Consider the following 71,881-nt stretch of genomic DNA (forward strand, 5'->3'; position numbering starts at 1 on the left):
GCTCAGGAGTGGAAACTGAACTAGGGAGGGCACTGAGCCAGGACTGTGTATCCATAGGTTGGTCAGCCAACAACGAAGGGGCCTGGGGCAAAGATCTCTGACCTGTTGGGGTGGCGTTAGCCAAACCAATCAGATTTGGACCAGATTAGAGAATACCGAAGGACTGCGCAGTTGGGAGCAAGAGGAGACCAGAGATGCCGCCAGGGAGATCCCAGGGTCGAAGCTGCTGCTGTTCCCATGCCACCTTGGGCAGCTCTGGACCTCGAGTCCTAATGGGTCACAACTGTGCTTCCCTCCATCACTGCCTCCGCCCTGCCCCATGGCTCCTACCTTGGCCACTGTCTGACCAAATACACCTGTGTTCAGTGTTTTTGTTCTTTTCTCTGAGTTTTATGGTTTCACACTGAGACCTGTGATCCATTTGGGGTTAACTTTTGTATATGATGTGAGATATAGGTAGAGGTTTTATTTTTTGGCTAATGGATTTTCTACGTTGCATCATAAATTATCACAAACTTAGCGGCTTAAAATGAAACACATTTATTATGTCACAGTTTCTGTGGGTCAGGAGTCTGAGCACAGCTTAGCTGGGTCATCTTAGGGTCTCACTGGGCTGCAATCAGGGTGCTGGCTGGGCTATCTTCTCATCTGGAGGTTTGACTGGAAAGAATCTGCTTCCACGCTCATCCAAATTGTTGGTGGAATTCATTTCTTTGCAGCTGTAGGACTGAGGGCCTTGGCTTCTTGCTCGTGACTTTCAGCTCCTAGAGGCCACCCAGTTCCTTGTCATGTGGGCTTTCTAAACACAGCTACTTGCACCATCCAGCCAGCAGGGAGAGCCTGTGAAGCAAGTCGCCGCAGGATGGAGTCTCATACAACATAATGTAATCAGGGGAATGACATCCCTTGTCACTTTGCCATATTCCATTGGTTAGAAGCAAGTCACAAGTCCCACCCACACTCAAGAGGATGGGTTTACACAAAGGTGTGAACACCAGGAGGCAAGGGTCATGCGGGGCCACCTAAGAGTCCGTCTGTCACACGGACGTACCAGTTAATGAAAAGAACATCATTTCTTCATCGACTTGTCTTTGCACTTTTGTGAAAAATCAATTGACTATATTTGTGTGATTCTATTTTTGGACACTCTTCTGTTCCATTGATCTATGTGTCTATCCTTTGCCAGAAACATAATGTCCTGATTCTGTAGCTTTCTACTAAATCTGGAAATCCGGTAGTACGATTCCTCCAACTTCGTTGTTCTTTTTCCAAGATTGTTTTTGGATATTCTAGGTTCTTTAGCTTTTCAACATAGGTTTTAGGATCAGTTTGCAAATTTTTACCAAAAAATCCTGCTGGAATTTTGATTGGAACTGCTCTGAATCTATAGAAGTGATTTTAAAATTTGAAGGTTTGAAAAGTGATTTGAGTTTGCATTGAAAAACTCCAGATTTCTAGGTTTTCTTGAAAAAAAAAAAAAAGGAAAAAGGGACCACATCAGGCCTGCAGTTCTGCAGAGCAACAATCTCCTGCGCTTGTCTTTCTAGATGGGCCCTGTGCTCAGTGCCCCCATGCTGACCTGACTCTTGTGCCCACGCTCTGCTCCTTTACCGGCACTGCCGCCTGCCTGGTCCCTTCGGCCCTGAGGTTTGTGATTCCTGCGTTAGGTTCTGGCTTTGGGGCAGGATGCTCTCTCTCACACTCTTCATCTGGTTAATATCTTGCAGTAGTTCAGCACTCAGCTCTGAACTCAGCGTTCCCGAGCGGCTTTTCTGCACCCGAGCGAGGGGAGGACTCCGGGCTGGTGATCTGGGAGCTCCCTGGGCTTCCTCTTGGTCGTCGGTCCAGGAGTGAGGTGCTTGTCGGTGTGATTCACGTTGTTCAACGTCTCTCTTGCCCAGAGAGCTCCATGAGGGCAGCGGCCACGTGTTTTGGCCGCTGCTGTATCTCCAGTGCCCACCACAGTGTCTGGCACAGGGGAGATGCTCGATGAACGTCCAATCCAAGGACAGATGAGCCCTTCTCCCGGGCTGTAGCCGATGAAACTTTAAGCTGCTCCTCCTGTCCCCACTCCTTCCTCTCCCCCACCCTCTTGGTCGGTCTCCTCGCCTGATGACATTGTGCCTGTGAAAATGGCCAACTAGGACCCTGGTGTCCCATGCCTGCAAACCTCTAACTTCTAACAAGACCTACAAGGTCCTCAGAGTGAGAGCAGGCCTTGCTGGACTCCCAGCCTGTAGCCTCCCTGCCTGGCCTGAGGGTTTGGGCTCTTCTCTTTCTTTTCTTTTTTAGTTTTAATTCATTTATTTATTTATTTATAAATTTAATTAATTAATTAATTTATTTATTTATTTATGGCTGTATTGGGTCTTCGTTTCTGTGCGAGGGCTTTCTCTAGTTGCAGCAAGCGGGGGCCACTCTTCATCGCGGTGCGCGGGCCTCTCACTATCGCGGCCTCTCTTGTGGAGCACAGGCTCCAGACGCGCAGGCTCAGTAGTTGTGGCTCACGGACCCAGTTGCTCCGCGGCATGTGGGATCTTCCCAGACCAGGGCTCGAACCCGTGTTCCCTGCATTGGCAGGCAGATTCTCAACCACTGCGCCACCAGGGAAGCCCAATTCATTTATTTTTAAAAATTAAGGCATCATTTACATACATTAAAATGCACAGACCCTAACTGTTCAGTCAGCGTTCTGACAATTGTATACGCCCATATACCCACCCCTCAAAACAAGATAGAAGACAACTTCCATCGCCCCACATAGTTCCCTCTGGGCCTCCCCTCACCACCACTTGCGGATTGCTGTTCCCATAGGGTAGTTTTGCCTGCGCTAGAAATTCCCATACACGATTCATGCAGCGTGTACTTTTCGTCTGGCTTTTCTCACTCAATGTAACGACTGTGGGATTCACCCATACCGTTGCGTGCATCATCTGTACAGCTGGAATAGTATTGTCTGAGTATCTGCTGAGTAATATTCCACCATATGGATGTTCCACAATTAGTTTATCCTTTCACCTCTTGGACACTTGGGTTGCTTCCCGTTTCGGCGATTAGGAATAAGGCTGCTATAGATGTTCTTGTACAAGTCTTTGTGTGGACATATGTTTTCTTCAGTAAATACCTAGGAATGGAATTGCTAGGCCATAGGGTAGATACTCATCTAACTTTATAAGAAATTTCTGCTTGTTCTCTAAGGAAGCCTCAGTTTGTTCTTCCTGGTCTTGACCTCCTTTTCTCTGGATGAGAAAAAGAGATTCCAAGAATCAGCAAAGATTGGAGCTGTACAAGTTTTCAGAGGTCAGCTCCCGACCCCTCATCCTGAGACGGGGATCCAGGCCTGGGGAGGGGTGAAGTTTGTTCAAGGAACTCCTGTGACACCTGGAAGAGCCAGAACTGGGACTGGTGGCTCCCGATAAATTTGCTCCTGGCTTCAGCCAGGTTGAGAGGGTGTCGTCTGCTCTTGCAACCAAGTTTCTTGACAGAAACATATGAGAAGTGCAGTCTCCAGCCCCTGTGTACTACCCACATACACTCACCCCAGAAGGAATGGGAGATGCCAGCTGGGTAAGGAACCCAGGCCACGGCTCCCCGAGGGCAGAGGCTACGCCACCTTGTTCACAGCTGTGTGCTCCCTGTGCCGCAAGTAGAAGCTGCTGAGTAAAGAGACGGTACAAGCGGCCAGAGGCTGATGTGCTGAGGGGCAGGGGGCCTTGCTGGGTGACTTCCTGGAAGAGTGGCCTTGGAGCTGATGCCTGGAGAACTATCCCTCCCAAATCTCTCAGTGCTCTTACGTCCATGGGTCTGTCTCACAGGGGGCCAGTCCAGCAGCAGTGTGGGCACTCACTGGTTTTACATACTGGGACACTGACACCCCGACAGGGGAAGGAACGGGCCTGAGGGAGTTCACAGCAGAGCTGGAACCAGAACTGGCGGGGGGCAGTCCTTGACCTGAGAGGAGATGGGCTTGGGGGCGGCAGAGGTGGGGACTTCTGCCCTCACAGCCACCCAGATAGCAGCCTGCATGGGCCTGGAAGCGTGAGTTTCCGCTCTGGACAGCTGGTTGCAATTACCAAGTGCAGGAGGACAGGCAGGCAAGGGGGGCGCTGCCTCCAGAGAGGGGCTAGGGAAGGCAGGGCACTGAAAAAAGGCCCTGGAATGCACGCCAGCTGGACGGCTCATCCTCGAATGTTCCAGCTTTAAAAAAATGAAACTTCGCTACTTTTCTCTGGTCCACCAATTGGGCATGTGATTCTGAAGACCTCATACAATTTTTAAAGATAAGAAAAAAGTGCTCTTTTTCTTGGAAAGTGATGGACAAGTGCTCCTCTGTAGATTTGCTCTCCGGAGGTGTCTCCTGGGTTCCCCTGGGCAGGGCTGGCTGGTAAAGCCCCGGGGCACACAGGGTCCCACCCAGCTCCAGGGCTCAGGTTGCACAGGAGTCCTGGAAGCCGGCCTTTCTGCTCTTTCTCTCCCCCACTCCTTTTTTGAAGGGTCCTGGTCCGCTCTGTACAGAAGGAGGAGGGTGAAGTCTTCTTAAAGCCCACGGGAAGTCAAGGTCGTGGTCACCTTGGTGGGGTGGGGAGGGCACAGGGGGCTCCCGGAAGCTCATGTGTTGCGTTTCTTTGTCTGGATGCTGGTGACATGATATGATGGGTTTGGGAACACTCAGTGAGCCGCCTATTTATGATGTGTGTGCTCTTCTATATGTCAACCACACTTCAAAAAAGTGGAAAAAAGGACAAAGGAACTAAGCCTGCTTAATTAATAAGGGGCAGACAGCAGGCATTATCTTGCCAAACGGGGGTGACCGAGTGTATGATAGGGGAAACTGAGGCACAGACGAGTTAAGGAGTTCATACGTTGTCATGATTAGGAACGAATCTCTGCCCCTAGAAAAGTCAACTTACCCCTTTCCCAAAGAGGAGCCAGTGGGTCTCCCTGATACCAGGGAAAGCCCTGGAACTCTGCGGTCACAGGCGGCAGGACGGAATCACTCCTTGGTCCTGGCTCTTCAGGGAGGGGACAGATGGAGGGCCAGAGGTGTTGCTGCAGAGGAGACCCAGCTCAGTCTTGGGGAAGATCTAGTCGTGACCGTTTGGTGACAGACCACCACATGCTGCTGACAGGTGGGCCTCCCAGGAGACCCCCTGGGGAGCCCAGCAGGGATTCCTCAGGCAGTGCCCTCCCCCGCCACTCCCTCCACCCACTGCAGGAATGGAGCTGGGTCAGCCAGAAACTTAGGCCACGTTCCTGTTCCAAGAGCCAGGGAGGGCGGGAGCGAGGGTTGTCTGCAAGGCGCAGGAACAGGCTTGGGAAGGGCTTTTCCAAAGAGCAGAGCATGCACCCCAGCTGGCCCCCCGCGGGCCCCCAGTTCAGGGAAAGAAGGCAGAACACATCCCTTGGGACGCAGCAAACCCTCTTCCCTGACCTCTCCAGCCTCCACCGTGGCCTTCCTCTCCATCTGCTGTTCCTCTGCCGGGAACGCTCTTCCATTCACAGCCCCACCCTCTCCTTGTGGCTGATCCCATTTACCCCATTCGCACTTCTGTGTCTGGTCTCCTCGCCCAAATAGGCTGTCAGTCCCCCACCGTTGCCCATCCCAGCAGAAATGCAGTACTCAGAAGGGACTAGAGGTTGACATCAATGAATGGATGCACGGACACCCAGCTGTGGCTTCCTGAGTCATTCAGTGGAAGGACGGAGTGTGGACACCTGGGTTCAAGTCTTCACATCTGTAGGGTGGGGGAATCATTCTTGCCTGTCCCACTGGGCAGCTGTAGAGACTCATCCAAGGAGGAAGATGGAGGGCAGCTGTGGCTGGGACTGTGAAGGACGCCTGGAAAGACCAATCAGATGAGGTCTGGGTTCAGTCTGGAGGGGGCTGTGGAGAAGGGAGGGGGTCGAGGCTCGTGTCGTCAAGTCACTTCCTGTTGCGAGGGTTCTCAGGGCCAGCCCCAGGCCGCAGACTTTCCTGGGGCTCACCACGACCGTGACGGGGGATGCAGAGCCCCAAGGGTGGGTTAGGCTGGGACAATCATTCCGATAAGCCTCAGATGGCAGCAGCAGATGGCTCCAAGCTGGTGGCAGGGGGCGGGGGGGGGGGGCGTTGGGACGTCTGAGGTAGGCAGCCCCTCTGCTGCCGCCAGCTCTGTGGCAGACGAAGGCCTCCTCCCACCAGCGGTGCCAGTACCTTCTCAGCCAGTCACCCTCCAGTGTCCCCACTCAGCACGACCTCCATCTGCGCACGACGCTCAGGATGGTCCTCAATGCCCACGTTCCTGGTCCGGGGCGAGAAAGCTGGAGGTGTCAGACGGCTGGAAACACTCTGAGAGGAGACACCGCATCTCCCAGGGAGGCAGTGTATGAGATCGGGACGCAAGGCTTGCCTCACCTAACGGCTGATGGTCGCCGGAGCCCAAGCCAGCCGGCCTCTGCCCTCTGAAATAGGAGGTCTCCGCGTGGCGGACTCCTCCAGTCCTCAACGGCGTGCGCCGATCCTGCTGGGCTCCCAGGCCCCACCAGTGCCATGCAGGGCAGTGACTGGGGTCTGCAGGGCAAGCGACGGGCTGTGGGAAGACCCTGGTTTGGTGGAAAGAGGCCCGTGTGCTTGGTGGGCGGCAGGCGCCGCTCCCTTCCCTCTGTCCTTGTTCAGAAATGTCCCAGGTAACTAGAGCCAGCTTCTGCCCAGCAGTGAGGACGCACAGCTGGGCTGGGGGTGGGGAGACCGAGCCAGTCCCAGCCACTTGTCCCAGGAGGGAGGGGCCCCCTGGCTGCCCAGCTCTGCACTCCTCCGCATCTGTGGGGCTTGGGATTTGGAAAACACTGAAGGTCAGATGAAGTCTTGAGGAAGAGCCCTTCCTGGAGCCACGTGTGGGACTGAAGGGGGGTGTCAGGAAAGGGAGGGACTCACAGGTGCCAGGCCCTTGTCTTAGGATTTTATCCCGGTGGCAACAACTCTTCATAGGGTTGTGTGTTGAGGGCACACTGGGATCCCCGGGGGTTCCAGATGCTGATCTCCCCAGTCTGGGGTGTGGCCTGGGCACGAGCATGTTTACAGCCCTTCCTCCAGATGACTCTGATGTGCGTCAGGATCGAAAGCCGCCAGCTGTGAGGGCAACATCCTCACTTCATTCACAGATGAGGGGACCAGCCTCGTCTGAGAGGTTGCATAACTTCCTCTAGGTCACACAGCAGGAAGTGCCAGAGGAGGGCCCATGCCCTCATTGCCAGGGCGGGAGGAGCATGGGGCGCTTTGGAAAGTCCCCTTATGGCTGTTTCTCCCCTCCCCCAGCACTGTCCCAGGCACACAGCGGCGGCTTGGGGACAGGGGAGAGGGAGGCATCAGAGAGGGGCTGGCAAGAGAGCACGCAGAGGATGCGGGTGCTGGTGCTCCAGCTCTACCCCCGCCACTCACCACTGGGCCTCAGGTTCCTTAGCCTTAAAATGGGAAGAAGCGCCAGTGCCCTGCCCACCTTGGTGGGGAGGGGGCACGTGTCGTGCCCTCGGGAGGGGCTGGCAAGGGGAGAGGGACCCGCTGCCGTTGAGAGACCCTCTAGTCTGGGGAGGTCATGTGAGCAAAGCAGCTTCTGCAGCTCCTCGAGGCCAGCTGCGGGAGGCCCTCTCCTTCCTGCAGCCTTTTTTGGTGGCTGAAACCCTAGACTGATCCCGGAGCCAGACAGGCGGGCAGACAAGCGCATTCTTTTCAGGGGAGGCCCCCTCCTCCTCTCTCTGGAAGCCAGGAGCGGGGAGGGCAGGGCCTGCCCAGGCCTGACCCCAGACTGGGTTTCAGGCTGTGGGGCGAGTAGGGCTCCCTGAGGACTTGTGGGGCGAGCGGTGGGAGGGAAAGCCCCAAAGGCCCTAGTCTGCGGCTGGGAGTCGTGTGGGAGGAGGTGGCAGGGGGCCAGCACTGGCTGTGGGCATTGATGCCCAGTTTCTGGGCAAATCCCTGCGTGCCCAGCCTCAGTTTCCCCGATGACTGTCACCAGCCCTGGAACTACAGATGTCACAAGACTGGAACCTGAGCTGTAAAAAAGGCTGCTTTCGGTTTTCAAAAACCATCAAAGGTCACTTTACTGCTGTGCGTCCCCCTAAATGAAGAGGAAGGCGGGTATGACGTGCACACAGGCATACTCTGGACGGCGCTTCTGCAGTGCTGGTCAACTTAAAAAAAATAACGTGTTCCTGGCGTCCTCCCACAGGAACAGGGCTGGACATGGGCCCCACTACTCAGGAAGGTGGGAGGTGGGAGGCAGCTTCCTTCCACAGCCTCCCTCTGCCCAGCAGGCTGACAACCTTGACCCGGGTCACGAGCCCTCCATTCTGTTCCATTCTGTTCCCTGGGTGGGGGAGGGGGTCCATCTCAGGCGCCATTCTGGCTGCTAAGTCGCCCTGGCAGAGCCTGCCTCTTGGGGAGGTGGAATGGCCTGCGGGAATTCAAATCCTGCCTCCTGGACGCATGGGCTTTGAGAAGTGCAAGTCTCAGCATCCCCAGGCCTTGTCTCTTGGCCTGCAAGATGGAGACCTCAAAGGAGCGGCGTGAGGAGCAGGTGAGGCCGGGCCTGGGCTGGCGGGTGCCGTGTCAGCCAGGGGTCAGCTTTCCCGCGCATCCTGTGGCCAAGCAGCGGCTCCGCTGGTGTTCCTCTGGTTCCCTCTCTGCTGCGACACCAGCGGGCTCTCCAGGGAGCCAAGCCTGTGAAGAGGAGTGACGTCCTCTCCAGGTCACAGCCATTTTGGGTCCTCTCTGCGGCCCTGCCGAGGCTCTGGACCACACTCTGGGTGAGTCAGCAGGGACAGAGGAGAACATTCAGAATCCACAAGACGAGATCGCTGAGCTTTGGGAGACAAGATCTCTACCTCTGGGATGATCTGTAAGGGTGTGAACAGTTCCCTAAGTGCCCACAGCGCTGCTGGGCAGAGCCGGTCACCGGGCGGGCTCTGTGCCAGGCAGCTCCTGGCCCATCTCTTCCTCACAACAGCCCTGGGCTAGGAAGGAGGATCCCATCACCGCTGTCTTACCGGTGAGGACCCGGAAGGGTACGGAAGGTCTGACTCTGAAGAAGCAGGCCTGGTCTCTGCCCAGCTAGGGAACGGAGCAAGGAAATTCATATCAGGGCATTTGTTAAGACACAACCTCAAGGGGACGGAGGGTTCCAGGGAGGAACCACCCTGCGTGAGGGTGTGGGTGGAGCCTCCTGAGGTTACTTGGAAACTGACGGGGGGGACACTCCTGCAGTGCTGAAGCTCTGGTCTTTGGGATCTTCCTAACGATACGATGAGCTTCCCTCATTTAATCTGCCAAGTGTAAGGACAGTGATATGTATTTCACTCAAGACTCTTGATTTCAAGGGACGTAAACCCAACTTAAGGAAAAAGTGAAGTGTGTCAGGATAACAGGCACCTCGACATCTGAGGGAGGGCATGAGAGCCCTCAGGTTTCCATGACAACAGGAACCTGGAACTCAAGCCACCAGGAATCATGCTGTCATGCTTCTGCTTCTCTCCCACTATAGACCAGCTCCTCCCCCGCCCAGGGCAGGAGGCAGCCTCCACCAGACCTGGGTGTGACACCCGTAGCCCCTCCCCCCCCCCCCCCACCAGAGGGGACAATTCCAAGGAGTGGTCCTGACTGGCCTTAGCTTGGCCAGGTGTCTGTCCCGGCCACCTGTGGGCAGGACGTCAGAGCACACTGCTTGGCTCAGCCTGGGGCAGGTGCCCATCCCTGGACCAGGTGGTGTTAGAGCCTTGACGTGAAGGGAGAATGGAGAGTAGTGGGTTCCAGGGAGTGACTGCCGAGAATCTGATTCCCGAAGGCCTTGCTGGCTGCTAGATGCCGCCGTCAAGAAGGCACCAGCCTCCAGTTCAATTGAGCAGACTTTATTCAGCACCTATTAAGTGCAAGGCACTGTGCTAGGCGCTGTGGGAAATACAGAGAGTGAACACAGACAGCCCTGCCCACGAGGAGCTCACAGTCTAGAAAAGGAGGTAAGACACGGTACACAATCAGCTGCGGTGACACCAGCCAGAGTGGCAAGCGCCAAAAGCAAGACACAAGTGCTATGGGGTCACAGAACACCATGAGGCTGCTTCTGTCAGAAGCTTTAGGCGAGGGTACAGAGGGCGCAGGGCTGGGCCTTTGAGCGGGGAAGCTGTTTGGGAGAAAGGGCATTTCTAGCAGAGAAGAGATGCACTCAGAGGTGGGAGCCCACAGGTAACGGAGGAAATTGGGTGGCTGCAGGGAGTGGGCAGGTGGGCTATACAAAGTGGGCAGTCAGGTACAACTGGGAGGTGGACAGCCAAGGATACTAAGCTCAGGGAGGTCTGAACTTGACACTCTGGTCAAGAGAGCCACTGATCACTGAACAAGAAGAGGGGTGTGCAGAAATGTGTTCTTAGAAGATAAATCTAGCGGTTGTGGAGTCTGGGAGGGAGAGGGGAAAGCTGAGAGATGGGCTAACTTGTCAGAGGCTGACGCCCACGGGGAGGCCATGAGAGCATGACTGGGGGCAGTGGCCAAAAAGGGACAAGGGTGGACAAGGAGATCTTGTGGTGGGGGGGGTGGGAAAGGAGAGCAAGGAACAGACGCAGGCCCAGGGTCTGGGGGCCAGTGGGTCTGAGGATGTCCCAGGGCTTCTAGGTAGAGCTAGAAATGAACTCGTGAAGGGCAGGGCTGGAGCTGGGACTGGAAGCCATTGCAAAGAGGGGCGGTGGGAGTCAGGGAAGTGTGCTGGCCCCTAAGGGTGAGGGCTTCTCAAAATGTGGTCCCTGGGCCACCTGCATGGGAACCATCCAGGGAGCTTGCTGAAGTTGCAGATTCCCAGGCTTTACTCCAGAGCTACTGCATAAACATCTCTGGGGGTAGTGCCCGGCAATCTGCATTTTTACTAATAGCTGCCCTCCCCGCCGTGAGTCCCATAGCTGGTCCAAGGTTTGAGGACCACCTGTTGAACTGGCCTTTAGGTAAAAGAAGAAAGAGGAATGAAGAGTGTTTAGGAGTGAGGGAAATCTCAGAAAATAGGGAAATAAGATCAACGATGTCATGCTATGGTCACTGAATGCGGACACGGAGATTAAGGATTGGGAAAAGGCCTCTGAATTTGGCAATTGGGTGGTCTCCGATGACTTTCCTAGACTATTCCCACGTCGTGGGGTGGAGGCCAAGTTTGCAGACAGGGGAGTGAAGAGTGGCAAGGGTGGGGGGGAAGTAGCAACAAACAGAGTTCCTTAGGGAAATCAGGTTATTTTAATCTCAAGGATCCGGAGTACGTGGGGAATAATGGAGAGGTAGATAATGCAGAAATGGAGTCTGAGTAACTAACCAAACAAACTACCATGGGGAGATGAGAGGAGATGGGCCCAGGGGCGGACGGATGGACGGACGGACGGAAGGACAGGTGGGGACATGGAAGGACTGGTGGGGAGGCGGAACTGGGGAGGGACCTCCAAAGGACGCGGCGTCTCAGAGGTGTGTGGGAGGCAGGCTGGGCCTGAGAGGGGGTGGCGCCGGGGCCCAGTGCCTGGGGGGAGGGGCACGGACCTGGCGGTGGCGGGGTGCGCTCAGAGCCTCATGAGCTTCTATGCGTGGATCATATTCCACACGTGCCACAATAAGCCTGGGCAATAAAGCAAAACCATCCCTCCTCTCACTGACACCAAAAGTTGCAACAGGCCCACAGAGTCCCTGGAGACACAGCCATGGCCCGCTACGCCTGCCAGAATGGCTGAGAGGCCTTCTTACTGTTTTACTAGCTGGCAGCCTACAGGGTCTCAAACACCGGCTACTTGACAGAAAGGTCAAACCAGTCTTTCTTCTCCCAGAGGCGGCAGCCTGGGGCCTGGGGAAGAATGCAGGCCCAGGAATCACTCAGCATCACCACCTACTTATTCTTTAACCCTGGACAACCTCTCTGAGCATCAGACACCAGTCTACTGAATGAGGGTGGCATCCTCTGCCCTGCCACCTACTTCATTCATTCCATGGAATGCCATGGAATACGGGATGCAGAGCCACCGCACACGACAGCCCCGTACAGCCCCAAGGAGTTACAGGAAGCACTGCCGCTGACACTCCCAAGGTAGTTTAGAACTCTTCCATGGGAGGTAGACCATCAAGAAATATTTTATAGCATCAACACTGAGCCTAGTATTAAGAGGAGCCTGAGAACAAGTAGTGACTTTTTTTAATAATGGTTTGAAAATTGAATTTTAAAATATTAAATTTAACTGAACTTGATAGATTTCAGAAAGAACCATGAATTGTTTCATTTACCAAGGTAAGTAAGTAATGCTTTTCTGACACTCCTCCCACTTGGTCTTCTACGTTCTTCCTTCCTGCAGCCAAGAAAGTGGAAAGGGGCAGGTAGAGCTCTCAGAAACAATACGAAGACCACAGAGGCTTACACAATTCATAGGTCAAAGGTCAAGTCACTTCTAGAGCCCAGAAAACTCCTGACCTTTAGGCCTAGCCAGCTCTACCTGGCATCAGTGGAGGCTCAGCCCCCTTCCAGGAAGACCTGTGGCTAAGTCCTGGACCTCTAGGTCCTTCTCTGAAACAGGAGAAGTGCTGGATTGGCAAGGCTGCTGGACAAAACCCTGACCCCAAAGGTCAGAGTCACTGCAAGACCCAGCCCTCACACCTCTGCTGTTGGTTTTAAAAACCACCAGTTGTGAAGGTGAGGCACAGGGGCTGGGACTAATGTCGCCTTCCAGCCTGCCTCGAGTCTTCTACCTCCACGTGCATAGCTGGGTGACTCGGGCAACCTGCCCCCTTGCTGACAAGCAGCGCCACAGTAGGAAGCATCCTAAAGGCATCAAAGAGAAAACATGATTGAAATACGAGTTTGGCCACCTGGAGGACTCTGGACTCACCCCTCGAGGGATGCGGGGGTCAGACACGCCTGGAGGGAGCACTGGGGGGCGACACCTAGGTCTGCTCATGGCCAACTAAGTCCCTTCACCATGAAGCACAAACCAGCACCGAGTCCTCGGCAGCTGTTTCTGGGGACCGGGAGAGATGTGATCTACAAGGCAGACGTGAAACTGACCATGAGCAGCCTAGAGAGAGAACAGGTGTAAAATACGAAGCCCTTTGAAGGTCCAGAGAACAATAAAGATGTTAGGAATTAATTACCCAGAAAAAGAATTTCACTGACACAGAATTTAGGCAACACTGAAAACACAATACTAAGATATCAGTTCTGAGAAAGACTCACAGACAGGAAGGGCAGCTGAGGAGGACACTAGAGAGACAAACACAGGAAAAATAAATATGGGGCTCTGGGTCCCCACAGAAGCTACTAATGCTGTTTAGTGGCTTGGGTCATTCTTGAGAATAGAAAACCATTTTTTTGGCAAAGCTGCACAAACTTCACATGGGGGGGGGTCTCCCAAGGTTGCGGACACAAAATTACTATAATGATGGGGCTCTTCACTAAACTTCCTCACATCCCACTAGTATCTTCAGAAGCTAACACGTGACTTCTAGAGTCAGTCAGGGACTGGCTGCTGAGTGCGTCTGCGCCCAGGACGAGGAATCCGGTCCACGGCTGTGGACTTGGGCGCGTCCAGACAGACGGCACTCCGACCCTCAGTTCCCTCTTCTGCAGGGCGGGAGGGGAGGAAGGGCTGGACTGCGTGAGCTCTCGAGTTTCTTCCGGCCTGGATGCTCTGTGCGTGTAACTTTGCCCTGGCCATTAACAACGGCTAGGCACAAGGTGCCATCTAGTGGCACCGCTTGTTCACTCTCACAAATGGCTCCAATGAAAGACCCCAGAGGAGCAAAATTAACTCCTAGGGACTCTAATCCCAGGGGTGAGGGCAGAGGAGGCTGGGAGGGGTGAACACACTTCACGTTAGCGGATGTGACATAGTCATCTCAAGAAAATATAAGAGGTCTTGCTTTCCCTAAGAAAGCAACTCTTTTTTTTATTTAGAAAGGCTAATCATATCCATTTGTCAATATTTTCAGCGTTAAGGAAAATAGTTTAAAAAACATAAAAATGTTAAGTACACTCAAGAGTAACTGCTATTAAACAGTTCTGAACAGGCAGAAAATGTAGACTTTCCTTTTACAGAAAATGTTAAATCTGTAATAGCAGCATAATTTATATATAGAAAAAAGCTGGTTTTGAAAACCCAGATTTTTTTATACACAAAACATCTGTTTTTTTTCTATACACTACAACAGCATTTCCACTGGGAAATTGGCTTCTTCACATTATGTCACTTCCTGCTGCCATGTGCAGATACTAGCTTGAGTGCATCTTCAGCCCAGAGCCCCAGTTCCCGACGGCCTTCAGTCCAACACCATGGCGGAAAGCGCGTTCAGGTCTTTCATGTATGGATGAGCTGCCAAGATCTGGTCGATTTTCAGTCTTTGCTCTGAGTCAGGGAAGATCTTCAGAAGGGCTTCCCTTAGCTCGTTGGTTTCCGCAGAAGATCTCTGTGCTGGCATGGGCAGATTCTGCTGGATGTTGGGAAGGTTTGGCAAAAGTGGGAAGCGGGGTTGCTGAGAAAGCCAGTGGCTGGGTGGGGTGCCCTGAATCCGGGCTGGAGGCTGGTGGCTGGTGCTGGCTGCCTGGGTGCCAGGGACTCTGAAGCTGGGGTCAAACATGCCCATGTTTGGCAGGGCACTGAGTAGGGGCTGCATATCTCTGTGAATGGAAGCAAGTCCCGGTGAGCTGGGTTATGAGATAAACAAGAAATCTGTCTAAACATCTGCTGCTGACATCAAGGCTCAAGGAGCTGCTCTCTGGCCTCTGCAGGCAAGATAGGAGACTGCAGCCAAGGCAGGGATGGCAGCTCTCCACAGAGGGGCCCGTGGGGATGCCAGTGACACCAATTCCCGACCAGTCATCACAGGGGACGCTAGCTCTTCATGAGTGACTCCACCTCCCTGGCCTGCTGCTGTGAGGACTGACCCTATCCAGCTGCTTGGCTCTAAACCACGGTGTACCAGGATCACCTGGAAGCTTTCAAAAGAACTGGAAACAGGGCCCTACTCTCCTGCAGGTTCTGATTCTCTGTGGAGCCTGGTTGATGGGGCTGAGAAAAAGGAACCCACTTTGGGCAGAGAGGCTGCCTCCCCAGCCCCCCAAGTCTGAGCGAGACGTTGGTGCCCACAACTTGAATGCACGTGAGTGTGTATACAGCGTCCGTACTGTTAAAAAGCCTCCCACTTGACTCTGCCTTGCAGCTGAGAAATGGGGCTGACTGAACACTTTTCCCAACTTCAAAAGCTCAGTCCCTCTGTGGGGGGAGCTATTACTAACTTCTTATTCAATTAGTTAACACTTTTGTGAAGAGCCATTAGGTGAGCAGGCAGGACTGACCCTGCTGCCAGGCTGCTGAGGCTGTAGAAGGAGCCAGAACTCTCCTTCCATTGTTTGACCCATGGGCCTTGATGCTTGCACACAGGCCTCAGGTCTTAAAGCCTAGCAGAGGATTTCCAAGTTCAGACTTCTGGAAGAAAAATGAGACACACGGACATCCAACAGGTGTTAAAAATGGCTGCCGTTCTCTTGGTGTCGGTAGAGAAGCAGGACCCTTGGGAACTAAGTCCTCATCTGTGTAATGAAACCCAAAGGCTCAAAAGAGAAATGATTCACAAGACCTGGGAGCTGAAATCATGCTGGTCTTGTGTGCAGAAGACAGCTCTGTGTGAACCACCCATCCCCCCAGAGGGTCCTGTTATAAATGGAAAGGATCAGCTACAGTCTCACTGCCTTAAAAAGCTGGGGGAGCTGTGCGTCTGATTCCTTTCAGTTTAGACCTCCATAGCAGCCCTGTGCAAACATCTGCTGAGAAATACACAGAAATGTAGCCTGTTTTACTTTAAAAAAGGGAAAAGGTCTATCACTGGGGAATATGATCTGTCACTTAGGCACACAGGACACTTTAGTTAACAGCGTCCATTACTTGAGAATTCTGAAAACAGAAACAACCACTAGCAACATGTCTTTAAACACAAACAAACAAAAAACCCTAATCCACAACAAAGAAAACCTAAGCTATCAAATCAATTTCGGTTTAATAAAGAATACTGGCTTCTCTATTAAGTGAGGTAGAAAGTAACACTTCCCCAGGCAGTGATTCCTGAATAGTAAATAAATTAATATAAGCATAAAATATTCAAAGCAAATGACTTGGGAAAATGAACTTAAAAAAGATATTCAGACACACACAATGAACCGAAGCAGCATTCACTAATAAGTGACCACTAGCAAAATCTGCTTTGTCTTCTTAGACCTACAGGAAATTTGGCTCCCCATCCTCTGCTGGGATTAAAACCAAAAGGACCACAAATGAAGATTTGGTCTTTGGGAGACATTCCACATATATTTCACCAGCACTAAATCTAAGGCTATTTTAAAAAATAAAACGCCATTTTTAATCTTTAGAGAGAGAGAGCACTGGCGCTGAAGCACAAAGAACTGAAACAAACTTGTAAATGCAAGACAATCTGGAAAAGGAAATACCTAAGGAAGACTTCCTTCCGAAGAAATTCTTCTAATCGAGGTCCACTTCTCCCCAGAGGATCATCAGGAACCATAAATATGTCCCCCACAAAGGTATACTGGAGCAATCTACAACATGGAGAACAATTACAATGCTGGAGAAAACAATTAAAAGACTGCTTAACTGACTAAAGCAAAAAACAAATACACCCCAATTAAACCATTTTAATTTCTCTTTTGGATACAAATATTGGTCAATACAATAGAGTAAGAAACTTTTACCCTATTGGCTCTCACATTTCTTAGCAAGACCTTCAGATTTTTATCTGGGCCTGGGAAGCAGTTTCTTCTCCTAACTTTCAATGTAACTTTGAAAAATAAGACTGAAAGACTGTCTTAGGATACAACAGGTGCTTAGAATACAACAGGTGCTCAACCAAGGTTTAATTTTTGAATAAATGAGTCCATAAGCAAACCCACTGATGTTCTTTTAAAAAAGGGAAACAGTATATGAAGAAAAAATATTGAAGGTCAGTTGAGCATGATTTATCAAGTCTACAAAAATGTTTAAAAAAGAAAAAAAGTCCAAATGACTGGTTTGCTGCTTGGACTTGGGTTTCTGCCTTGTTTTATGAATTCTGAAGGCAATGGGTTGGTGTGTGACTGAGTCTTGACTGCATTTAAACCTTCCATGCATACACAGATGAGTGTCCAATAAATACTGACAATGAGCCCAGGGCACAGATCCAACAGAAACACATACTAGAAGATTAATGGCTTGTTAACTGTACCCAGGTCAAAGACCAATTCTGAGTTCAGCTATCAACAACAGTTTTTTAACAGTCAAAATGCAATTAGTAATTAACTTTCACCTGGGCATCATTTTCTAAAATGATGAACCAAAGAATCATTTTCTAAAATCCTCCAGTGATTCAACAAAATATAAATATCAGACAAGGGGCAACTGTGAAACCCCTAAAGAGGTAAGTATGTAGTTACACTAGTTATATACTAGTCATACTAGATATACACAGCCTTGAGTTATGTTTTTTAGATTTGTGGCATTTATGACTCATCCCTGGCACTACCATAAGACTACTGCTTTTTGTTAAGTAACTTGTCAGACGATGCTTGTTAATGGAAAGTCCTGGAAGCTTGTGTTCACTGATCTTAATGCAGCTGAACACATTCAGAGTGTCATTACAAACAAAAAACCTACAGTAGTGATTGCAAACTCCTGACTTGGTTATTTTGGATGATATTCAACACGTTTTCAATACAGATGACTAAACTTGGTAAAATGATGGTAAAATGCTCAAGAAAAGCATCAGATAGTAAAAAGTAGAAACACTCTCTCCTCTCCCAAAAGTGAAAACCCAATCAGCATATTGATTTTGGTCCTACCCTCTTGATGAACTCATAGTTGTCATTAAACCCCAACCTTCATATTTCATAATTGAGTAAAGTCAGGAGGCCCAACGCCTTGCTCAAGTATCCCTCGGCATCAGGGCAAGGTGAAGTTAGGTGGCCATTTCTGCTCCATCACAGTTAACAGAGAGTTAACTGTGCCACAAAGATGTGCCTCTTGCCTCCTGCCAGGGAAAACTGATCTCTAGAAGACACCTGTGGGCACCAGAGCGTGCTCCCACATCACCTGCTGGAGCTACTGCTTTGTGCTGAGTCCTCCCACTTACTGAGAAGGGCCAGCCATCCTGTGGACTGGGGCATAGTCTTACGATACTTTAGGTCCCCTACACTGCTTCCAAGGTTGACGCAAAACAAATAATAAACAACAGAAGACATCTCTGACCAAAGACAAAGAAGAAAATATTACCTTTTTGTAATTATTTCTCTCCAAGAGGCTGACTCAGTCACAAATTCTCTGAAGTTATCATTTGTTACAATTATGCCACCAGTTTTGTCCGCTAAGTGTAGTAGAAACCTATGGTAATATAAGAGTGGTTAAAACGGGCAAGCAGGCAGGCATCCCTGGCTCAGAGAAGCTGTGTTATAAGAAGACAAAAGGATTTCCTCTTCACAGGAAAATCACCAAAGAATTTAACCAAGGCTGGGAAGCAGAAAAGTTAAGCCCTTGTCAACTGAAGATCAATCTGAAATACTGAACATCTGAAATCACTAGACTAATTATAAATGAAGATCTGGTTTTCATACAATCTAACTCTTTTTCAAAATAATCTCAACCATAATTTACACATTTTTCTAGAGAAGCTGTATTATCAATAAAGGGTGGTAATGAGATAATGCACGAGGACTAGAGCAGAGAATGAATAAGAGTTGACAAGCCTGTGAAATCACTGTTAGGTTTTTAGTTGCTAAGCTACAGTACTTTGGTTCTAAGATGAGCTGCTTGACACAGTCAGCCTCGCAATTTTTTTTTTAATGCCTAAATTCACATTTTCTGCTCTGACTTAAGAAGAGATGTCCAGAACTGCCATTCAGTTTAGTCCACGTTATAGATCCACTCAAATGCAAATTATGAAAAGATACATGGTTAATCAAAAAGTTTTAAGAATTAAATATTAAGGAGAATTCTATTTCATTGTTGGAGATTATTCATGTTCAAGCCCTCTTAATGAGAGATTTGTGAGGATAATATGAGTTTTATCTCCTAGTCAGGATGACTGCATTTGCCTGAGGCAATGTAGACAAAGATAATGAAACAATAAAATAAGAGAATCACTACTAGAATTAAAGGTGCAAACAACTGCTTTTATTAATAGTAGTGAGTACTTAAAAGAAGATTAAAAAACAAGCCTCATTAGTTTCAGAAATCTTAGGAAACCTTGGTAAGTAAATATGATTTAGCATTTTGGATTTATTAATAAGTATCTTAAATTATTTCTAACTGGCATGAACTGTAAGTGGTAATGTCTGCCCAGACGTATTAACAAAAATAGGTAGTAAGGGCTTCTGTGCATGTACTGTGAATCAGGACACATACTCACAACTGCTAAAAACCCAGAGAGCCATATAAATTAAGCAAAAGCCTAGCCTACACACTTGCATATGCACTCAATTTCTGCTGGTGTGAGAATGAAGCTGCAGTGTTAGAGCATCTGAAGGTTCTTCACGAGCCTGGCGGTCCAACCTGCCTTTTCACCTGAGCACTCCAGGGTCCCTACCCAGTATCTTAGAGCTGGAGCAAGGGTGGGCCCTCCATCCCACTCTCCCAGTACCTTCTCACCTACGCCCCGGCCCAAAGGTGCCTCCTCCCACACTCTTCTTGATGCCACCTCTGACTCTCCCCATCAGATCTGGTCTCTCATACCAGCCTGGTGAAGGGTAAGGGGCTGTCAGTGAGAAGGCCCTTTGAACGTTCTGCTGAATGTCCACTGTCACCCCAAGTCCCCTTCCCCTGCTAAGCCCCTCTTTTCATCTCTCACCCATCTGACCATCACTCACTACCTTGGGTTACAAGTTAAGCACTGTCTTCAATGTGGGGGAGCACTGTGGTAGAACGCTGAGGCTAAACCACTAGGGGGCTTAAGTGCTAGAGGCCAGAGTGAAAGAAAGAGGGTGAGGGCAGGAGAGGAAAAAACAGGCAGCCACTGTTTAGGTTCTCAGACACTTGTCATCTCAGCACCTGCTCTCTGAGCAATGTAACAACCTAAGAAATGCAGCTTATTCCTATAACACGAGGGGCAGCTGAGACCATGTTCTATTATGTGGAAGAAATACTGAGGGCTCAGGCATCACAATGACAGACTAAGTCACTGGCCAAGTATAACCAGGAGGAGACAGGGAAATGTTTGAAAACCACTCGTGAGGCTGCCACACTAAGACAAGACAAACATTACTTTCAGGAAGTATCAAAAAAGACTACAAACTCAATATCTGCTTTTACTTATAGATTCTCAGTCATGTTTTATTAAAAATTCTAACTCAACAGCTTCTTTGGTAATCTCCCTAAACCATACAGCAAAGACCACTGAATGTATAACCTTAATGACCATAAACGTTAAAATTCTCAAACCCGAGTCAAGTGCGCCCACCGCCCGGTTGGAGCAGGCGGTTGGCTCCTCCCCACCCCACACCCGCTTTAGAAAGGAAACCAGCCTTTCATACCTGTCATCATGAGAAGCAATTCTTTCTCCAAAGACCATCCGTGCAGGAGTTAAAGATAATATTCCGAGCTCCTGGAGCTGGGTTAAGAAGTGCTGTTCTGTTCATGGAATAAGTTGAATACACATTCAGAAAAAGGCTATCTTCCCAGATATTTAAATAAATGAAAGCACTCCCAAATGTTTCACCTGGAGAGTTGTGGGAAACCTTTTTTCTATTGACTCAAGAAGACTCAATTTTACTAACTTACTGGGAAGGAAAAAAAAAAAAAAAATCAAGCAAGACATATACTAAGACAAATATAACATAAAAACTGACTTTAGCTATTTTTTAAACTTAAAACTGTTCAACTCATTTGCTTCTTAAATTAAGAAGAGTAAACCATAAACCTATATTTAATGGATCTTACCATTAAGAACTTTTTCACAGCCACATTACAAGCAGTAGAGGACAAAGAGAGTTAAGGGCAAGAGTCCCTGGGAGGGAGGGCAGGGGTGGGAACAGGAAGAGTGATGGCAGTAGAAGCAGACAAACCGCTCTGTCCCGATCCCAAGAAAGGCCTGCTTGGTCCCTATTCCAAGAGTTTGTCAAATCTCCCTCTGGCTGGCATCCTATCTAACCTCTCTCTGATATCTGTACAAATATTTACTGATTTTCACGGGAGTGGGTTGTGACAGAGGATAAAGGAGGGCCAAAGCCACAAACGAGTAATGGGCAAAAAAGAAGCTAAAAGCTCAGAATCTAAGATCCCCACACCGACATTCCCTACAATGGTACTCACCACTGACTTAAGCTGAAATGCCCAAACATGGTGTCTTTATGATTCTAGAAATGCAGAGCACATAAGGCTTACAAGACTCTTACAGGGATCTTACTGCAAAAATAACTGAAATGAGTGGATCTGCCTCATTTCTCAAGTACCTTCTGTTAGGACCAACACACTCCCCTGAGTGAGGCAAGCTGGGATACTTGGGAAATGTGGTTTTACCATTTCCACCTCAACAGTGACTAAGTTCTACTTCCTGTTGTAAATGTGTTGGGTGAGTCCTGTTCTCACGCTTCCTCCTCCCAATCTACCTTTTATTTCCAGGTAATCTGATGTGTTGAGCTGCCTGGCATAGCCCTTTCACTGGTTTTCCTATTACGACCCAAGAAACAAAAAAACTTTCAGCTTCTCTGGAATATTTAAGGATCTATAATAAGTTCAAGTCTTTTGTGTGTGGCCTGCAGGTGAGCCACGCAATACCATACAATTAACATACATGACTTATATTAAGCTATTAAACAGACTGTTAAAAAGACATTCTCTTTGAGGGTTCCGAATTTATCAAATGGTCATTTTCAAAAATACTGTTTAAAGAGGAAGAAACCCAGCTTACTAGAAAGACATATTTAATCAACTTTTTAGAAAGTCAAAGAAAATTTTTGTGATATATAATGAAGTCTAATATAACTTTCTATATAAACAGCTATTTAACTTTCCATCCTTCCCCCCAAGTATTTCTTATGCTGTAACACTCTTCAACTGATTTTTTTTTTACTGGGTGCAACGAATTTACAGTTTTGTTTTTAAAGCTGCGGCACATGACTCTATTCTAAGTAGTGTGTGTTACAATTACAAGCCAACTCATTAAATACCTAATTAGTAATCTGGAAAAATCAGTTTGCCTCACCTGTGACATTAGGATCACGCCTTGTTCTCCACTGCGGGACAAATACAGTGATGTTTCTGTTGCCAAGCTTCCAAAAATATTCAACCGCAATCGCAATTCCACGACAAGAAAAGAACTTTTTCAGACCATGGCTGTATGAGAAAAAGTAAAATTTATTTCAGTTTAAAGCATGTTTAAAGTATGTTAAGTTTCACCATGATAACTTTAATTTAATAATTAATTATTTAATTTAATAATTTCCTCTAATAGTCTGCTGCTCTGCAAAGCCAAGAGAGAACCCATGATAGGAGGCAGGATTCTTAATAGCTCTGTGATTTCTGTTGTATTTTATTCAGTTCATTTAATTGAGTGTGCTTTTGTGGTAGAAGGCAGTTTTAGCTTCAGGGCAATACTTGTTTATTACACCTTTTATTTTTGTTTTCAGATAAAGAGCCCATTCTAGAGAGCCCTAGTCCACGGGCCTCTAAGAATGTTTTATGAATTTTACGGAGGAATTTGTTGCTGAAGCAGAAGCAGCTGTGATCAGAACGATTCCATGACATGGTCCTCAGCACCACAACTTCCAAAGGCTTCGTGAATGCCTGTGGCTCCGGGAGGGCTGCATCCCCTTTCTGGAGAACTGTGAAAGTGACTCAGTTTACAGCTTCCAGGAAACAAGTTGAGGGCAAGGCTCAAATGAAACTACCTGGGGGCCATGGCCGTGATTTTGTTGAAGGAAGCAGAAAGCAGGCGGAAAATAAACACGGGACAGTACTGAACATGACTGAGTACACTTTTTCTGCAAAAGGCCAGGCACTGTCTGCTGCGCCACGGAACTGTCAACCGTTAGTAAAGGGGTGTACCTAAATTCCATGTTTATAAAAACAGGTGGTGGCTAGATTTGGCCCCTAACTTGTAACCTCTGGTATAGAGGATTAAAAACTGTTCCCCACCTCAAAACCTGGTAACAAATTTCAGAAGAAAAGAAGAAAAATATTTAAAATTTATTCTCCAGCAGTTAAGTAAAAGTAAAGGTTTTATTTAAAAAGTGTTTTTAAAAGTTTGACATTTTGCAGGTGGTAATCCGTTTGTCTACCCATGAGTATTAGAAAAAGGGAGAAATCCCTCTGATGTTACAGTTGAGATTAGCATAATCTGTCCTCACCGCTTCAATGATCGCCTATGATGCAATGACAGTAAATTCTGCATTTTCAGTCCCGTCTTCTCACATCTCAGAACCACTTGGCAAGGCTTCCCTGGTGGCGCAGCGGTTGAGAGTCCGCCTGCCAATGCAGGGGACACGGGTTCGAGCCCTGGTCTGGGAGGATCCCACATGCTGTGGAGCAACTAGGCCCGTGAGCCACAATTACTGAGCCTGCGCATCTGGAGCCTGTGCCCCGCAACAAGAGAGGTCGCGATAGTGAGAGGCACGTGCACCGCGATGAAGAGTGGCCCCCGCTTGCCGCAACTAGAGAAAGCCCTCGCAACAGAAACGAAGACCTAACACAGCCATAAATAAATAAATTGAAAAAAAAAAAAAACCACTTGGCAGGTACTTCCTTCACTTGGAGCACTGCCTCCTCAGGCACAAAGTGTCCCAAGTCACCCCCAGGCTCTGCTAATTCTAACCCACCTGCACTGACTCCAGTTAGACTGACCCTGAAATGCAGCCACGCAGTCTCTGATACTGCTCAGGGCCTTCTACAGCACCATTCTTCTACACAAATCCAGTGCCTGGCTTCGAGGGCGCCTCCACACCTGACTAGTCAGATGGCGTCTGGCCAAAGCATACCTTCTGCTTCCACCACCATCCGTCATCACACTCTGGATTTTGGCCAGGTGGTCTTGTCATTTGACTCTTCCTGGGTTCTGAGCTTTTTCTTATCTCTTAAACCTCCTCCCCGAATGCCCTCAGGACCCAAGGCCAGTCTCTCTTCTTCTATGAAGCTGTCTCTAGACACAGGCCCTCAACCATCCCTCTTCTTTTCTCTGACTTGCTATCTTGTACTGTGCACCAGAACCACAGAATTTAGGAATGCATTCAAAGTCATGTTAGAGATAAAAAGAATGAAACACCTCTTGAGAGACAGAGCCACTTGCCCAGCTTGCACCGTCAGAGGGTGCATGAGCCGGGATTAGACTGACGTTTCCTCACTCCTGGGCCAGTGCCCTTTCAACTACCCCCCAGTGGTACTGTCCCCAACTAGATCTACATTCTCATGGAGCAGGAATGGGCTGGACCTGTAAGAAACATCTAACGTCCAGAAGAGTGGCTCAGAAATGCCTCCTTTTAGAGGCTAAAGCCCACTCTCTTCTCAGTGAACCATAAATAAGAGACTGCACAGGCATCAGCTATACCCCAGAAAAGGTATGCAAGTAAACAAACCCATTCTTGATGAAATAACTTAGCAGTGGTTTATTTATATAAAAGCATTTAAATATGGCAAGAATGTAGCAATATGACATTTATTACTGGGGTGGGGGGGTAGTTTTTGTACAGGGGGTCTTACCCTTGAGATAAATGCACTAAAAAAGCTTATAAAGTGTCTTCTTAGTTTATTCATCAGACACAAATGTGTATGAACTCTTTTTCTCTTCTTTTCCTTAAACGCTTCTGTTGATGGAAACAGTAGAAACTGGGTGGAAATAAAGTCCCCAGTCCATTACCTTGGGTCACTAAGGAAAAGGAGGGAAATGACAGTAGATAAAATTCTGCGCCCTGGACCCCTCACAAGCTTAGATGGGGAAAGTGGAGTTTCTAGAAACATTAGCACTAAAACAAATTTCCGAAGGGTTAGTTATCCTCAGTGATAAGATCAAATCATTTTTAATACCCTGAAAAATCTCTAGGGCTGTTTTAGGAGTAAATAGCAGTTCAAAATTCTGGTAGAGAACAAATGGACTAATCCATAAAACAACAGAAACAAAATCAAGTGGAGCCAAATTACTGACCTTAAAATAATACGAAGTGTCCTTGACCTTGCCTACTTTTACTCTCACACTCTGACCAGGCAAAAAATGTGCTGTCTCCTAGCCTCCCTGCAATCAAACCAGAGCAACTTGCTGACAGGTAAACTCAGACCAGTGGTGTTTTCTGACTCAGAGACAAAGGGTATACATACAATAACATCTCACTACGTCTGTGAAGGCCAAAGCTCTGGGGTTCCCAGATCCAAACATAGAATTAACAGACATTAAGCCTGAGAAGCCAGATGTGCAGGCTCTCAAGGGAGATTTAAACTCCTGTTTCCATAAACTTGGGAACAACTTATAATATCTGGTTGTTTTCCATATTGTAGCAGACAGTCAACTAGAAAGAGGGTCCAAAGCAGAGAGGAGATGGGTGATAAATACCTGATAAACACTCATGGCCGTCACAGAACCAAGACACGGCAGTGTGGGAAAAGAGTGAGAAACCCTCTGAGTTACCCAGGAAAGAATAATCCCTTTCTATAGCTTCCACTTAATAAAAATAGCCATGGAACCCTGATATAGCAAGACTAGCATGAAAAATGGTTAAAATGTAGAGGGAAGTGAAGGGACAAACCTCATCTACATGGAAAATTGTCTACACAGATAAGTCAGGTGCCCTTATGCTGAAGTTTCAGACTGACAAGAGACCGAGTGTTATCTGGCCTCCATGGTGACGCCTAGCCATACACCACAAACAATTTCCATTTACTCATCGTTTGACTCACTCATGGTGACAAATGGGAAAAACCAAGTAAAGATATGCATAATCAGCAGCATTAAGTAGGGTATTTTGGAATTTCTCACGGTGTGTTATAAACTGCAGACACCACGCTGGACAGACAAATAAACAAGGCTTTGCAGAAACCCAGGGATGGGTGGGCCTGAATGGCTCTAAGGTGGGGTTCAAACCTATTGCTTAAGAACTCAAATTTCCTTTTTAACTACTTCCTCAACTAGCTGGGTCAAATTAGTGAGGTTTACTCAGCAGTGCCTGAGCAACTCAAGACTTATGTATCCAATGTTGCCAAGGCCTAAAAATTCAACCTCAGCTTCTGTGGGAAGAGGCAGGGTGTGTGATGGCTCTGGAGAGTAACATCATGGGCCCAAATCTCATATCTGCATAATCTTGGACAAGATTTTTAGGCCATATCATATTATATACATTATAGATTAATTTTTACTTCACGAAACTGGTGTGAAGACGATATTTTAAAAGATAAAGTAGAGCACCTGACAAATAACAAGTGTTTGCTTTAAGATTCCAAATATTTGGGGGCTTCCCTGGTGGCACAGTGGATAAGAATCCTCCTGCCAATGCAGGGGACACGGGTTCGAGCCCTGATCTGGGAAGACCCCACATGCCGCGGAGCAACTAAGCCCATGCGCCACAACTACTGAGCCTGCACTCTAGAGCCCGCAAGCCACAACTACTGAGCCCGCGTGCTGCAACTACTGAAGCCCGCGCGCCTGGAACCCGTGCTCCGCAACAAGAGAAGCCACTGCAATGAGAAGCCTGCGCACCGCAACGAAGAGTAGCCCCGGCTTGCCGTAACTAGAGAAAGCCCGTGCGCAGCAACAAAGACCCAACGCAGCCAAAAATAAATAAAAATAAAATAAATAAATTTATTAAAAAAAAAGACTCCAAATATTTGTTGAAATGTAATCCAAATTGATTACTAGAATAGCAATTGGAATAGCAATATAAATGGGTGGTGAAAAATCATTTAAACAATCCTAATCTTTCTTAGTCTTTAATTCATTGATTCATTCAACCCATCGTCACTTAGTGGCTACTACGCGCCAGGCACCATGGACCTTGGGGGTAGTTCAGGGAACAGAACAGACACGCATCGCTTCTTTTATGGAATTTATAGTCTATAATTCACATATAATATTGAAGCAATTGATTTAGAATAATGATTTTTTCTGACTTGAAAAAATTAAGGTGAAATTCACATAACATAAAATAATCATTTTAAAGTGAACAATTCAGTGGCATTTAGTACATTCACAATGTTGTGCAACCACCATTTATATCTTATGCCAAAACATTTCCATCACTCCAAAATAAAACCCTGTACCCATTAAACAGTTTCTTCCCAGAATAAGAGTTAATTTTAATTACTGATATTTTCAGATCATTCTACATCAAATTAAGTATAAGTCTGTCTTCTTAGGATAATACATCCTTTGTAAAAGAGTTGCTTTTAAGTTGAGACACCTGTGAATTCAAAGAAACTCAAAATTCTCTCTCAAATAATCAGCTTGTGGTTTCCCTTAGTGCACTAATTCAGTGGTTTTCAAAAGAAATGGTACTGTACTGAAGAGTGTTAGGAAATATGTGACACTGTTTTGGGGTGTCACAATGGCCGGGGGGCAGTACGGGCAAAGTAGGAGGGACTAGATAGATATGCAAAACACCCTGTCCTGGATAGCCAGTGCCACTCTAAATTCCAATAGCGACCCCTTTGAGAAATATACTAGTTACCACAAAAAGGTTTTTTAAAAGTGTCATTATCACTGCTCATTCTACCTTAATTTGCATTTCTTAGTCTTTGAACACCAATTTGGGAAATCTCTCCATACACAGAAAAATGAGAAAGGATTTAATATTACTCATAATCGTGACCTAAATTTTATATCATCATTTGGCTCAAGAAATTGTAACAAGGAGGAACTACTGTGGGGCTTGGACCGTGAGTGATTGAAATTGCACTTTACATTTTTACTTAGATAATGCTATGCAGCTGTGGGTCATTTGCTGGGTTTCCCCCAAAAGAACTGCCAAAAAACAAAGTGAAATGACAATAAACAGTATTATTTGGAAATGAAGACAAGTATATTACACATTTTTACTGCCTATATTCAAACTTTAACATATGAAATGCTGGCATTTTCTTCTTTTTTTGACAGCAAAGTACAGCACCATTCAAAAAAATAAAAATCAAAAGAATCTCTGTATTTTAAAAAATAGATACTAAAATATTTATAGATGGAAATGAAATATGAGAATTCCTTCAAAATGGGTGAAAGGCAGCAGGTGGGGGTATAGGTGAAACAATGTTTGAAATGATGAAACAAGACGGGCCATGTACGTGATGGGCACATGGGAATCCCAAATGAAACCAACACAGAATTCATCCTATTATCTTCTTGTGAATTTCTTTGAAAATTCTAACAAAAAAAAATCAAAAAATAATGAATACATAATAAATGTGTATTTTAATAATAAAATTCACTTTATTTTTCAATTTTATCAAGTATTCCTGAAAAATCAGGGGATTAACTGATCTTTTAGAACTCCTAGGAAAGAGGTCACATAAACATTCAGCAATTCAGAAAAGTACAGCTGACTCTTGAACAACACAAGGTTTGAACTTCAAGGTCCACTTAAACGTGGATTATTTTTTCCAGTAGTAAATACTACAGTACTGTATGATCCGAGGACGCAGAACAGCTTTATGGAGGGCTGAATGGTAAAGTTACTTTGCCTGGGCAGAGGGCCGGTGCCCCCTAACTCCACATCGTTAAAGGGCCAATTGTATTTCAACTACTTCATTCCATGTCCATCGTTAAAGGGCCAACTGTATTTCAATGACTTCATTCCATGTCCAGGTGCCCCTTTTCTTGAACTGCAGCTACTTAAATGCTAAACCTTGAAGACTTCTTCAAAATCAGTGGAGTGACTGGTTTTGAAAACCGGAGGGAGACCACCTAGCAGTTGTTGAAATGGCGCGATAAAGATGTCCTTTAGGACAGGGCAAAAGGCTGTAGCAAGTGAAACTCAGGGGGCCGAAACCCGCCTGATGTCAAACAGCTGGTCCACAGTGAGGTGGAGACTCTCTGACCCCCAAACTCTCCTTAGTCACTATATCAAACCTCCCCTTAGAGAACAAATCCAATCCCACACTGGAAGTATAAAATCAGAATCCTAAGAGGGTTCCAAGACAGGCTAAATAGAAACGATCATTTAACTCCTTTTACTAAAAACAAATATACAAACTTTTAGTAGGAGCAGAGGCCCATAAAGAAGCTCAAACTGAAGAATTTCCTTAGAAAGGAAATTGCTATCACTCTATCAACGAAAGTATCACAGAAGTACATCACACCTATTATCCCTGCACACACATGGCTAAAGACCTGGCATGCTGTACATAAAAAGAAAAAATCTTTTTTGTCTTAAGCTTCATCCTCGTATTCAAAACCTAATGGTGTTCATGGCATTAAGAACCTAAGGATTTAAAAGTCTCTTTACTGCTTATCACTGGGAAATGCAATGTGAAAAGGCAAGTTTTCTATCATTCCTTGCTCTCAGAAATACAGGTTCAGCAGAGTGAAGCAAGTTTATACGATGCCAGAGGAGGGAATAACAAAACTTTCCCAATCAGCTGTTCTCTTCTTTCTTTTTGTCAGGTAAGGCTATAGGTCAAGTACACAGATGCACAGGATAGTTCCTACAAACACATGCAATTCTGAGACATGGCTAAGAGGCCTATTGAAAACTATAATTTGAAGAGAATGGACTTACGTAATTGCAACATTGCTCCCATCTATAACAATGTGCTTCAAATCCGTTCTCCCTGGTTCATTTTTTAATTCCAGCTTGTAGGGTACTTTCAGAGTATCTCGAAATCTTTGAACCCCAGTAACTGAGGAATCGATATGCTCAGAAGGTCCTGCCAACCTTGCATCGGTAACTGAAGGTAACAGCTGGGGCAGCGGCACTGGTGGAGAAAGGGGTGGACAATTTGGTTTAGACTGAGGAGAGGTACAACACCTCGAGCGGTTTTCACAGGCAGACTTCATATTATTTGGAAGCAAGGGTTCTGCTTGCTGCTGCACACCATTTTCAGGAAAAACTGGAATTCTGGGCTGGTGACTTGAAGCTCCTCTTGAAACAAAACTGACAATTTCTTTCGGACTTGAAGGGGCTAGAGAGGGTAAAAGGCCATCAGTTTCAAGGTCTATATTACAAATGTAGTTCTGATTTGAACTCCAGATTTCTTGTTTCTGTTCTATTGGCACTGTTCTGAAAGTATTAATTTTGCAATTTGAGGTACATGGTTTAGATTCTACTTTGAATGGTAACTGAGAAAAATTTTCTACCATATTTTGCTGTGTGTGAGTCTGTGTTTTCTTTGGAGTGGAATCTGCTGTAAGCTCATTTATGCTGCCACAAACACCTTTATTTTTGGTTCTGTTGGTCTCTGGATACACAGTACCAGGTGGAAATTCTCTGTCTTCTTGGAATCTTTTATTTTCCTTTTCAATTTCCTCCAAGAGTAATAATGGTTCAGTAGATGGCCCATACTCCCTAATGACCTTTTCTACAATTTCTTGGGAATAGCCCATGGTTTTAAAAAAGTTTACAAGGATGTTGTATTCCATTTCCTCAGTAGTGTCTTTTACATCTGGACTTAAATTTTCGGCATCAGTAGAAGAATCAGATAGGTCAATGATTACACTTCCAGCTAATGTCTTACCATCATGTAAAAGCTCTCCCTCTTGAACATTTTCCAAAGAAAACTGTTTCTTGGTACGCCTTTCTTCAGAATCAGAAAACCTCCTCTTGTGACAAACTCTGTCTTTGGAAAGCGCCTCTTCATCTGGCGTTACACCATTTATTGGAACAAAAAGTACATCTTGTGAACTAGAAAAGACTGTGTCCATTTGTTTTGTAAGCTCAGAAACAGGAGTCCCAGCTTTATTTCTTGCCTCTTCCTGCAAAACAATTTCATCTCTGGAAATATTCAGCCCTGTGGCAGCATTCTGTGTAAACTCTGTTTGTTTAGAATCTCTAATTTCAATTACATCATCATCTCCTGTTTCAAATAGATTCTCCTCACCTTGGGTGAGTGCCAAAAGTTCTTTTTTCAAGGAAGTGGGTAAAATCAACAAGTCCATTGTGTAACTGTCTGCACGAGCTTCAACAAATTGTTTAAATTCCCTTTTTACCTCTGATTCTTTTTGGCTGTTGGGTAGGTTCTCATTATTCTCGAAGAGCTTTACAAACTGCTGAATGTGACTCCTAGCCATGACCACAGCTTCGGCACTTCCTCTGATGCCAAGAAGACCAATGTCGAGAATGCAGAGATCGGCACAGGTGTCCTGAATCAAGCTCTTCAGAAACAGGCTCTGTGCCCCAACAAAAATGCAGTGCATGGCCTTGGGGTAACATTCTCTTTCTTCTAGTTCGGGTTCACAGATTCCTTTAATATATTCCTGTAAAGAGAAAATAAGAAATTAGATCAATTTACAAAAGCTCCTTACAGCACATTACTATGTTACACATGAAATTACAAATATCAAGCTGCTCAAAAGTCAAAAGCATGTTAATATCCTTGGAAAAAATACCACGTTTTAACTGAAATATTTAAAATAACAGATATAAGTCACTTAATTGTTTTCAGAGGAACTAAAACTTTGCACCTAAGTCTAAAAAGTAGGTATTTGTAACATTTTCAATAGTGTGTCTTGCAATGTGATCTTAGGAGTTTGCCCAGCTGCACAGTGGATAATGACAAGACTGGATTTATTTATGTCTATAAAGAATAAACATCTTTGCTTGCTACTAGTCATTTATTACTACTATGACATAATTAAGAGAGAAGATAATCAAATCAAATGATTTACTCCAGAACAAACCTTGACTTTTGTTTTGCTACTATTGTTTCCAGATGAAACAGACTGATTTTTTTGAAGGCATTTAAAAACAAGATCAGTTTAACAAAAAAGTTCTTCTAGCTGGCTGGAACAATGTATATACCCTATATACTTTTACGTCTGTTTTCCAAGAAAGACCAGACTATTTAAATGTAGATCTAAATATAAAGAACCATAGAATGCTGAAGAGTACTGCCTTTCTCAGATATAAAGCTACGGTTTCCCGTGAAATTTGGTGTTGAAAGAGGCCTGAAGGAGGTAAAAAAGGGAACCGGGTTCTTAAGCAATTAGGCTGCCACTGGAGGCTGAAGTGTGAATCAAATAAACGTGCAAAAAGCACTCAGACCAACAGTGGAGCATACTTGTTAATAACCTGGGCACTGAAGCCAGTTCCTAGGCTCAAATTCCAGCCATGCAACTGGTGACCTTGCTCAAGTTACCTAACCCTTCTGAGCCCAGTTTCTGCAACAGTGAAAGAGAGAGAGGCTAGTGCAATCTCAGGTGTTCTGAGGAAATTCAAAGAAATAATAAATGTAAAGTTCTGACAATAGTGTCTCACACGTGCTTACTAAATAATAAACACTGTTACTTCAAATTATCAGTGAGAGCTTTCTGGACAGACATCTGTAAGAAATGAGCCTGGCGATATCTGATCTATACGTTACACTAAAATCAGAATGGCGTTATCCAAAATGGTGCTATTTAGAAAAGTTCAACCTGTGCAACCGGTTACAATGAGGCTTTACAAACTTGCACCTACTATGTACACTTGCTGTTATAATGGCCACATGTCCTCCACTAGAATTTATATACAAATGTGTACATATTCCTTGTTTACACATTTCAAACTACAAGATTCCTACAAGGAGATGAAACACCAGAAATACAAGGAAAACATCAAGGGGAAAAGCTCAACCCACGCAGTATAATAATGTTCAGTCATGAGTTCTTTACTCTCTTATGTTCTTTTGGATAAACGTGGAATATCTATGGGCTTGGCGGTATGAATGAACCTTTGTCAAGTAAGTGGCTTGCAAATATTTTCTCCTAATCTATAGTTTGTCTTTTCATCCTCTTTTGTGACAGAAAAAGTTTTTGATTTTAAGGAAGCCCATTTATTGGTTTTTTCTTCACTAAGACTTAGGTCCCAAAGATTTCTCGTGTGTTAGCATCTAAAAGTTTTACATTTAAATCTATAATCCATTTTGAGTTCATTTTTGTTATCAAATGCGAGGCTTTGTTCGAGGTTCATTTTTTGCTTATGGATATCCAGTTGCTCTAGCATTCATCATTTCCTGAAAAGACTATCTTTTCTCTATTGAATTGCTTTTGCCTGTTTGTCAAAAATCAGTTGGCCAAACTTGTGTGGGTCTATATCTGGGTTTCCTATTCTATCCCATCAACTTACGAATTTATCCCTTCACCAATACCATACAGTCTTGACTATTGTAATTATCTAATGTCTTAAAATTGGACAATGACTGCTCCCACTTTATTCTTCTTTTAAAAATTATTTTTAGCTATTCTAGTTTCTTTGCCTTTCCAAATCAAATTTTAGCATCATCTTATTTAGCAATTATGTTAAACTTGCACATTGATTTGAGGACAAATGACATCTGCTGACTCTCTGATGCATGAACATGGTATGTCTCTCCATTTCTCCAGATCTTTGCTTTCTTTCATCACTGTTTTATAGTTTTGAGCATACACATTTTGAGTCCTATACACGTTTTATGAAGTTTACACCCAAGTATTTCATTTTTTTGAGCAACTGAACATGGCACTGCATTTTAATTTTGGTTCCTATGTGTTCATTGCTAATAAATAGAAATACAATTGATTTTTGTATATTGATCATATATCCTGTGACCCTGCTGATCGTATTTCTAATTCTAGGATTTTTTTCTTCTAGATACCCTGGGACTTTCTATGCAATTATGTCATTTCCTTTTGGTTTTTTTTCTGACCTATATGCCTTTTACTTTCTTGCCTTATTGTACTGGTAGAACTTCCAGCACTGTGCTGAAAAGCAGTGGTGAGAGCTGACATGCTTGCTTTTGTTCAGTCTTTGGAGAAAACATTCAATCTTTCACCATTAAGTTAAACTTTTTATAGATATTCTTTATCAAATTAAGGAAGTTACCCTATATTCCTACTTTTCTAGGAGCATAAACATGAAACATGAGCGTTGAAACTTGTTAAATGCCTTACTAAATCAATTGATGTAATCATGTTATGATTTCACTTCTTCAGCCTATTAGTATGATAGATTACATTAACTGATTTTTCAATATTTAACCAGCCTTCTATCCCTGGAATAATCACCACTTGGTCATGATGTATAATTTTTTTATACATTGATGGATTCTATTTGCTATATTTTGTACTGACTGCCTTGTCTAGTTCTAGCATCGGGAAAATACTGATTACGAATGAATATAGGAGTGTTCTCTGCCCTTGTATTTTCTAGAAGACATTGTGCAGAATTGGTGTTAACTCTTTTAAAAACACTTTGTAGACTTCTCCAGTGAAACAGCTTGGCTCAGCGATTTCTTTTATGAGAATTTTTTTTTCTAATATTTATTTATTTGGCTGTGCCGAGTCTCAGTTGCAGCACATAGGGTCTTTACTGTCACACGCAGGAGCTTCATTGCGGCATGCGGGATCTAGTTTCCCCGACCAGGGATCTAACCCAGGCCCCCTGCATTGGGAGCGCAAAGTCTTAACTACTGGACCACCAGAGAAGTCCCTTTTATGAGAGTTTTATTTTTATTTTTTTTAACATCTTTATTGGAGTATAACTGCTTTACAATGTTGTGTTAGTTTCTGCTGTATAACAAAGTGAACCAGCTATATGTGTACATATATCCCCATATCCCCTCCCTCTTGTGCCTCCCTCCCACCCTCCCTATCCCCCCCCCACCCCCCGCATCTAGGTGGTCACAAAACACCGAGCTGATCTCCCTGTGCTATGCAGCTGCTTCCCACTAGCCATCTATTTTACATTTGGTAGTGTATATATCTCAGAGCTACTCTCTCACTTTGTCCCAGCTTACCCTTCCCCCTCCCCGTGTCCTCAAGTCCATTCCCTACGTCTGCGTCTTTATTCCCGTCCTGCCCCTAGGTTCTTCAGAAGCATTTTTTTTAAAGATTCCATATATATGTGTTAGCATACAGTATTTGTTGTTCTCTTTCTGACTTACTTCACTCTGTATGACAGTCTCTCAGTCCATCCACCTCACTACAAATAACTCAATTTCATTTCTTTTTATGGCTAAGTAATATTCCATTGTATATATGTGCCACATCTTCTTTATCCATTCATCTGCTGATGGACACTTAGGTTGCTTCCATGTCCTGGCTATTCTAAATAGTGCTGCAATGATCATTGTGGTACATGACTTTTTTTGAATTATGGTTTTCTCAGGGTATATGCCCAGTAGTGGGACTGTTGGGTCATATGGTACTTCTATTTTTAGTTTTTTAAGGACCCTCCATACTGTTCTCCAAAGTGGCTGTATCAATCTACATTACCCTCTCCAGCATTTATTGTTTGTAGATTTTTTGATGACGGCCATTCTGACCGGTGTGAGGTGATACCTCACTGTAGTTTTGATTTGCATTTCTCTAATGATTAGTGATGCTGAGCATCCTTTCATGTGTTTGTTGGCAATCTGTATATCTTCTTTGAAGAAATGTCTATTTAGGTCTTCCGCCCATTTTTGGATTGGGTTGTTTGTTTTTTTGATATTGAGGTGCATGAGCTGCTTGTATATTTTGGAGGTTAATCCTTTGTCAGTTGTTTCATTTGCAAACATTTTCTCCCATTCTGAGGGTTGCCTTTTTGTCTTGTTTATGGTTTCCTTTGCTGTGCAAACGCTTTTAAGTTTCATTAGGTCCCATTTGTTTATTTTTGTTTTTATTTCAATTTCTCTAGGAGGTGAGTCAAAAAGGATCTTGCTGTGATTTGAGAATTTTAAAATTATTAATTCAATTTCCCTAACGGCTGTAGGTCTATTCAAATTATCTATTTCATATTGGATAAGTTATGGTAGTCTGCACTTTTTGAGGAACTGGCTAATTTCATCTAAGTTGTCAAATTTACGTGTGTAAAGTTGTAGGATTTCCTTATCTTTTTGATGTCTGCAGGGTCTGTAGCTGATATCCTGATTATTAGTAATTTATGTCTTCTTCAGTGTTGCTGAAGTTTGTCAATTTCACTGACTTTTTTTCCCTAAAGAACAAGCTTGTTGTTTCATCGAGTTTATTATTTCTGTATTTTCAACTTCACTGACCTCTGCTCTTTATTTCCTTTCTTTTGCTTACTTTGAGTTTATTTTACTCATCTTCTTCTAGTTCCTAGAGGTGAAAGCTTAGATTATTGATTTGAGACTTCTTTTTTAATGTAATATGTGTTATAAATTTCTCTTTCAGGCGACTTCCCTCGTGGCGCAATGGTTAGGAATTCGCCTGCCAGTGCAGGGGACACGGGTTCAATCCCTGGTCCGGGAAGATCCCACATGCCACGGAGCAACTTAGTCCGTGCGCCACAACTACTGAGCCTGCGCTCTAGAGCCCGCAAGCCACAACTACTGAGCCTGCATGCCACAACTACTGAAGCCCATGCGCCTAGAGCCCGTGCTCCGCAACAAAGAGAAGCCACCGCGATAAGAAGCCCACACACCAAAACGAAGAGTAGCCCCTGCTCACCGCAACTAGAGAAAAGCCCATGCGCAGCAACGAAGACCCAATGCAGCCAAAAATAAATAAATATATTTTAAAAATTTAAAAATATTTCTCTTTCAGCACTGCTTTAGCTACATCTCACAAATTTTGATATATATTATTTTCATTTTCCTTCAGCTCAATGTATTTTAAAATTTCTCTTCAAGTTATCTAATATTTAGAGGTCTGTTGTTGAGTTTCCAAGTATCTGGATATTTTCTTGTTATCTTCCTGTTACTGATTTCTAGTTTGATTCCTTTGTGGTCAGAGAACACACTCTGTATGATTTCAGTTCTTTTGAATTTGTTGAGATTTGTTTTATGCCCAGGTTATGATCTATCATGATATACATTCCGTGGGCATTGAAAAGAATGTGCATTCTGTTGTTGCTGGGCAGAGTGTTCTATAAACATCAATTAGAACCTGGTTGGTTGGTGGTGTTGAGTTCTCTTATATCCTTGCGGATTTTCTGTCTCATGATTCTATCAACTGTTGAGAGAAACATGTTGAAGCCTCCAACTACTACTGTAGATATGTCAATTTCTCCTTTCAGTTCTACCAGTTTTTGTTTTAACTATTTTGCAGCTCTATTATTAGGAATATACACATTTAGCAATGTTATGTCTTCTCAGTAAATAGACCCTCTCTTCACTCTGAAGGCTACTTTGTCTGACAGTAATATTGCCACTCCAGCTTCCTTTTGGTTAATGTTTACACAGTATATTTTCCCCTCCTTTTAATTTTAACTTACCTATATCATTATATTTGAAATAAGTCTCTTGAAGACACCACACAGTTTGGTTGTTTTTTAAATCCATTCTGATAATCTCTTTTAAATTGGTGTGTTTAGACTGTTTAATTTTTTTTTTTTTGAAATTCACGTTCTTTATTTATTTATTTATTTATGACTGTGTTGAGTCTTCGTTTCTGTGCGAGGGCTTTCTCTAGTTGCGGCAAGTGGGGACCACTCTTCATCGCGGTGCGCGGGCCTCTCACCATCGCGGCCTCTCTTGTTGCGGAGCACAGGCTCCAGACGCGCAGGCTCAGTAATTGTGGCTCACGGGCCCAGTTGCTCCGTGGCATGTGGGATCTTCCCAGACCAGGGCTCGAACCCGTGTCCCCTGCATTGGCAGGCAGATTCTCAACCACTGCGCCACCAGGGAAGCCCTAGACTGTTTAATTTTAATGAAAGTATCGGTAAGTTTGGATTTAAGCTACCATTTGTTTTTCTGCCTGTTTCCTATTTTTAATTCCTTTTTTCCCTATCTGGCCTTCTTGTGCATTATGCAAACATTTTTTAGTATTACAATGTAATTTACTGCATTTTTTACTGTATCTCTTTATGTAGTTTTTAAAGTAGTCATGCGATCAATTACATACTTAATTTTCACAGTCCACTTAAAATCAAGAGTCTATCATTTCAATAGGAATGTATAAACCTTACCACCCATACTATTCATGTTTTTTATTTTCTATATCTTATGATGCTTTGACATCTTGGGAGGCCTTTCAGACCTGGGGAGAGACTTACCCGCCCAGCTAGCTAATTCCTAGGAGTTGCGGCCAGCCTGCTTAGAGCATGCCTTTCGAGTACAGTGCTGTGCCCCCACCCCTTCTCCTTATCTAATTCACAAATCAAGCCCTGTATCAAGCCTGGACCAGGTACCAAACAACTAAGGACAGCCCCTATGCCCCAAAGCCGGCAGGGATTATCCAAACTAGCCAATCCTAAACTGTTTACCCTACCCTGTTTACCCTGCTATGCCTTTCCCCTTACTCCTGCTTCTGCCTCCTGCCAAAAACCTGATGGCCCTGAAAGGTGAGGCATGCCCTCTTGTCTTGGGAAATGTTAAGTAATCAAAATCGTCTTTCAATGGCATTGACTTCTCCGTGCCATCACTCAGTCACCTCCATAACTTAAACTCCTATGGGTATAAGTTTTAGAACACCACCATCATATGGGTTCCTTTACCCTCAGTCTCTACCCTCCCTGCTCTCTCTTGTATGTTACAGCTATCTCATCAATTCCACATACATACATTTGAAATCCTATCAGATGATGTCATAAACTTTCAACCATTAGCTCACTTTAAAGAACTCAACAGGAGAAAGTAATCTATTGTATTTACCCAGATATAGTATATATCATTTCTGTCTGAAGAACTTCCTTCAGCAATTCTTTTCCAGCAGGCTACTGGCAATGATTTTAGTGTTTTCTTCAACCGAGAATGCTTTATCATGCTTTATTTCACTTTCATTTCACTTGACAGAAAATTCTTGGTTAACAGTCCTTTTCTTTCACCGCTTAAATAATATTGTGTCACTTCTCTGGTCTCCATGGTTTCTGATGAGAAATCTGTACTCATTGTAGTTGCTGTTCCCTGAACTGTGTTTTTGTCTTGATGCTTTCATGATTTTTAATGTGTCTTCAGTTTTCAGCAGTGTGGTTATGACATGTTTGGTGTGGAATTCTTTGAGTTTATTATGCTTGAGTTCACAGCTTCTTGAATCATTATGTTTACATCTTCTGCCAAACTTGGGAAGTCTTCAGCTATTATTTCTCCAAATATTTTTTTTAGCACCACACTTTCTCCTCTACTCACCTTGTTCAGATTAAATAACTTCCATTGTTCTATCTTCAAGTTCATTGACTCCTCTGTCATCTCCATTTAAAAACTGAGTTCAGGGACTTCCCTGGTGGTCCAGTGGTAAACAATCCGCCTTCCAGTGCAGGGGATGCGGGTTCAAGCCCTCGTCAGGGAACTAAGATCCCACATGCCGCAGGGCAACTAAGCCCTCGCGCCACAACTACTAAGCTTGCATGCCTTAACTAGAGAGCCTGCATGCTGCAAACTACAGAGCCCACGCACCACAACTACAGAGCCCACACACCCTAGAGCCTGCACACCACAACTAGAGAAGAGAAAACCTGCACTCCACAACTAGAGAGAGAAGCCCATGTGCCACAACGAAGAGCCCTCACGCTGCAACGAAAGACCCTGTGTGCTGCAACTAAGACCTGACGCAGCCAAAAATTAATTAATCTTTAAAAAAATAAAAAAATAAAAACTGAGTTCATCCAGAGAGGTGTTATTTAGGTTATTGTAGTTTTCAGTTCTAACCTTTCCATTTGGTTCTTCTTTATGTCTTCTATTTCTTTGCTGAAACTTTCTATTTTTCTATTAGCTTTAAGAGTACTTGTGATTGCTTGTTGGAGCATTTTTATAATACATGTTTTAAATTCTTTGTTAAATAATTCCAACACCTGTGTCATCTTGGCATTGGTGTCCACTGTTTTTTCTCATGAGATATTTGATATTTTCCTCATTCTTCATATGCCAAGTAATTTTGTATTGTATCCATTTTGAATATTATGAGTTCTGTGTCTTGTTTAAACCCATGATGAATGTCAACATTTCTGTTCTAGCAGGTAATTGACCTAGCTAGATTCAGGCTGCAAGCTGTACCCAGTCTTCTGTGAGCTGTGGTCCCAATATCAGTTCAGTTTTTAAAGCCTCTGCAGTGCTATTTGTATCTGTCCCACATGTGCGATACCCAGTGGCCAATCTGGGACCTGGATGGTGGTTTTTCTATTGTTCTCCAAAGTCTTTGTTGTGCTGATAAGGAGTAGATCCATGCATGTGTGTAGCTTGGGGATGAACCTAGGAGATCACACACAACTTTTATGGAGTCATTTTCCTGAGCTCCTCCCTCTCTGCCATCTTTCTAGTGTTTTCTGGTTCCCTGGGCTCTTCTTTTCAGTCCTCCAGTCAGAAAGATGGGGCTTTGGTTACCCCACTTTGCCTTACACTTCTGCAACTGTGCCTGGTCCATCCAAAGGACAGAGAGGGAGAGAAAGCAATGAGACTGGCCCCATCCTCCTGGAACTACAACCCCACCAATCAGAGAGGAAGGTTCTCCTCCTTCAGAATTTTGGCTCCTGCAAGCTCCCACTGCCACCATCATGGGACTGTTTGGAAACTGGTGTGCAATGGAATGAAGAAAAACAAAAACGGATTTTCGCACAGTATTACATACTCCATTTTCTGCCCCTTGAGTTAAAACTAGAGGGCTTCTCCAGGTGCTCCTTTTGTGCCCTAGTGCCCATTTCCACTTCCAGATTAGGCTGTATTGAGTTCAGGCTGAGGGATAACAATGGAAAAAATGATAAACTCACCACTGGTTTGGTGGTACTGTGAATTCTGGTTTTCTTTCCCAATCTGCCTGCTACTGTTTACTTTTCAGAGTCCTTAAATAGCTGTTCCATGCATTCTGTCCAGGTTTTATCACTATATTCACGGGATTGGCAGTGTAGAGTCTATCTTACTCAGAACTGGAGCTGCTTCCTGCTGCCTGCTAATATGTAAATGATGCTGCCTATTTAGCGTAAGTAAGTGTATGGTTGAATTCACAGGAGTCAAATCCTGCTGACTACTATGCAGCCACTGGATAAGAAAAAGTGGATTACATCCACTCAGTGGAATGCCAGCAACAGTGAGCCAGCCTGGAAAGAAGAGGTTTCTTCTCCAGATAACAGACTTCCAAAAAAACAGACTTCCAAAAAAAAATATCCTCTCAAACAAGGGCTAATTCTCTAATTGATCCAAGGTAAAGGCCACTTATCAACAGATCCTGCCCAGACACAAGGCTTCCAACTGGCTTTTCAGATTTAGTATGAAACATTAAAAAAAAAAAAAACCCATGTCAGAAGAAAGTTTGGCAAATATGAAGACAGAAACCAATCAAGTAGAACACAAAATAGAGAAAAACTGGAGGAAAGTAGGTAATGCAGGGTAGAAAAGAAAACTTAAACAAAATTTTAATTACTGCTTTCAAACAGATATAAGATGATAATGAATTCATAAAACAGATATCAAAATGCTAAGAAAAAAAATAATCAGAATAAGAGCACTAGCAAATTACAAACATGATGGCCAAAACAGTCAGTAGAAGAACCGAAAGACTAAGTGGAAGAAATCCCTCCAAAAGTATCAGAAAAAGAAAGAAATGAGAGAAAAGAAACTTTAAACGTCCATCTAGGATATCCTAAATCCAAATAACTGGCATTCCAAAAAGACAGAATGGCACTTAATAAAGAAATAACACAAATCATTTCCTGGAACTAAAATGCATAAGACCCCATGCATTAGTGAAAAAAGTTACATTAAGTCTTGTTTGGGAGCCAATGCACCCAGATACCACCTTGAAAGGGTCCACAGAATATCCAAGCATGATTACTTTTTAAAGGCCCACCAGAGAAAAATCCTGTGGGCGGGGTGGGAATAGGGCACACATAAAAGAATGATAATCAGAATGTCAAATTCTCAGTAGCAAGTCTGGATGGTCGGGGAAAACAGGGTAGCAATGGATTCAAAATGCGAAGGGAAAATGATCTTCAATCTATAATTCTATAACAGCCACATTACATACCACATATAGAGCAGAATAAAGACATTTCTAGCATGCCAAAGGCTGAGAAAATTACTCCCATGGGTTTTTTCTTGAGAAACTATTTTAGGATGAAGGCCACCAAAAATATGAGAGATAAAGTAATTAGTAAATTCCATCCAAGAGTGGCAAATAGAAGTCCACAGATTTTAGCCATGCAGCAGATAAGCTGAGCAACCAGCTGACTGGAGGAGGGAAGAGGACTCCAGGGGTGTTCTCCCAGAAAAAGAGGCTTAAAGAATAGTTAAGATATAAAGGAATATTTATATCTTAAGATGTAAAGGAATATTTGTAAAATATTAGGGATGTTTAAAGCAAATTTCATAAGTAGGTGAGAAAAGGGCAGATAAAAATCCCAGGAAAAATTAAAAGCTATACCAGAAAGAGAACATAATGTAATATAATAAAGTACTTGGCCTTGCAACAAGTAGTATTTATATGTCATAATTATATAAACCTGTTTCTTGCTTTAACTAAAAAAAAACAAAAAACAAACAAACAAACAAAAAACTATGTTGGTGTCTTAGTCTGTGTGGGCTACTGTAACAAAATACCAGACTGGGTGGCTTATAAACAACAGATATTTCTTTCAGCTCTGGAGGCTCGAAGTCCAAAATCAGGGTGCCAGCACGGTCGGGTGAGGGCCCTCTTCCAGACTGCGGACCTCTTGTTGTGTCCTCACATGGTGGAAGGGGCAATGGAGCTCTCTCAAGCCTCTTTTCTAAGGGTATTAATCTCATCCATGGGGGTTCTGTCCTCATGATCTAATCACCCCCACAAAGGCCCCATTCTCCTAATACCATCACATTGGGCATGAGGATTTCAACATTCATTAATTTTGAGGAGACACAAATATTCAGACCATAGCAATTGAGAAAATGGGCCTAGTTTTTGCCTCATCATTTATCTTAAAGAAAGTGAATAATGCCTAATATTGATAAGAAATAGCAGTATATTATTTATAATTATTTAAGTAAACATCAGAACAAATAGCTAAAAACAATGAGAAGTAGTTACTTTCAGGAAGCTGGGGTGGGGTAGAAGCAAAGGGACTGCTATTCTTAATAATAACTCTCAGTAGTACTTGATTTGTTTTAACCATGTGCATATATTATTTTATTACATTCCCTACTTCCTAATTTTTTTTTTTAATTTATTTTTACTTATATATTTTTGGCTGTGTTGGGTTTTCGTTGCTGCACGCGGGCTTTCTCTAGTTGCAGTGAGCAGGGGCTACTCCTCGTTGCCATGCGCGGGCTTCTCACTGCGGTGGCTTCTCTTGTTGCGGAGCACGGGCTCTAGGTGCGCGGGCTTCAGCAGTTGTGGCGCGCAGGCTTCAGCAGTTGTGGCTCACGGGCTCTAGAGTGCAGGCTCAGTAGCTGTGGCACACGGGCTTAGTTACTCCGCGGCATGTGGGATCTTCCCAGACCAAGGCCTGAACCCATATCCCCTGCAATGGCAGGTGGATTCTTAACCTCTGCGCCACCAGGGAAGTCCCCCTACTTCCTAATTTTAATAAAAAAGTTTAAAAGTGGATGCATAACATGCTGTGATGCTGTATGACAAGATTATAGAGGGCCTCAGGAGAGCTCCTATTGTGTAAGCACTAGGAAGACTGGCAGAGAAATGCCCAATACAAGCACAGCTGTCTGACATTATCCCCCAAATAACCAAAACTATTAATGCAAGATTAACTGCATAGATTTGAGGAAGAGCTGTGCTAGGAGCTTGTTATAGCTTCACATATCCAAAACTCCTTTTTGTTTGTGTGTGTCCTAACAGGAATGAGTAATTATCCCTTGAGATTCAGATTCAATTTTTTCATTAACAATTTACGCTTGGGAAATTACTAATAGCAACAACTGATTTCTATACTCCAGTTTAGGAGTGAGCAATAAAGTATACAGGCATACAGTGTTACTGCATTCTAGATGTCTGGCCATCAGTTGTATTGGTAAGAAAGATTCTGTGGATCTAAGTAGTCATCATTTGCATTTGGCTGTATTTGGTACCTGAACATTTGAATGTTAGTCAAAAATTGTTTCCCCTCCATCCTGCAGCATTCATGTATTGTTTTACTTTACTCAGGATTTTAAGAAAAAAGCGGGGGAGAAGCATATAATATATACAACAGTAACTTCCCTTTCGTATGGCAAAATGAATTTCTGTTATTCTACTTTCTACAAATTCAGCTCTTCTCAACTATATAACAATTCACGAATCAGAAAGAAGCTCCTGGCAACCCCTGCCATTCAGAACATAGCTAAAACCAGAAAGGATCAAAGTGGCTATTCAAGAGTCTGCAGGTTTGACCTGGGGAAAGGGTTCTTGGCACCACTCTTCACTATCTACCACCTCCTATTTATGGGCACACACTTGAGGGACTTTATCAGCTTGTCTCCCAGATCACATATGGTTTGAAGCAGCTGAATGAAAGTATAAAAGGAACAGCATAGGGTGCTACCTACAGAGCACGCAACAGCAAATGATAATTGACAGCACAGGTGCAAAAATAAGGAAGACATAATGGTTAAAAAACATAGCAGCTTGAGATCATCTATCATGAGTGTAGAACTGACACATTCTGGCAGCTGCCGGGAGCATAGCTGCACCCTGGCACAAATGTAACAGAAGATACTCAAGTCGACCACAAATCAAGGAGGAAGGAGAAACTACACAGGCAAGGAGGCTCTTAATACATTACAGATAGATTTCTAAAACTGTTCGGACCAGTAGTTCTCTACTTTGGCTGCACACTTCAGGATTCTAAAGATTTCTTGTAACTTAAGATACTCTTGCATAAATGGTGGTATATGTTATCTCTAAGAGAAAAGAAAGTAGGAGGATTAATATGATTTTTAGACTTTGACATATGAGTCCTACAGAACGTATATAAATTAGAAGCACCATAGTGCCTTAGATAAAACAAACTTTTAATATCATTACCTACATATCTGTAACAGGTCCATTTTAACCTGTTAATATAACATGTATCTATCTGGTCACCTACATTAATAATATTGCTATAAAATTAAAATAACCATTTTAGTCATTTTTCCAATGCATTTCCAACATTTGCTTTCTGTTCCATCTTCCTCCTCAATCTTATTTCCAAAATGCCGACCAAGTTCCTCCCCAGGAGGAGCGCCCTAACTGCTCCACAGGGACTTCCCTGCATGCTCACTCTGAGTCTACTTCTGGAGACAGACCAGGGGCCACACTCTACCCTAGAGACCTCATCCCCATTACATCTGTAAATCTCTGAAATTCTACAGCTTCCAAAACTTTCAGCTCTCCTGAGCAATTTATCTTCACTCTTACCCAAATAATGTCTTCAGATCCCCAACCTCATTTCTGTCAATTTTCTCACTCTTAGTAAAAGATGTTATTTTACCAGAGCCTGGAGGCCAACAGATATGAATTCCTTTGACTGCCTCTCTGTTTTCATCTAAAAATTCTACCTTTCACAAATTCTTTCTCCTTCCTTCTGCTTCAAAGCCATGCCATTTTCCCAGACCTTGATTCATCACTCCCCCTTTACCCACCTACCCCTGCCCCTCTGTCTACAAACATGCATGAGTCTTCCTGATCCTACAGAACACTTCCTTCAGCCCAACTGCCTATGCATGGAACCACTCGGTCTTCTCATCTTCACACTTTTTGAAAAAGTAGCCTAAACCCCTTTCCCTGTCAACCCCTTGAACTCTGGATTCTGCCCCCATTCAAGCTGAAACCACTTTCCTGAATGACAACTAATGCCAAACCCAAAGGCCCTTTTCTCTGTACTCTCCTACTTGGGGTCTCTACTTACTTGGTAGGTAGCACGATATCTACCGTTGACCAACTTCTTGACAAGGTCTTTCCCCTTCACACTTCTGAGATACCACTAGCTGTCTGTACTTCCTATCTTTCTGACTATCTTCCCAAATCCTTTGCTGCCTTTTCCTACTGCACATTAAATGTAGATATCCCGTGAGGTTCTGTCTTGGTCCTCTCCCTCAATTATACTCTAATAGGCTTTTCAAGTTCCAACCGTAACTTTTATTTCTCTGATGGTAACTCCAAATGTCCACCGCTAGCCTTTAATACTGCTAGGCTGCGGACTATCCCTGGGCATTTCTACCTATCCCACAAGTGCCTCAAACTTTACAGGTCTGAATCAGAGCTCTCAGCTCTCCTCCACTCCATCTTTGGTCCAAGTTCCTTTCTATGAAACGTAGATGCCTAGATTCAAAGCTTTCTTTCCTCTTCCTTCACTTGCAATCCTTCACAAATCTAGTTGCATGTGAACACTACAACCAACACTAACCTCTTCTTTCTGTTGCCAATCTTGTCTCACTCCACTGCCTTGTAACAGTATAAAAGCTATGCCTGAAAACACACCCTTCACTTCCTTACTCAAATACTTTCTAAAGCTCCTCACTGCAAAGGATTAATGTTCAAGATCCTCAGAATTATACTCAAAGTCTTTGTTGGTTTGGACTTCAGCATGTTTTCTTATTTTTGGAGCCTAATTTAACCCTTCCTTCAAGAATTGGCAAAACTGGGGTGGGAGGATGTTAATCTCTTTTCTACACACAACAGTATCTTATTATTTAAACAACAGCGTTTATCATAACTCTACTAGACAGTGTGGGTACTGGCCTTGGTTTTAACCAGAGGTGTTTCTGCTCTTCCTGGGGGCACTAGCAATGTCAGGACACAATTCTGGTTGTCACAACTGAAGAGGTACATTACAGCCCCCTACAACCAAAGTATTAGCTGACCAAAATGTCAATAGTGCCACTGTTGAGAAAACCTGAATCAATCAATAAATGTCTAACAAATACATGTCAAAACAGGAATTAGGAAGTTTGGGAACACAGGCTGACATCCAGCCTAGTAGTATCAATGATGTGCATAACATTGTTTAAGAGAGAGTGTGGCCAAATGACAAAAAAGCTGGGGAGGGTGTTCATTTTAATAGATTGCATAACATTAAGAAAAATTATCAAACACATCTAAATATGGCAAAAGGATGGCCTCTCACTCACAAAGGAGCACTCTCTTTCGCCCACCCAAAGATGATGTACTTCTCTGGGAAATGTACCTTTGTCTTACATACCATTTATTATTGATTAGGGCCTGGACTGTGATGTTACCTGTCAAAATGTAGATTTCTGTCCCGCAGAGATGCCAATTATCTTCATCTGGTAGAAACGATACCCCAATGGTTATAACTTCACTGCTTTGTAAGATATTAGCCAGTTTATATCTACAAGCAATTTTATTCCATCATTCCTTTTTTTTTTGGTGCAGATACTCAGAGCCTCAAATACTCAGATCCTCAAAAGCTCTTTGAAACACCTTTCCGTTCCTGTTGGTTCCCTCACTTATGAGATACCTGACTGTTTGAAAGTCATGTTTATAACTTTTAAAATAAATTTTCACTTTGGCAGTCTTGTAGGACCAATGGAGATGTCCAAGTGAGCTCACCTGCTTGGAGCTATTAAACTGAGTGGCCCAAGAAGGGTACCTCATTGGCTCCGGGAGCCCAAGCTTACCTAATTTTGGCTCCTAGAGTGAATCCCAAGCAGGAAGTGAATTTTACTAGTGCTGTTACCCTGTTGTTCTTTTCCCTTCTGATTTTGTGTTTTCACTTTATGGTTCTTCGCCACATGTCCGTTTCCACACTGCCTCAGGGACCAAGTGGCTACAGACTACCAGGTCAGTCTCACACATGAATCTAGTCTGCAGGAATCTGAGTTTTACAGTCTGACCATGTGGTAATCTGTCACCAGATAACAGGGATCCACTTTCTGTGGCACGAGAGACTACAGGAAAATCTGGTTTTAGTCTTTTCTGTTCTTCTGTTTGTGCAAGAACATGTCTCAGGACTACTGACAGAAGAAGAGCCCTTATGAAATCTGGGCCAGTTTTGTGTTTTTGGATTACTTTCGACCTGTGGCTACAATTAGGGAACCAAAGCTGAAAGCTCTCTGTGTGTTTGTCTCTATAAATGAGAAAAAGCCTTTACTTCTTCATGGTGTGAATGTGAAATATACTCCTATCTCCAGGGATTATTAATAAAGTAGATAATAAAGTTTCTTAAAGAATTTCTGTTCATATTGGTTTATAGAGAACAAGCTTTTACATAAATCTATATTTCTAGAACTCCTAGAAAATAAAGAAACTAAACATCCGAATTTATAATGTGTTAGCTTTTTAAGGACAAAAGAGAAACAATGCAAAATGCACAGAAGCTGAAACTTCAAAGTATTTATAATCCAAATTCATGTAATAAAAATAATCCTTAGGGAATTCCCTGGCAGTCCAGTGGTTAGGAAGCGGCGCATTCACTGCCCAGGTTCAATCCCTGGTCCCCTGGTTGGGGAACTAAGATCCTGCAGGCCGCAAGACATGGCAAAAAAAAAAAAAAAAAAAAAAAAAAATCCTTGGACAAATCAATCTGACTTGATAATTTTAATGCTAATTTAAAAATAGATGGCCTTTCTGTGATTTTATCAGTGCAGAGTACAATGCATCATAAGATTTTTTTAACTCAAGAGTTTTCTTTCATGAAGAGCCTGATTATGAAAAATAAAAATTTATATATTAAACTAAATTGAATTATAACACTGCTACATTTTTTTGATATCAGAAGTTATGTTGCTCAGTAGTTGTCAGCTTAAGCATTATTTCCAACATCCTTAGTTAACTTTAAGACCTTGGTTGGACCAACAGTAAATGGTTAACTAATGGACACTCTTTGGATACATGGCTAATTTCCAAGTGAGAGACGCCAAGCATAAACCCACTCATTACACATGTTTTCTTTTTAGTATAACCACAATGTCATTATTGCACCCAAGAAAATGAACAATAATTCCTTAGTATCATCTAATACCCAGTCTGTATTTAATGTCTTTTTCCAGTTGCTCTGTTCTAATTAATCTGATTTTTTTCCCACCATAATTACACAATTCTTGCCTTGCTTAGTATGTCACATATAGAATTAGTATGCACTCTTTTGTGTATGGCTTTTTTCACTTGGCATACTATTTTTGAGATTCATCCACATTACTTCATGTCTCAGTAATTTGTTCTTTTCTATTGCTATGTAGTATACCACTCTGAATGTCTTTTACACCTAAACTATCTTTGATGTTTCGCAAAGGTCCCCAGGCAATCAATCACAAAGATTTGTCTTTCACCTTATAAGGATGCTAAAACTATTAATTTCATTGGGTTACTCTGAATTTCTTAAATCGCAAACACTTATTAACTGTGTCAAATCAAAAGGGAAGCTTGGTCTACTTCTACTGAGTCTCTTTACTTTTCATGGCAATGTAGTTACTTGCACAGGATCATTAAGAATCTGTCCTCCCTTTTACTAGGACAAAATTAGACAAATTCATTGTGCACACAGACCATAATTAGAATGTCATATTTAAGAATAAATCTCACTTAATCAGGTATGGCAAGGTTACTATTAAAAAACAAGGATTGTAGTTCATGTATGGAACCAACTCAGGATACTGCTCTGGTACCTACTCTGTGGCATGCAGTATAAAGAAAGTCCCTTCCTGGCAGGCGAGAAATTTTAGCATATTTTGGGAATCTTGAGGCGAGAAGAATTCATCCGAATGTATAAATGCTACAGGTGAAATATTAGAGATGATTTTCTTGATTTTTTTTGGAGATTTGTTTCCTAGCTTCAAAATAGAAGAGACAAAAGAGGCAACTAAAAACAAAAACAAATGAAAACCACCCAGCTACTGAAAAGGTAACCTAAGGTTCCTTATGAAATTTCCAGAGAGGATAATTCTCTAGTCTTAGTAATTGCTAATACCTCCTGCCATACTCTATATACAATCAGGCTAGTCTACAGGCGTGTGTGTGTGTGTGTGTGTGTGTGTGTGTGTGTGTGTGTGTGTGTGTGATCAAGAGTAATCCTTGAGGGTATTTATAACTACAAGGGCACAATTAACACAAATTACAGAAACTCTGGAAGGAAGGTAAAAGAATAGCTGCATGCTCTCTCAGTGTCATACTAGAGAACTGTCTAGCAGGCCCGACCAAGGATTATTTCATAGCTAGGGCAGGACTGTCCAATAGAACCTTCTGTAATGACATATGTTCTATATCTGCACTGTCCAAATTGGTATCCAATAGCTACATATGGCCACTGAGCACGTGAAATACAACTGAGGAAATGAATATTTAATTTCATTGAATTTTAATTAAACAGCCACATGTGGTAGTGGCAATACACTGGACAGTGTAAATCCAGCCTTCAAACTATTTTTGTACGGGCCCTAAGAATTGTTTTTACCTTTTAAAGGGTTGTAAAAAGCAAAAACAAAGAAGAATATGAGACAGAGACCCTGTATGGTTCATAAAGTCTGAAAATATTTATCACCTGGCGCTTTACAGAAAAAGTTCGCCCATGTTTGTATGCTCTAGGAGAATGTGTTTTTTGTTTGACATACTATCTATATTGAAAAAGGCCCAGAATCTGTGAAATTACACATTTAACTTGCATATTTTTTTTTTAAACTTTTATTTATTTATTTATTTTTTATTTATTTATGGCTGTGTTGGGTCTTCGTTTCTGTGCGAGGGCTTTCTCTAGTTGTGGCAAGTGGGGACCACTCTTCATCGCGGTGCACAGGCCTCTCACTGTCGCGGCCTCTCTTGTTGCGGAGCACAGGCTCCAGACGCGCAGGCTCAGTAATTGTGGCTCACGGGCCTAGTTGCTCCGCGGCATGTGGGATCTTCCCAGACCAGGGCTCGAACCCGTGTCCCCTGCATTGGCAGGCAGATTCTCAACCACTGCGCCACCAGGGAAGCCCAAACTTGCATATTTTTGTCCAGTAAAGACACAGATGATTTCTGTGATAACCCCCTAAATTACTGTTTCATTATCCTGGAGGACATGAACAAGTTTTGTATCCAATCTAGCAGTCTTACTTCAACATTCTTTTTCAGTACCTATATTCATTTCCTGTACTGTTCCTTGAACCAGTTTTCCTATCCAGCTAGTTCCCTCAAAAATGAGTTATAAATAAATGCTTGATATGTGCTCACCTTGTATCTTTAGGAATTACATTTTAATTAAAAAAACAAACAAACAAAAATAAAGTGCTCATTTAAAAAATTCCTATTTATAAAAACAAAACTAAAAAAATGGTGAGGATTCAAGGCATATTTTGAGAAGTAGATAATATGATGTAGCAGTCGTTCCTATTGTCTACCAATATCCATGTTCTGCTTCTTTAACAAACAGAACCCAGATTTTGTTCAGGGCAGCAATGTATCTAGTTAAAACTGAACATTTCCTAGCTCTCTTTCCTGCAAGTATTGGCCATACGACATAGTTCTAGCCAAAAAGAGATAAGGAAAAGTCTGCTGGGGTGCTGTAGAAAAGTGTTGTGGCTTCTTCCTTCCTTCTTGAAATAGAGACTTGATGGCTGGAGCTGCAGTAGGTATTCTGTGACCATGAGGGAAAGGCCAAAAGAACTGCAGAGATCTTCACCCTGACAGCTGCTAACCACTACTCAGCCTTGGACTGTTGTTTATCTTAAGACTTTTTATTGAGTGAAAGAAAACTAAACCATTTTGTATAATTTCTCTCACTGCAGCCAAATCCTGATCTATCTATCAGCCTAACTGTTAGAGATATATCATCTGCATTAACCTATTATAACAAAGTAATGACTTTATTATCTTAATTTTAAAAATACCAGGGTTAATAATGAAACATATTGTGAACTAAACATGTAGGTTCAAGAATGGATAAAGATCCCAGATGACTGGTAGATAGGGATTTTTGATGAAAAGGTGTCATAATCACAACTGACTTTTACATAGAAAATTCAGATGTGAATCCACACAGTTCTTATTCATCAATTAAAGTAAGTAATTCTGTCAGCACTAAGACTGAACAAAACTTTCTCTGAGTTCAAAGGAACCTCTTAAATTAACAATTAAAAGAAATAATTCAGTTTCTTTAAACAAAAGGATTTTCCTATGTTGTTTCCATATGACATAACTTATTTTTATAAAAAACAGTTCTTTAATTAATTGCTGTAAGGATTTCCCCCCTATAATTTTGTTTCTGAACTGCAAGACTTCTAACTTCATACAATTATATTAATTTAGTAAAAAGTCAACACAGAACAAGATGTTGTCCCTGATTTAATTAAAACCCTGTAATACTAGCTGGCAAACAAATAGGGAAGAGGAAACTACAGTCATGAGCAATCACTTTGACCCTAGTACAATCAGCATGAGTACCCCTTATTTCAACATTCTGGTATAACCCCAAAATATTAACCATAAAAGAGACTGAACAAACTTCTGTTTCTTAAGAAGATAATTTTCACAACCATGGTGAGTTAAAAACTATCATTCTAGAAAAAGCAAAAAGGCCCCCAACCTCCTTTCTGGTAAAATCAAAACAAAAAACTCTGTCACTACCCAGTATTACATCTATAAATTATTTCCTCCATGAACAAATCTACTGTTCAAGAATTCATTCATGAAACCAGGTACCAAGTTCTTCTAACGGAAAAGGAAATAAAACAATATAGGGTCCATCTTAACCCTCTGAAGCCAATGAAGTAACAGGCCACTTCTACTGGAATTGTGTTTTCTTTACCCTTATCTTTCTCCTCTCTTACTCCACAAATATGCAAGCAAAAACTCAGGTAAAGGACAATCATCAACTCTTCATATGACCCTCTCTTCTTTTCCTCTCAAATTAAAAGCAGACTGGATGTTAGTCTACCTTACCACAGTTTCTCAGGTGTATTGTAATTTCAATGTTTAAGACTGATGAGTCCAGGGCTTCCCTGGTGGCGCAGTGGTTGCGAGTCTGCCTGCCGATACAGGAGACACGGGTTCGAGCCCTGGTCTGGGAAGATCCCACATGCCGCGGAGCGACTGGGCCCGTGAGCCACAACTACTGAGCCTGCGCGTCTGGAGCCTGTGCTCCGCAACAAAGAGAGGCCGCGACGGTGAGAGGCCCGCGCACCGCGATGAAGAGTGGCCCCCGCTCGCCGCAACTGGAGAAAGCCCGCGCACAGAAACGAAGACCCAACACAGCCAAAAATAAATAATAAAAATAATAATAAATAAACTTAAAAAAAGAAAAAAAAAAAAAAAGACTGATGAGTCCTCCAAATTACTCTCCTTATAAGTCCTCCAGATTGGTGTTCTTGGTAGGTCACTGGCTATGCTTCACGGTGGCTATTCACTGCCATGAAGTAATGCCTGAAATAACACCATCTGATGGGCAGCTGTAGGTAGCAAATTCAGTATCCTAAAGGTTCAGGGAGAAACCATGCAACAAGTAGCCATGCTGTTTACTTCCAATTACTCCTCTTTTGTTTGTTAACCTCCAGGACAGGCTCCTGGCTCACCAACTAACTCTAGCACCCAATTCCCTGCTATGGACCTCTATGATCTCAGCACTGCATTATCTCTAGATGCCTCACACGTCCATCCTTTAGCCTCTCACTTCTCTAAGTTAAAAGGAACGCTTCCACTTCACCCATGACCACTGAGGTACCACCCCTTGGTTCTCAGAATTCCTCCAGATCCAAGATTCTGATCTATGAAATGCCTAACTACCACCTCTAGAATTCTCCAACACTTACTGAAACTGTCCTCTGCCTGCATGATTCCCTGAGTCTAGGAGGGGACACGGTCTAAGGTCCTGTCTCTTCCCTTATTCTTATAGTTCATTATGCCCTTCTGCCTTCACCTGCCTCCTCTCCCGTCTGAACCTCTCAAGCTATTAGTTCACTAACTGTAGAAGGTAAGTCTTGCATATTTTTGGACTGTCCTAGCCCAAATAAGGCTGACCATTCAGAAACAGTTCCTGGGCCCCGTTTTGCCTTGCTCAATTGCACCTCAGATTCCTTTAGTCTTTATGTGCTGGCTTCACCAACATCCTGAGTGGGGGAAATCATCACCTACTTAAGAATTTCTGGATCACGTGATACTATAAATTCAAACCACCTAATCTTCCCTGGCCCTCACTTCAAGTCCACAGTCCTTTTTTGTTTTTTTCTAATGCACTTCCAACAGTTCCACTGTATCTGTGTTGACATATTGCACTGTCTTCAAGGTCTCACCCTCCCTCTCTGGGCATAAACTGGCATCCCACTTTACTAAGACAGTACCATAGGCCACTAAGGCCTTCAATTGCCCTCTTCACCAAATGGGAAAAAAAATGTGTATCCTCACTCATCTTGTCTCCTACTACCTAAAGCAGAGGTCCTAAAAAGGCAGTCCAAAAGCTGAATCTGGTCCACTGCCATGTTTTGTTTAGCATATGTGGTTGCTTTCTATTTTTCTTTTTTTAGAATATGTACTTTAAAAAGAATGTATTAGTGCAAAACTTTTACTGAGATGTAATTCACAGCATACATGGTTTTTAAAACATAAATTAGTTGCCTCTTAAAACAAAACAAAAAAACAAAACAAAACAGATTTCCCATTATGAAATGCAGACTTCTGGCTTCCCTTGGGTGAGAAGATCAGACATCACTAGGCCCATACTATGTAACCAGCTGATACTGAGCATGGGCATCTGCCCTCTCCCACAGGGCATGAGCACCCTGGTTCACCCGTTCCTTCCGACCAAGCAGCCACTTCCCTATGCAGTCCCCCACCTAGTCCCAGTGGCTCTTGGATCTAAGGGAAGGATCTAACTCTTCCCACTCCCCAGGACTGAGATCTCTTCAGCCTCATCTCTCCTCACCCGTGCCAGACTCCAAGGATCCCACCCCTGCTCTGAATCTTCGATTTCTTTGTGAATGAGGCAGCTCATAGTCAGTGCCTCCACTTCCTCTCTGACATTCAATCCTCAACTTCCTTTGTTTCCATGATGTCTGCCACCTTGGACTTCAGTCCCCTCCCACTGGGCCCCTATGGACAATGTCAGCTTTTGGTTTCCCTCTCACTTTCAGACATTGCTTGTCTAGCCCTTGTAGTAATGTCACATCGCTATAAAAGTTCTAAACACTTATCCCCAATTTCTATACTTATATCATCAGTAGCCAGCAATGGACCTGAGGATGGAGGCATTGAAATGTAAATCTGACAGCATCACTGGTGTTCTTACAACCTTCCATTACTCTCCGCTGCCTCCCTGCTTGGTAAAATCCATGTTCTTTAGCAGGTCGCACGTGCTTTGTGAGGTGGTACCTTCCCCCATTCCTGTCCTTCACTTGAGGAATCCATGAAAAAACGGGACTACTTCATATCCCTGTGATTTTGCACGTGCTCTTCCTTCTGGAAAACTCTCATTCATCCTCCAGCATCCCGTTGGGCAGAACAATCCTTCCTCTCCTATATTACTTGCACATACTTCAACTCTTAAATGTTGTTTCCAACTCTGTCTCCCCTACTAGGCTGTGGGTTCCTTGAGGTCCAGAGGCAACAGCTAGTGTACTTCATGGCACAGAAGTGTTTTTTTAAGTATCGGCTACCCGGTCCCACCAACCTACAGGTCAAACAACGTATCCACCATCCTTCCTGACACCAGGGCTTCAAACCTCTCCCTCAATCCCTACATCCACTCAGTTGCCAAGTCCCAGTGAAAACCGTGTCACCCCACCCATGTCCAGTTCTAAATTGGAACAATGTTCCTTCCACAGTTGGGTCTGCCTGTCTTCAAATACAGAGTTTCAAGCAAATCCTTCCTCTCCCAAATCCTCACTGACTCCCTACGGATAAGGCCCAGTGGCCTCAGCACAGCATTTGTGTCCCTGGAGGCTTCGTCTCTCACAGGGCAGCAGGACTCTTCCTACCCAGACACTCCATGTTGTTCTGGCTTCCAGGCCCTTGCCTGCAACCACCTCCACCTGGGAATCTTCCCAGATCTTCAAAGCCCAGCTCAAGTACTGCTTCCTCCAACAAATTTCCCCTTTGACAAAAGTGGTCTCAAGAGCATGTGCCTTTTTTAAAAAAACAAAAACTTCCCAGGACATTATCACTTTCTACCAGTAGCCCCATCTCACCTCCCTCCAGCTAATGGAGCCCTAACTAACTAAACCTCCACATTCTCCTCCACTCAAGCATTTGCTAAAGGGTAGCGAATTGACATTTTTAAAGGAGGAAAACAACAGGAACCACTTGATGGGACCCACAAAGCTGCTTGGAGACTCTACCAGCTAGTTTAAAAAAGTCCTTACTCTACATCTTCCTTCCCCCAAACCGTCTTCTCCTTCACAGCTTAACTTAAAATACTGTAGACGTTGAAGATTGTTCTCCTGTTCTTAATTTTTTTTTTTTAGCCACACTACGGGACATGCGGGATCTTAGTTCCCTGACCAGGGATCGAAGCCGTGCCCCCTGCAGTGGAAGCACAGAGTCCTAACCACTGGACCGCCAGGGAATTCCCTTCTGTTCTTTTTTTTTAAATTTATTTATTTAATTAATTTATTTTTGTCTCTGTTGGGTCTTCGTTGCTGCGTGCGGGCTTTCTCTAGTTGCTGTGAGCGGGGTTTACTCTTTGTTGCAGTGCACGGGCTTCTCACTGAGGTGGCTTCTATTGTTGCGGAGCACAGGCTCTAGGCGCACGGGCTTTGGTAGTTGTGGCTTGTGGGCTCTAGAGCGCAGGCTCAGTAGTTGTGGTGCACGGGCTTAGTTGCTGCGAGGCATGTGGGATCTTCCCGGACCATGGCTCGAACCCGTGTCCCCTGCATTGGCAGGCGGATTCCTAACCACTGCACCACCTGGGAAGCCCCTTCCCTCTGTTCTTAATTTTTAAAAATCAAGTTAATGGTTTTCTCTTCCTTAAAAGAATGTAAAACAAACTCCAAAATGAATTAACAAGAACAAAAAGCCCTTGAGTATGGCATTCAACTTTTTCCCATAAATCTCAAAGGGGAAAAAAAGGATTTCTTATAAGTGGGAAGGTTGGATTATGAGTAGCACACATCAAAAATATAAACAGGCAGGCGACACATACTACCAAGATACTGTAAGACACACCTTTTCCAATTAGCTTATGCTGAACTGCATGGCAGGGACAAGCAAGGCAATTGGAGTTGGGAGGAGTCCAGCAGGGTTTTTCTGTAGAGCAAAAGAAGCACTTTCCGTGCTTGCAGTGAGCCTTGAGTAAAGCTGAACTGGGATCAGGCAGAGTACACAATAAAAGCAGTGAGACTAGTCAGGCTACAGTGGAGATTTAAGCTGAGAGCTGCTAAGGCAGAGAATTAGGAAAATAAAGTGGGGTTGAATAAATAACTGTTTTGTAAATCAGAAAAGTTTAGAGTGAATGAGATAGGCAACAGGAGGCTCTACTAGATCCCAGGGCAGGAGAATGACTTTTTGTGGGAGGATTAGTCTAATGCAAGTTGTACTGGGGAGGGAGGGAAGGCAATGAAATAAGGGAGAGGGCACATACTAAGAAAGAAGGTCTTAACTGCTGCAAAAATAATGGAAAAGGAAGGAATGAATGCATGTAAGAGACTTTCAGAAGCCATAATAGGACTTAGTCATGTCAAACTTTTTAGCCCTGGGGAGTGGGAAGAAATTGGGTAGCTGGGGAGAAAACAAGGAGGGGACTGGGAAGGAGTTAGCCCAGACAACTGGTTCAAAAAAATCAAGAACAGGAAAGCAAACTTGATTCAACATCTGCAGTGCTTTAAGTTAAGCTGTGGAGAAGAATCATACAGTTAAGTGTCCTATCTCCTCTAAGCACGTTAAAAGCAAACATACAGGCTTTTTTTTAAATCTAAGAAAGTCAAGAGTTACAGCTAATCAGATTCTTCAAGGGCACTGTGAAATTTCTGAAGTACGACGCCAAAAATGGATCCCCACCCCCAGTGCTCATCATTTGGGAGATAGGTATCAAGAGCAAGGCCTCTGGAAACAAACTCCCTCGCTCTGAATCCTGGCTCTCCCACTTACTCGATGAGAAAACTTGGAGAAACTTGGCTCTCCGGGAGGGGGAGGATGTACTCTTGCAGTATTTGGGCTTGGGGAGGGAAGGCAGTAGCTGAAGGTGCCCGAAGTCTAAGTGTGAAATGCTGATTTAGAGAGAAGGTGAGTCACCTCTTCGAAAGTTTCAGTTTCCCCAGCTGTTAAAAACAGGAAGATAATAAAATCTACCTCACCGGATTTTTTAAGGACTGAATTCGATAATCCTTCCGAAGTACTGAACATAACGTCTGATGTGCTACAACCGTTCGATAAATGTTAGTGGTACACAAAATCAATACAAGGAATAATGCTATTTTTAACACTATTATTAACCATCCCTATCTCTTCTTGATATTCTCCGAGTATTGTACTACTGTGATGGTTCTGTCAGATTCTCAGAGGGGTCTGACATCCCCCAGAGGTTCAGAATCCCTGGAGCGGAGACCTGGGAAGAGATAAGTGGCTGAGGCGGTAGGCCAGGAGGCTGCGGGCCCAGCCGTCAGGCCCTGCGCACCAGCCCGCGGGCTTGGGGGGGGGAAAGATAACAACAGGCAACACTCTCAGCGCGTTCACTCCGTGCCTGCCAGCCACTGCGCTCTGCGCTCTACGCACATCACCTACTCCAATCCTCGCGACAGCCTTCCGAGTCAGCTGCTTTCGTCAGCGCCACTTTACAAATGGGGAAACTGAGGCGCCCGGGATGAAACCGCTAGCCCAAGGTCACATGGCTCTAGAGCGAAGGCTCGGGAGACCGCGCTCTCACCACCGCGCCTGGCTCGGTCCGCGCAGGAAGGGCAGGGAAGAAGGGGGTGGGGACGCCCAGGGACCCCGATCGACAGAAGGCCGCGGGGGCCGGGCCGGGGAAGGCGATCGCGCGGGGGCGGCGGCCGGACTCACCTTGGCACTGTGCACCGCCTCCTGCGCCCCGCGGAGCTGCAGCCAGATGCGCGCAGGGAGCGGTTCCTCAGCCCCGAGCGCGCCGAGCACGGCCAGGCTCACACCGAACAGGCCCTCGATGCGGCCGCGGCTCCGTTCCAGCAGCGCCGCCTTCTCGGCGGGCGCCGTGAACTCGTCCAGTACCGCCCGGGCCGCCATGGCGGGCGCGGCCTCCCGCGGCGGCGCCGGGGGCCGGCGGCGGCGACGCCCCCTCAGCGTGCTGCCCCTGTACCCGAGCCCGTCAGGCGGCGTCGGCCCTCCAGGCCGCCTTGCCCCGGCCCGAGCCCTGCCGCCTGGCCGGAGACCCGGCTACACCATCCCGCCGCGGCAGCCGCAGCTGGGTAACTGCGGGTAAAAAGCCCCTTCGCCGCCGCCGCCACCGCCGCCGCCGCCGCGGGCCGGGCCCCGCCGCCGCGCATGCGCCCCGCCCTCCGCCGTCATTGAGAGTCGCCACCCCCTGGGGGGGGGCGCGGAGGCGACGAAAGTGTACGTCACGCACAGTCGCCATGTTTGTTGAGGGCCCAACGATGGCTCTGGAGGGGGGCCTGGGTGGTCTTTGGTCAGGCCACGACGCTTTTGCGTGGCCTGGTGGATGATGAATTTATGGTTTTACAGATGGGGAAATTGAGGCTCCGAGCCAGTAGGCGGGACTGACCCAGTGTCACACAAGGGATTTGACTTGCTTTCAGACATCTAGAAGCCCAATATAACACTCTAGCAAACTGAGTTTTCCAGCTTCTCATTTATTGATAGATGTTTTCTTCTCTTCCTCCCTCGATCCCTCCTGCACCTCTCTCTGTCTCTCTCTCTCTGTCTCTCTCTCTGTCTCTCTCTCTCCCTTTCCTTTGCTTTGCATTGTTTTCTCAGTAAAAATGGTAATAGGAAGAGAAGAAAATGGGAATAATGTGTATGGAGAATTGAAAAGCAAAGAAATGATTAAGGAAAGGTCACGAGAGTGTTTTCTTCTGGGAAGGGAGGAGGAGAATGTGTTATAGAAGAGGTACAAGAAGTGCGGGACTAGGGGCTCCTCCGTGATTTTAGTGGGGTACTTGGGCAAGTACACCCTAAGCCCTCTCCAGGTCTGTTTTCCCATCTGTAAATTCAAGGGTTGCTCTAGTTATCTCCGAAGTCTTTTCCAGATGTTACGTTCTCTGAGTCCATGAAAACAGATTGTGGAAGATAAAGTGGTTTCCTTTCTCTGGGCTAAATATTGTGGGTATAGTAGATACTTAGGGACCATGGGCATATTACTTGTCTAAGTCGTAATTTCTCATCTGGAAATATGGGTAACAATAGTACTTCCTACTGTGAAAATTAAGATAGTACCTGGACACAGTAAATGATCATTAAATATTAGCTATTATTGTTAAATTAGCAATATATTTAAGGCTCCATTTTCACAGCAAAGCTTTGTGTGGATTTTGCAACCATACTGAACTTATGGGCCTGGGAGCCCCCTCCCGCTGTATAGATTCCCCCTTGAGGAGAAAGAAGGGGAACTAACGATGTTGCAGTTGGAAAGGCCAAGTGGGAATGGTCTTGGTAAGAGGGATTACCCAAGGTAAAACCTCTCAAGGATCCAGGCTGCTGGGGTTTTCCATATGCCTCAGAAATTCAGACAGGTGTGGTCCCCTGGCGCCCCACCAAAGGATGACTCAGCACAGGGAAGAGAACCACTAGGCTCACAGACTGACAACTTCCTGCTCCCCTGGGCTTTTCCCTGGGTGTCCACACAGCCAGCAGCCTTCCTCCATCAGGTAGATGACCTGAGATTGGCTGAGGCAGGTCAGGTGGAGAGTGTGGCCTTGCAGATAGACTGCACCCAGAGCAGGAGTCAACACAACATGTTATTTCCTGTCTTCCTGGTGCGCTCACCTTAAATGGAATTGCTATTGTTCAGTGATTGGACAGGGCTTTCCCCAGGGCGGGTCCTGTTTGCTCCCAGCAACTTCCCTGCTGGTGAGTCTTAATTGCTTAATTATTAGGGCTGAGAAGAGGCTGCTTTGAAAAACACACTACAGCTCCTTCCCCTTCCCCCCAAGAAACCTGCCCTAAAACAACACTAGTAGTTCAGACACACAACCACAGAAGAAAATTAGGCCTTTAGACTGTGTTCAGAAGTCACTGGGTTGGTGTATCGCCAGAGACACAGCTTTGGGATTTTTTCCCTCTGTTTAGAACACTTGCCAGTTCATATCTGGTCAGCATTTCCCTTTAGGGAACTCTCAAGGTTTCCTGAGTGTAGGGAACAAGGAGAGAGAGGGAGAGAGAGAAATCCCCTTTTAGGAAACTCCCTTGCTTCCTGTAGTTTCTGAACCACAACTTCCATCACTTGGCCAGTCTTGCCTACCTGGCTGGCCTCACCACCCAGGACAGTTAGCACCAGGTATGAGAACTTCACAGAGTCTATATTCCAGATACTGTACCTGTTTGTTTTCTCTAATCTCCATAATAACCCATGAGAGGGTGTTGAGGGAATCACCTATTTCCTCTTCTCATACTTTCATTGTGAGGGCAGGCGGTGGATTCCTACCCTTTTCTCCAGCAGGGCTGACTGTGGAAGAACACATGCAGTGCCCCTCGCCCACTCTCCCCCAGGGCAGGAGAAGAACTTCTCTGACCCCGCTGACGGCTGACTTTCTGAGAAGGATCAGTGCTGGGTTGGGCCACCCTGCCCCCAGAGAGGGTGTGTTATTCTCTGCTGTCTGCGGTTGGCCACCGTGTCAGTGACTGTGTGAAGTATTTTCACCTCAGCCACATCCTCCGGTCCAGCTTTATCAGTAATAAAGATGACACTTTGATCTCTACCTGTCTGACACCTGCTTTTATTTCTCAGTCCTGAATGCAGGAGGGTCAGGAAGAGTGTTTACTGGCTTCCTAAATCTCCAGCAGTGGTTGCTATTTTTATCATTCCTATTTTAAAGATGAAGAAAGAGAAGCATAGAGAGGTTCTGGAACATTCCACAGAGCTGGTAAGTGAAGTGGTAGGAATAGGCATTTGAATCCAGGCAGTTTGACTCTGTACTGGGTGTTATATATGCAACCGGCTCCCTTTTCTGCCCTTGTACAAGAGCAAGAGGAAATAATATGTTCTCATGACTAACCCCTTAATGTTTGGACCCTCCTTGCCTTGGGATGCTCTCAAAACCGGACAGACTTGAACCTGTCACATTGCTTCACTCACCAACCAGTCTAATAAACAGACTCAAGATGGAGTGTTTTCCTGGGTTCTTTGTTTTTGGTGTAATAACACCCAGGGCTTAGAATAAGGAACAGGAATACGACTGTGCTTCAGCCTCACAGAAATTTTAATACATTGGCAAACTGTTCAGTGTCTCTTATCTCCCTTGTCACTAGTCCAAGTTACCGTCATCTCTCCCTTTGACAACTGTGGGGTCTCTCCCACATTCTTCCTGGCCTCTCTCTAAATTTCAGGAGCTACAACTACTGGAAGGTTGGGAGAAATTACTCCGTGGCCAGAGTAATCTTCTCAAGTTACAAATTTCATCAGTTAATCTCTTGCTTAAGACCTTACAAGAGCTTTGCGTTATGCTCAGAATAAAATTCAAACTCTACCTCGGTTTGCAGCACTTGCAAGATCCATCCCCTGCTTTCTTCTCCTCCCTCCACCTGGCCCAGCTTATACTGCCTGAGGGTATTTGCACAAGCTGTTGCTTCCTCCAGCTTTCTTTTCACTGACTTAACTCCTGCCCATCAGTCAGATCTCAGTTCAGGAGTGACTTGTTCAAGAATTCATTCACTGGTCTCTCTGATGAGTCAAGTCCCCTGGTCCCAGGCTCGTGGGGCACTGTGGCCCTCTCACTCACAGCACTAGGGCCAGTTTTTTTTTTTTTTAATTAATTAATTAATTTTTAAATTTATTTTATGGCTGTGTTGGGTCTTCATTTCTGTGCGAGGGCTTTCTCTAGTTGTGGCAAGCGGGGGCCACTCTTCATCGCCGTGTGCGGGCCTCTCACTATCGCGGCCTCTCTTGTTGAGGAGCACAGGCTCCAGACGCACAGGCTCAGTAATTGTGGCTCACGGGCTCAGTTGCTCCGCGGCATGTGGGATCTTCCCAGACCAGGGCTCGAACCCGTGTCCCCTGCATCGGCAGGCAGATTCTCAACCACTGAGCCACCAGGGAAGCCCCTAGGGCAAGTTTTACAGGCATTTGTGTGATATGACTGGTGCATGCCCATCTCCAGATGTCATCAGAACTTCAGCTCCAGGGGGCCAATGATCTGAGCCTGGATTGAGCTAGAAGTATTCTAGGAATGGAGAGCAGCCCTTCATGGCTGGAATGTGCTGAGGCAGGGGGGCACCCGCAGGTAAAATAGGGTTGGATCCTCCAGAACCTGGTGGGCCAGTTACTTTTGGCTGTGTTGGGTCTTCGTTGCTGCTTGTGGGCTTTCTCTAGTTGCGGCGAGTGAGGGCTACTCTTCCTTGCGGTGTGCAGGCTTCTCATTGTGGTGGCTTCTCTTGTTGCGGAGCACGGGCTCTAGGCACATGGGCTTCAGACGTTGCAGCATGCGGGCTCAGTAGTTGTGGCTCACGGGCTCTAGAGCGCAGGCTCAGTAGTTGTGGCACATGGGCTTAATTGCTCCACGGTATGTGGGATCTTCCTGGACCAGGGCGCGAACCTGTGTCCCCAGCATTGGCAGGCAGATTCTTAACCACTCTGCCACCAGGGAAGCCCTTTCCCATGTTTTTAAACAGCAAGTGCACCATTTATTTTACTCTCCAAGATCTCTCTCCTTTCCCTGGGGGAGGAAGCCTGAGGGGGGAGGGGGGCGGGGCGAACCTGGGAAGAGCACTTAGGGGATATTGGTCTGGGAGGGAGATGATGGTGGCTTGGACTACGGACTTTGGAGTGGAGACAGAGAGGGGGAATTTGAGAGGGATTTTGGTGGTAGAATCTTGACATTAAAGTGCAAGGGACTTGTTTTTCCTTCGCTGCAGAAAAACCTTGCTGCCTCTGCTGCTTCCCATCATGTATTTTTCTCCCTTTATAATTCCTTTCATTTTTATTATCCATGCTGTTGAAACTCCCCTAACATTAACTCAACCTGCTACAACTACTACAGCATTGAGGGGAGTTATTTATAAAATTCAGTCATCTTAAGTGGGACGCAATTTCTGGACCAAATTCTACTACAAAGATTGCCTGCCTGCCAGCTCCCTGATGCTCCTAATTCACAGTATTTCCCCATCACCCTTTACAGCAGGGTTTCTCAACAATGGCACAGTCAACATTTGGGGCAGATAATTCTGTGTTGTGAGGGCCTGTCCTGTGAATTATACGATGTTTGGCAGCATCCCTGGCCTCACTCACTGGATGCCATTAGCACTCTCCCACCCCAGTTGTGCCCACAACAAAAATATCTCCAGATATTGCCTAATATCTCCTGGGGAAGTGGGGAGACTAACCCCCACCATTACCCCCAATGAGAACCACTGGTCTCCACAAGTTCAGGGAAAGCCCTGTCCCTGGGGCTGAGCTAATGGGAATTCAGATTCCATCTCCTCCTCCCTTCTGCACACTCCCTGTGGGAAACACACACACACACACACACATACGCATCTAGTAAAATGAAAGCTCTCTGAGTTCCCTTTGATTTGCTCTCCTGTCTGTATTGAATGTGGAACAACATGGCTTAAGAGAGTCCTGGTCAGTCATGTGTCCACCAGGCAAGTGACTGAACAACTCAACTCCCATCACTACTTACCCATCGCTGCTTCTCCTCAGCCTATCTGTAGAACATGTTCTTGCCAGGACTACCTGTCTTTAAAGCCAAGTTTAAGTCTCACTTCTTCCATGAATCCTTGTTGGCCTGTTCAACTTCCTGTGGCTGGTGAGGTCAGTTGAATGACTGTTTAATTCATTCATTCAACAAATATTTACTGAGCACCTACTATGTGTCGGGCGTTGTTCTGAGTCCTGGGAATACAGCAATCAACAAAGCAAAGTGTCTACTCTCATGAACTTACTAGAAGGGAAGAGACAATGAATGAATGAATGAATGAATGATGTCGTGTGGGAGAGTAACTGTAGGGGTTTGGAGGGCTCAATAGTCTATCCCCCATGTGTGGTAGGTAGTCTCCAAAGAAGGCCCTTCCCTCCCTGTATGTGCAGACTGCTGTTTACATCAAGATGCTGGGATGGCTCTGTGACTGCATCGACCAATAGGATTCAGTAGGAGTGATATTCCAGGGCTTCTACGACCAACTCTTAAGAAGACTGTTGGCTTCTACTTCCTTCCTCTTGGAGCACTTGCTTTTGGAACAGTCCCACTTGGAACCTAGTTGCCATGCCAAGAGGAAGCCCAAGCCCAAGCAGCTATGTGGAGGAGAGCCAAGCCCCACCCACTGCCCCCACCCCACCCCCGCCCGCAGACAGCCCCAGATGAGCTCCCAGCTAGTGGCCAGCACCAAACACCAGCCATGCGAGTGAGGCCATTTTGGACCTTCCAGCCGGTCCAGCATTCCAGCTGACAACCTGGGAAGCAAAAGAACTATCTGGTCAACCCACAGACTCTTGAGAAATAGTAAATTGTTAACTTAAGCTACTGAGTTTGGGGCGATTTGTTATGCAGTGATAGATAAAAGAGACACATCTAAATCCATAACCAATGACAGGCCAACATAAGAGCCCAACAGATATTTAAACTTATAATTGGTAATGTTGACTGGAGGATGTGGCTAGTTAATGCTTTACTCATGAGCTAGACAGAGTCCAGTGACTGGCACAACTGGATACCCTCAGGCCCTCTCTTCTTCTCCCTCCCTCCTGGGCAGGTGGGGAGGCCCCTTTTGTGAGACAGAGAGCAGACGCGAACTTGCTCTCTGCAGGAAGGCTGGCGCCCCAAAGAAGGCGGCCAAGCTGAGCATGCTCAGTGTCTTCCCCCAAACTCAGCCATCAGACAACTCAGTCCTCCCACAGAGAACAGGGAGTGATGGGTCGGGGGACAGGCCAACAGAGATGGTCTGGCTGGTTTTCCTCCGCATGGAAATATGAAGAATATGAGAAAAAGAGCGTCCCAGCAGTGACAAGGGTTCTGCCAAGGAGAAGCTGTGTTTGTGCTACTTAACACAGGCTGGACAGGGAAGGCCTCTTTGAGGGGTTGACATTTGAGCAGGGATCTGGATGGGGGGCCGTGGGGACATCTGGAGAAGAGCTTCTAGGCAGAGAGAGTGGTTAGTGTGTTTGCAGAGCAGCAGGGAGGCCCATGTGCCTGAAGCTGGGGGCGGGGTATGAGAAGAGGAGAAGCGATTGAGGTTTAGAGGTGGGCAGAGGCCAGAGCATGGGGGCCAAGTGGACCTGGGAAGGATGTCGGACTTTATTTTACACGTGATGGGAAGTCACCAGAAGGGGATCCATGTTCCTTGATAAATGGGGTCTCCAAATCACAAAGGCAAGGGCTTCAGTGTCCTGGTAGTTAGGTTTCCTGTTTGTTGGAGGCGTGGCTGAGCCAGGAAGAAGGGGCTGCAGGGCTCCTGTGCGTTGGTGAGGCCACCTAGCTGGAGGGGTGGAGACTCCAGGTGCTCAGTCACGTGCACTGCGCTCAGGTCCAACACCTGGCTGGTTACAGACACTTTCAGAACAAAACGGCCAAACAAAAGGTGTTTGCTTTGCGGGACCTCTGGTCTGAGCCGCATGGGCAGTGGAATTTCAGACAACAAACTTCATGTGAGTGCCTATGTAATGTTCAGGGCGTTCTACAGACACTGGGTGGGAGGGAGGGGCAGCGATGACTACAGGGGGCTCTGCTTGTCTTCCTGGAGAAGGAGAAGGAAGGTGATGTCTCCATAATAAAAGGGAGGATGCAGTCACCACCACAGGGAATGCTGAGGGCGCTCAGAAGATGCAGAGACCACGTACGAGGAGGGGATTGGCTGAAGTTGCTGTGGCATGGAAGATATGCTATACAAACTTACGAGTATATTATATACACTGCTTTTCCAAATACTCCTTGCATGCTTAACCCTATGTGAGGAACTGGGCTATGCACCCAGCACTTACAACAGTAGGTGTTCTGCAGTTTATTGATTGGCTGACTCTACACAGATGATCCTATTTAGCCCCCACAAATAACTCTATGAAGCAGGCATCATGCCCATTTTACAGATGAAGAAACTGAGACTTAGGGGGGTTAAGGAACTTGTGTGAAGTCCCCGCCACCAGGAAGTGATAGAGGCAGAACTGGCAGAGCAGGTCTGCAGTATTGAAGGCTTCTCCGCAGAAGCAGAAAGGGTGGAGGCCTACGTTGGTTCCCCTCCAACTCTCTGGCTGGGCAACATCTAAGGGCCTCCTCACCCGGAGATGCTGTCTTTCTTTCCATAGAAAGGGTGGGGCAGGCTCACAGGAAGCTGGGTCACCACCCTTTTCCTCCGGCTTCCCAGAGTAAAAAATAACTCGCTGTTTCCGGAAGTACGTGCACACTGCAGGAAGGACATGGAATGTTAGTCAAGGCTCCCTTTGTTCTGCAACCGGATAAAAAGCATAGCTGCCTCTCTCTCCAGCTCCGCTCCCTTCTCTCCCATCACCACCTCTTGTCTCCTCTCATTCAGAATAACTGGGACAGCTTGTACTGGAATTCCAGTTTTTCCTAAAGTGTGGAAAACTCGACACTGCTGGTATGGCAAACGATCTTCACTGGGAAACGGCCAGACTTCTAAGGAATCGTAATTGTTGTGTATTTATTTTTACAGTCCTGTTTTTGGCAAGAAATGCCGGGCTTCCAGTTATTACAGCAATCAAATATTTCCCTTATAATTATATTTAAATTTAAAACGTGAGTTGATTTTAAGAAAAATGTTAACCGGTTAACAACTCGGGTGGTGTGGAGATACGGCCAGAATCACGAACAAGGACCTAAAGGGCTCGAGCGTGGGAAATACTCATCTTAGTTCAGAGCCCAGCACACCATCTCTTATGAAGGGCTGTGCGAAGAGCGGCAAATTTTTTGGAAGAGCCCCGTCGGTGCGCCTAAGGGCCGGCTCTAGGCCGGCCCAGGAGCTGGAAGGACCGGAGTCTTGGCTCTGCCATCCCCCCTGGGGGCCTGCGTGAGCCTTCTCGCTCTGGGCCGAGTTCCCCTTTTCTGCAATTGAGGAGGTTGCCGCCCTTCCAGCCGACGCCTTCTCCTTCTTTCACCTTCCTGCCAGCTCTGGAGCTTAGACCAGGAGACAGTGTAAGGGGAAACGATTTCATGTTCCACATGCACACTCGCTTCCTTATCAAATACTCCTTGCGCCCCTCTGTGCACCGGGCACCTCTGCTCTCTCTAGGGAAGTCGTTACTTAAGGCCTCCTTGTCTCGGCCACCAAAGCCCAGGGCGCCACCTGCTGTCCCCATGGCGCCAGTGCAGCCTCCGATTTCGAGGCCCCTTCATCCGGAGGGAGAGGATGAGAATCCCCGGGAAATCCGGGGACGCAGGTCTTTTGCGAGCAGCTGGCAAGGCCGAAAGGGGATGCAAAGTAAATGGATGTGGGCGATTGGAAGAAAAGCCTCCCACGGATGGAAGGGCCCCGGAGAGAACAGAAGGAAAGTGGGCAGCAGTCGCCGCCGCCGCGTCTCGCCGTGCTTTTCTCTGGGATAAACGCTTACCACTGGCACCTCCAGGCGACCAAGGGGCACTGGGTCTGCTCCCCACCGCATCCCCGGGTGTGGAGAGAGCAGCTGGGGAGCTGCATCAGAATCTCAAAAAATGGATGATGAATGAATTTAATTGGGACAGTGCATTCTTTTTTGCTGCTTTAAGTGGAGGGGAAGGCGATGCAAGATTCAAGGTACAGAAAAGGCACCTCCTCCCCGTGCCGCCCCGCAACACACACGGAAATTGCTCCCCAAAGCTCTCTTTCTCAGCAGTATCAGCGAGGAGGCTGGAACTCCTCTGCTTCCAGAATGACGTCTCCCTGTCTTTCCGCCTGGGCCTGCCACCTCCCGCCCCCACCGCCAGCGCCCGCCCTCCTCCACGTGGTGGAAGCTTGAGCAAACAGTTTAAAGTTTAAAGTCCAGGTAGGTTTTGCAGCTGGAGGCCGGGGTGCATCCAGGAGCACAGGCTCTCCACCTTAGGTGTTCTCTCGCTTTGGTCTGAGTTGGTGGTGGGGGAGGGGGTGGGTGTTAGAATCGGAGTGCTCTGGTCTCACCAGTAGATTCTGGGGCAGTGGGTTTGGAGTGGAGTCCTGGGAGGCAGTCCCCCGCCCCCCACCCCCTCCACCCGCGATTCTTGTCCTTCAAAGGTTGCACACCACTGCACTGGCCTGAAAGGCACTCCTTTGTCCAGGCTTCTTCCAAGTGCAGTGAAAAAATAACTGATTGTGGATGGGGAACGTACTTCCTGCAAGGTACTGCACCTGGGCTTCATGAGAATTCTCATTTAATGTTCACCACTGCCCTTTGAGGGGGCACCGTCTTTCTGTACATTTTAAAGAAAGGGGAGACTAAGGCTTAGAGGATTACTTGACTTGCCGCAGTCCAGTAAATGGCAGGGACAGGATTGGAATTCAATTCACTCTGATTTCAAAGCACGTGTTCTTTTTCCCTAACTTTTCCCAATACAACAATTCTCTTTATTCACATTATTTGGGTATAACGATTTTAGAGTTAATTTTTAAAATAGGCAATACAGGTATGTGGTTCAAAAATTTTTCAAAGTACTAAAACATATTCAGTACCATTGCAAAGCAATGTGAATACACGTAACATTCCTGACAACTGCGCTTGAAAATTTAAAGATGGTGACTTTTATGTTACGTGTTTTTATTTTTTAACCACAATTTTTAAAAAGAGGCATTCAGTAGGAAGATTCTCTCTTGCCTTTGTCCCCTGTCTGTCTGGTGACCCCTCACCATGGGTAACCATCGCTATTAGTTTTATATGGATCTTTCCTTTTTAAAGTACACACGAATACATACAGATACATCCCCCCCTTCCTTTTTTGCACAAAAAGTAACAAACTATCCATACCAATCTGCACCTTGTTATTGTCATAGGACACTATATCTTGGAGATCTTTCTATATCAGAACTTCAAGAGCCCCTCATTCCTTTTTAAAATTAATTAATAATTAAAAATTTTAAATTGAAGTATAATCAACATAACATTATATTAGTTTCAGGTGTACAACCTAATGATTCAACATCTGTATACCTTAACTACAATAAGTCTAGTTAACATCTGTCACCTTACATAGTTAACAGAAAGTTTTTCTTGTGATGATGACTTTTAATATCTATTCTCTTAGCAACTTTCAAATATTCAGTACAGTATTATTAACTAGAGTCGCCATGCTGTACATTACATCCCCATGACATCTATTTTATAACTGGAGGTTTGTACCTTTTAACTCCCTTTGCCCATATTCTCCATCCTCCCACCTCCTCCTCTGTAGCTATGGGTGTGGTTTTTGTTTGCTTGTTTTTTAGATTTCACATATAAGTGAGATCATATGGTATTTGTCTTTCTCTTACTTGCTTCGCCTAGCATAATACCCTCAAGGTCCAACCATGTTGTTGCAAATGGCAGGATTCCCTTCTTTTTTTTTTAATGATTGAATAGTATTCCACTGTGTATATACATATACATCACATCTCCTTTATCCATTCATCCATGGACACTTAAGTTGTTTCCACATCTTGGCTATTGTAAATAATGCCGCACCTCATTGCTTCTGTTAGCTGCTAGAGTAGCTCATTGTACAGAGACCATAGTTTCCGCTCACCACTCCCCTGCTGATGGGCCTTAAGATTTTTTCCAGTCTCTTGAAGACATATTGGTAACTAGCACCCAAAGGTGCCCGCTCAACTTACCCAGAGTTTAAACCATGACCTCAAAATAAAATGTATTGCTTAGACTCACCCTTGAAAACCGACAGGCCCATGTTTAAGACTCGCCCCCTTGCCTCAGTAAATCCCAGGCTGTTTTTCCTCCAGTGCTGGAATGGATAACGTGCCATATGGAGTAGCAGGTGTGCATTTAGGGGCCTTGGGGTCCAAATCAAGTGTCTTTACACATTGCAGTCACCCACGTTGTGGTCAGCTCACACCGTGAGAGGCTTTTGGCATACAGGGCCCAGCAGATTCACAGCCCCCATCTCTTGCCCTCTCTGGGCTTGTTGGGTGAAGTGGTGGGTGCAGTCATTCAAGATATTAAACTTTTTTGGGGGGCTGGGTGGGAAGATGCATACAAATGAATTAACGTAAGTTGCACACGAGGGTGCTGGGGTGCCACCTCTTGCTGTGCTGCAAGGTGGTGGTCACTCCCTGTGGGTGCTCTGATGGCCCTTCCATTAGCACTTTCTCCCACTGTCCCTCATTAAACTGTGAGCTCCTGAAAACCCAAAGTGGAGAACTTGTTGTCCCTGCCATTCTCACAGCCTTGAAAGTATGACTGGGGCACAGGCAACGCTGGGTGCTGACCACGTGCCAGGGGCCCGCTCAGCACCTTATTCAATTTCCTCACTTAATCCTGGTAACAACTCCCTGAAGTAGGTGCTATTGTTATTCTTAGTTTTGAGATGAAGAAAATGAGGCACAGAGAGGTCAGGCAACCTGTCAAAGTCACACAGCTCCTAAGTGGCAGAGTTGAGATTGTGAGTCTGGGTGGTTTGGCTGCAGAATCTGTCCTCTTCACTGCTCTGCTCTGCTCTGCTGCCTCTGTGACCTTTCCTCTTTGTCCTGGAAAGTGAGGGAGGAGAGCTGGATCATGTTTACTTTAATATTTGCTTTAGCAAAAGTGTATTGTGAGCCTCAGCTCTGCTGCTCATTAGCTGTTTCGACCTTGGGACAGTTAGTTAATGTTTTTGTTTCTCATCCATAAAGCAGGGACAATAGTACTGAGTGCATGCGGCTGTCGCGAGGGTTCAGTGAATTAGGACATGTGAGGAGCTTACACATAGTAAGCATTCAAAGAGTGTACGCTGCTAGGCAATGGGCCAGGTCCTTTAGGCTCTTGATACTCAAAGCAGCATGGGCATCACCTGAGAGCTTGTTAGAAATGCAGAATCCCAGGCCCCTTCCCAGACCAGC

General features: G+C 45.0%; 1 protein-coding gene across 3 annotated transcripts; it reads right to left on the reverse strand.

The window, feature by feature from the left end:
- Positions 1-9,860: 9,860 nt before the first annotated feature.
- On the reverse strand, positions 9,861-59,287 carry N4BP1 (NEDD4 binding protein 1). Of its 3 annotated transcripts, none has more exons than XM_036832573.1 (7): positions 58,817-59,278; positions 29,691-31,384; positions 22,211-22,341; positions 20,541-20,637; positions 18,289-18,396; positions 16,476-16,583; positions 9,861-14,678 (listed from the first exon to the last, which is right to left on the reverse strand). In XM_036832573.1, exons 1-7 carry the CDS (start codon positions 59,012-59,014, stop codon positions 14,294-14,296), a joined length of 2,721 nt encoding a protein of 906 aa, XP_036688468.1. In that variant the 5' UTR covers positions 59,015-59,278; the 3' UTR covers positions 9,861-14,293. The 3 variants fall into 3 exon arrangements, with proteins under 3 accessions (XP_036688468.1, XP_036688469.1, XP_036688471.1); XM_036832574.1 differs by having other exon boundaries at positions 13,342-14,651; positions 58,817-59,066; XM_036832576.1 differs by lacking the exons at positions 9,861-14,678; positions 16,476-16,583; positions 18,289-18,396; positions 20,541-20,637; positions 22,211-22,341 and having other exon boundaries at positions 29,754-29,886; positions 31,118-31,384; positions 58,817-59,287.
- Between the last annotated feature and the right edge of the window lie 12,594 nt (positions 59,288-71,881).

The sequence above is a fragment of the Balaenoptera musculus genome, chromosome 19 (genome assembly GCF_009873245.2).
Source record: "Balaenoptera musculus isolate JJ_BM4_2016_0621 chromosome 19, mBalMus1.pri.v3, whole genome shotgun sequence".
In the NCBI taxonomy this organism is placed as follows: domain Eukaryota; kingdom Metazoa; phylum Chordata; class Mammalia; order Artiodactyla; family Balaenopteridae; genus Balaenoptera; species Balaenoptera musculus.

Excerpts from the sequence above, each read along its gene's own strand:
- N4BP1 (XM_036832573.1), bottom strand. The coding sequence starts at position 59,014 with ATGGCGGCCCGGGCGGTACTGGACGAGTTCACGGCGCCCGCCGAGAAG. Across the intron at positions 22,342-29,690 it reads GGGAGCAATGTTGCAATTAC|CCATGGTCTGAAAAAGTTCT; the intron begins GTAAGTCCATTC and ends TTTCTCATACAG. Across the intron at positions 20,638-22,210 it reads GCGTGATCCTAATGTCACAG|AACAGCACTTCTTAACCCAG; the intron begins GTGAGGCAAACT and ends TTCCATGAACAG.